At 40.5% G+C, this 72,089-nt stretch overlaps 1 protein-coding gene across 4 annotated transcripts; it reads right to left on the bottom strand.

Moving 5' to 3' along the window:
• Positions 1 to 35,371: 35,371 nt before the first annotated feature.
• Positions 35,372 to 68,237, bottom strand: IL1R2 (interleukin 1 receptor type 2). Of its 4 annotated transcripts, XM_045828151.1 has the most exons (11): positions 68,067 to 68,232; positions 67,345 to 67,382; positions 67,108 to 67,225; positions 54,519 to 54,643; positions 53,435 to 53,699; positions 46,441 to 46,621; positions 43,153 to 43,327; positions 41,037 to 41,099; positions 39,138 to 39,273; positions 37,475 to 37,617; positions 35,372 to 35,553 (listed from the first exon to the last, which is right to left on the bottom strand). In XM_045828151.1, the coding sequence occupies exons 1-11, from the start codon at positions 68,078 to 68,080 to the stop codon at positions 35,372 to 35,374; spliced, it is 1,440 nt and encodes a 479-aa protein (XP_045684107.1). In that variant the 5' UTR covers positions 68,081 to 68,232. The 4 variants fall into 4 exon arrangements, with proteins under 4 accessions (XP_045684107.1, XP_045684109.1, XP_045684110.1 ...); XM_045828153.1 differs by lacking the exon at positions 67,108 to 67,225 and having other exon boundaries at positions 68,067 to 68,228; XM_045828154.1 differs by lacking the exons at positions 37,475 to 37,617; positions 39,138 to 39,273 and having other exon boundaries at positions 68,067 to 68,237.
• Between the last annotated feature and the right edge of the window lie 3,852 nt (positions 68,238 to 72,089).

The following is a 72,089-nucleotide window of genomic DNA, read 5'->3' as shown; positions in this document are numbered from 1 at the left end:
TGTAGACTTTGTGTGAACTCTGGAAGTCATCTCTTTGCCATCTGAGCACCCAGCTGAGTCTTCTCAGATTACCGAAGTTTTTGTTCCACTTTCTGTTCAGCTTTCCCTCAGAAAGCATATCTACAATCAATGCTTTATTTACCAACCCCTTATGGAAACGTCCTCACGTACATATAGCTCCTACTGCTTAGTATGCTTATGTCTATAGATTAATGCTAAGACTCATGTCCGCCACTTACATTCAATGCTGAGAATGGAGTTTGCTTTCACCTGCTGGGGGCAAGATTGTCACACGCTCCATCCAAAATTCCAGGAATGGATCACAGAGACAAAAAGATGCCCAAACTTCCTAGTGGTTTCTAAATATGTATATATTAGAATTTAGTCCAAACAGCTGAATTTGAGCCTAACATTTTGGCCTAAATTTGAAGACGGTACATTGCCTTCTAAGAAGGGAAGACCACAGTGAGCACAGGAAATAAAAAGCAGTGGTCATGTTCCAGTTTTCTATTACTAAGTAAGAAATCACTACAAAACTTAGAAACTTAAAATAACAAGTATGTTATTTTATCTCACAATTTTGTTGGTCAGGAGTACAGGCAGCTGGGTGATTCATCTGTTCCCTCTGGTATCAACAGAGGTTACTTACTGGCACTCAGCTGGAAGATGGCCTGGTCTTGTGGGTCTCTAATATGTCTGGCATTTTTGCAGGGACAGTCAGGGGAGGCTGGGCTTAGCTTATACGCTCACCTGGATTGCTTACCTGGAGCCTCTCCAGCATGGCAGCTTCAGAGAAGCTGTACACCTTTTACAAAAGCTCAGGACTCTAAAAGCAAGTGTTCCATTCAAGCCACCCAGTTGCAAGCTGTGGGGGTTCCTAGAGAAAATCTAGGGAGTCCCAGAAAGTCACTTCTGCCTCAGTCCATTGGCAAAGCAAGTCACTAACATGAGACCAAGTTTAGGTAAGAAAATTTTAATGCCACTTCTTAATGAGAGAAGTAGAAAAGAATGTGCAACCCTCTTTAATCTACCAGAGACTATTGACCGCTTTCATGACTTTATGCTTAGGTTCAATCCTCAATGTCACCACTCACAAGCACCCAGTGAGACCATAGCCTTTATTGGAGGTACTGCATAGCAGAGATTTAGCAGTATTTTTAGTCCCAGACTCCCTTGAGGCCAGGGTCTGCCCATGTGACACTTTTATCAATGAGACATAGAAGAAACCTGTGGCAAGCTCCGGGAAGTGTTTCCAGATACAGGTAGAGACAGGACTGAGGTTACCCTTTCCCCTTCTACTGCCTTTAATGTAGGCTCTGTGACTGGCACTCCAACAGTCATCTTGTGACCATGAGAAAAGGTAAAAAATTCAAGAGTCACTGACTCTCACATTGTAGAACTATACTTTTAGCAATGTGAGAAAAAAAAATTCTGTTTAAACCACTCTCTATTTATTTTCTGTTACTTGCAGCCAAGTTCATATAGCTATAAAGCTAAAGAAGATGTTTAGTTGCCTCGTGTATCAGTAGCCCCCACAAGTTGGTGTGGTTGGAGAAGCACACACAACCTATGAAAATGTCATGCCCACCTTTGTTTCACAAGCTCCGGGAAAGCAAGGAAATGCTGTATCATCTATTGAGAGCTCTCCTCCCAAACTCTCACCACACATAGCATCTTGCTCATGGGAGGTGTTTAATTTAATTTGTTATAAATAATTGGTCTCTAAGAGGAAAGAAATACAGAATCTGCTTTGAGCAATTGGAGAATAAAATGTAATTTATGAAATATTGGAGTCAGTGTTGTCAGTGAGCATGGGGAAGTCAAGAGGCTCACAGTCCCCTAACTCTGCTCCACCCACCTCACCCCTGACTCTATCACTAGATGCTCTATATTTGGGGAATAGGGGAACACAGAAAGGGAGACTGAGAGCAACCTCTTCATAAATTTTCTTCCCTGAAAGATTGTAATTTCAAGTGTATTATAGGAAATTTTTATTTGAAGAAAAATATGCTAAAACAAAAGCACTGCACATGTGATGTCTCATCAAGATTCTTTATCTCCAGGAGGTTTCTGAAATCAACTTTGACTTTGAAGATAAATCTCCTGAATTTCCTCAGGATGGACACTGCTGAGTAAAAGCTAACTTGAAAAAGACAGTAGATTTGAATGTTTACCAAGAAAAGTATAGTCAGCACCTGATAGAATTCCCAAATGACTTTATTCCAAAATAGTTTTCTTAGCTTCTGAAATAATTTAATTACAGGCTTTTATTAGTCAGAAGCCAACAAGTACCCTGTGTCCAACAGTGATATTCTCCAAGACGTTTAAACAGGAAACTCTCTAAGTCTGCAGAACAGAAAACATTCAAAGCCATGCCAGGAACTCCTAAAGTTACCCTTTGTTCACACCAAGTTCCCAGTGTCCTCCACATGGTTGAAAGAGATGTTAAGTCTAAAGCTAAAAGGGGGATTTAGCGGTTCTTTTCACCATGAGATAAAGGAGCTCAAGCCTGAAGATGAAGCTGGCATAGCTTGGCAGCATTCAGTCTTGGAGAAAAAGGACACTCATCTCTGAGTGTAGGGGGGAGCGATCCTAGAATACGACCAAAAAAACCCTCCTTGTTTGTTCTCAGAACACCACAGGGCCCATCCCATTCACACCAAGCACTCAGCTCTGGTGCCCTCTGCCGGCTGGCTCTGTGGCATGTTCAGATAAATGTTGGAGAATAAAATGTAATTTAAGAAACATTGGAGTCAGTGTTGTCAGTGAGCATGGGGAAGTCAAGAGGCTCACAGTCCCCTAACTCTTCTCCACCCACCCCACCCCTGACTCTATCACTAGATGCTCTATATTTGGGGAATAGGGGAACACAGAAAGGGAGGCTGAGAGCAACCCCAGGAGAGAATCTGATTGGTTCAATTGGTTTTTGTGGTATCATGGCTCCATCTGCAGCATTTTGGGGCCACTGAGGTGTGGGCTTTTTCTCTCAGAGGCTCTGCACAGGTCTATCACATGGTTTTTCTCTGTGATACTTCATAGGATGCTTTGAAGAGGTAAAGATGATATCAGACCCTGAAGCTCCTCTCAAATTATTTACAGTCTCATAGAGGAGAAAACAGAAAAACATGATCAACAACATGGAAAGTTGAAAGCACAGAGTGCTGCAGTGAAGACCCAGATAGAATTTGGGACCAAAGGAGATCATTCCCATATTTGGAAAAGTGCTTTGTAGTGAAGGTGGCATTTGAACAGAACCCTGAAGTAGAAGTAGGGTTTGGAAAGAAAGAAAAAGCATGAGAAAAGCAAACAATCACTGGGCAAACTCTTCCTCTTGCCCATCTTTTTACTGCAGAAGCCATTCATTCATTCATTCATTTTTTCATTCATTCATTCATTCATTCAACAAACACTAACTGATCGGTTACTATATAAGCACCTCCTTTTTTCTGAATGTCTCTGAACAGCTGCGGGACTATCCAGCTCTGGTACAAATATTTTTGGTAGATGGAGGGTGAAACCATATTACACCAGAAACAAATGTTTGCACAGAAACTTTGTCCTGCTTTCTGGGTCTGGCCTCCATGGACCTAGCCCAGTGGTACTCAAACTTTGACCAGAGCCCAACTACCTGACCTGTTCTCTTTCCAGAAAAGAAAGTCTTCATAATGTAGAATTAGACAGGAACAACAATGACAAAAGTTGCAGGAAAGTTGCTACAAATAACCAAAAATTGCTCATTTTGAGGAGGTAATACCTGGTCCCTTCTCCTCCTGTTTTCTTCCATTTGGACACTCTTAGACCCTCATCACTTGCTAGTCTACCCAGGGGAAGAGTGTGAGGGACCCCTCTGTGAATTTCAGAGAGGAGTGGAACATGCAGTGTTCAGTCATGGACCCTTGTTCTGCCTTATAGAAGCCAAGCTATGGACAGATAGCAAGCTTCTCCTGAGTTGACCATGTCCTAAATTTTCCAGGGCCAGAGCCCAGAGATGGAAGGCCTGTAGTGCCCCATCCTTGTAGGGAACTGCTTTATGAGGTGTGGAAATGTAGCCCAGCACCCATGTGGAAAACCAGTGGGGAGTGAGTCAGCACACAGGACCACGCCTGTGAAGAAGTTCTCCTGTAGGAAATCAAGCCTGCATTATACCTAGGCTGCTTTGTGACTTGCTTTTGCTAAAATTCTCTCACCCTGAGTTCAAGCAGCAAATGCTTACTGCATATCTTTAAAGTAATTTCCTAAAGTCTGTGCTAATTCTCCCAAGGGTTGAAATGTAACCAGACCTATTGCTCTTATGGTTCCCTTGCATTTGCAACATTTTTTCCTTGTTAATCTGTAAGAAGTAATCAGTAACATCCCTTCCACTGCTATCTGTAAAAAGTAATTACCTAAAGCAAACCTAAGTATAATGAATGAAAACATTCTTTGATGTGCTATTAGAAAGCCAATAAAAGCTTATCAAGGCAAGGTTTGGTGTGCTCTCTTCTTTTGAGAGAGTGCCTGACGTGCTCTGAGGAGCTCTCCCCTTGAAAGAGTACCTTTTCCTCCACAGGACTTGGTAGTCGGTGTGAATTTATCTTGTCTCATCCATCACTGTGGGCCGGTGTCTGTGTCACATTCTTCCTGGGACTGGGTGCTCAGGCACTCATACTTGTCACACACCTATGACACACCTTCCAGCACCAGCTCTGTCTGTAATACAGATATGTCTGTGTTCCCCTTCTGCCTCCTCTTCTCTCCTGTCTCTGACTTGCTTCAGAACTCATCTGAGGAAAACAAGAGTGACAAGGATACGATTTATGGGTAAAATATACACAGGGTGACAAAATCATCTGATGTGGCCAAGGGGATGGTTTTAATCTGTGGTGGCCCAGTTCCTCCTTGCATTGGTGGCTTGTGGTAGCCCACATGAGGCCATATGGCTATATAGGTTATTTTATAGTGGGTGGTGGGCCACTTCCATAAGACAGACAATAGTCTGTATTATGCTCTCCCTGTGGAATCTTCCCTTGGGGCCACTGCAACTCATGGCTATTAGCTTACTAGCCTCTTTGTTATTAGCATATGGTTTTATTTTTAAAAATATACTTTATTGATTATGTTATTACAGTTGTCTCATGTTCTCCCCTTCACTCCCCTCCATCCTGCACTCCCCCTCCCACCCACATTCCCCCGCCTTTAGTTCATGTCCATGGGTCATACATATAAGATCTTTAGCTTCTACATTTCCCATACTATTCCTACCCTCCCCCTGTCTATTTTCTACCTACCATCTCTGCTACTTATTCTCTGTACCTTTTCCCCCTCTCTCCTCCTCCCACTCCCCTGTTGATAACCCTCCATGTGATCCCCATTTCTGTGGTTCTGTTCCTGTTCTAGTTGTTTGCTTAGTTTGTTTTTGTCTTTGTTTTAGGTGTGGTTGTTAATAATTGAGTTTGCTATCATTTTATTGTACATGGTTTTTATCTTCTTTTCCTTAAATAAGTCCCTTTAACATTTCATATAATAAGTGCTTGGTGATGATGAACTCCTTTAACTTGACCTTATGTGGGAAGCACTTTATCCATCCTTCCATTCTAAATGAATGCTTTGCTAGATAGAGCAATCTTGGAAGTAGGTACTTGCCTTTCATGACTTGGAATATTTCTTTCCAGTGCCTTCTTGCCTGCAAGGTCTCTTTTGAGAAATCAGCTGACAGTCTGATGGGAACTCCTTTGTAGGTTACTGTCTCCTTATCTCTTGCTGCTTCTAGGATTCTCTCCTTCATTTTTACCTTGGCTAATGTAATGATGATGGGCCTTGGTGTGTTCCTCCTTGGGTCCAACTTCTTTGGGACTCAAAGAACTCCCAAAGAAGCTTCCTGGACTTCCTGGAAGTCTATTTCCTTTGCCAGATGGGGGAAGTTCTCCTTTATTATTTGTTCAGATAACTTTTCCACTTGTTGTTCTTCCTCTTCCCCTTCTGGTACACCTATAATTTGGATGTTAGAATGTTTAAAGATGTCCTGGAAGTTCCTAAGGCTGTTCTCATTTTTTTTGAATTCTTATTTCTTCATTCTTTTCTGATTGGTTGTTTCTTTCTTCCTTCTGGGCCACTCCATTGATTTGAGTCCCAGTTTCCTTCCCATCACTATTGGTTCCCGGTGCATTTTCCTTAATTTCACTTAGCATAGCCTTCAATTTTTCATCTAATTTGTGACCAAATTCAACCAATTCTGTGAGCATCCTGATCACCAGTGCTTTGACCTGTGCATCTGATAGGTTGGCTATCTCTTGGTGGCTTAGTTGTATTTGTTCTGAGGCTTTGATCTGTTCTTTCATTTGGGCCACTTTTATTTATTTATTTTTTTATCTCAGAGGGCCTGTTATGTAATGAGGGGCAGAGCCTTAGGTGTTCACCAGGGTGGGGCAACCCAGTTTCTGGGTTGTGACACTGTATGTGGGGGAGGGGTCTGAGAGGGAACAATGGTACTTGCTCGACTCTCTGCCTCATTTCAGTCACTTCCCCCACTTCCCACAAGCAAATTGGGCCCTTCTGGTGCTGAATCCCATGTGAGTATGTTTGTGTACATTCTAGGACCCTGTGGGTCTCTCCAAAAAACTGTCCTGTGAGACTGGGAGCTTCTCCTAGTACCTCAAACCTCACAGGTGTTTTCAATTGGTGTTTTGAGGCTTTATTTCCCGGCACTGGGACCCTGGGTTGTGAGGTCTGTCTCACCCCCCAGTTTCACCTGGTTTATATGCACACGAATGTGGGTCCACCTGGTGGGCCATTCACCTTTCACGCCACACTCCTCTACAGTCTGCCACTTGGCTGGGTCCCAACCACCACTTTTTTTTTTTTTTTTTTTTGCCATGACTCCTCTCTGCCTGCCTGCCCAACCCTGCCCCTCCTACCAGTCTGGATGAATATGTCTACTTTAACTCCTTGGTTATCGAACTTCCATACAGTTCAATTTTCTGTCAATACTGGTTGTTTTTTGCTTCTAAATTGTTTTCCCTGTTTTGGTTGTGCGAGGAGGCATACTGTGTCTACCTATGCCTCCATCTTGGCCGAAAGTCAAGCATTTGGTTTTATATTGAGGCTGTTTAAAGTAGGATATTGCTTGAGCAGAGAGTCAGGCCATGTGGTGACCAAAACAAAGACAAGAGCCTTTGGAAGTAGACTGCTGCAACCTCAACTTGAACTACATTAACTATAGGTGGGTGTGGTTAATTCCAAGCAAAGCTGAATGAAACTGGATTAAACCTTTTCAAATAGAGGTGGTGCATTGTTACTGAGTTCCAATGCTGCCCATGGGCACCTTGAGATACCGCCTCTGCCTTGTCACTTCAGGCCTGAGTTGGCAGAACCAGATCACCTCCCCCAACTTCCCTCTCCATCTGGACCAAAGAGAGTGTGGAGGGATGCATCTTAAATTAATGTGGCTTATACAGGGGATGAATTGTTTGTTGGAGGAATGTGACTGAAAGCTATATTTAATTTGGACATTAAGAAAGGAAAGTACACACAGATGATGTGTAGTAAAGTGGAGGCTGTTAGGACAGTGATATTGAGCCTGGCCCAGCATAGATGTTGGACTGATAGCATAGAATGGAATTATCCAGTTTAAGAGAAAAGGTAAGCAGGGTGCCCCTGGTGTGTTGCAGCCAATCAAAGCTGGGAAGATCCACTCTTGCTTCTGGGAGACATAAGAAAATGTGCAGAGCCATGGGGATACTGGACATACCTTTATTCACAGGTGGGCAAGCCATGCATGCTGCAAGCTGCAAACTGCAAGCTGCATGTCTTCCTAGTGAGAAGCTCTTGCTTGTTTAAGTACTAGAGGGGAACAAAGCCAGAAAAATGCCAGAACATTACATAATATCACATAATTCTGTGCATATGAGTCCACTTCATGTTATGGGAACAGTTTATCAGACCCAGTCTCAAGCCTATGAGAACACTAATTATCATGCCCCTTCAAGGCTATGGGAACACTGTTCTCCTTAATTACCCAGACACCTGGGTGAGGAAGCCAGCCCGCATCCACTTACCCTACACCTGGCAAGCCCAAACTTTTAACTGATTTTACAGCTCCCACATGGAAGATTCAAATGAGACAATAATCCAGAGAAGCATGCTAAGATGAATGTAGGAATGAAGGAATGAATGCCTGGTCTGGAAAGTTAAATGAGGACGGCTCTCAGGACCACAGGCACTAGAAAATGGAAGAGGTTAAAGCAGGAGTTTCAGCCCAGAGTGCTCATTAGAATCACCTGCAGGTCTCAGGCAGTTCCCAGTAGCCAGATCACCCACCACAGAACTGGTGGAGATGGGGCCAGATGGTAGTAAGACTGCTTCCATCTCTGCAGATAATCCCAACATGCAGCCAAGGCTGGTGACCTCCAGCTTACCTGGAACACGCTGAATCAAAGTATCTCCCTTCACTTCAGAAACATGGTGTTGGAGAATGGGTGAAAAAGTTGAAGGGATTAAGAAGAACAAATGGCAGTTACAAAAGATAGTCACAAGGGTGTAGAGTACAGCATAAAGAATATAGTCAATTATATTGCAACAACTATGTATGGTGAAAGGTGGTACTAGACTTGTTGAGATGATCAGTTTGTAAGTTACATAAATGTCTAACCATTATGTTGTACACTTGAAGCTAATATAATGTTGTATTTTAACTGTAATTAAAATAAAAAATATTTTTAAAATATATTTATATTTTAAAAGGAGAAATGCCACACAGGATCTTCATCATTCAAAAGCTGAGTAACAGCTGACTACTGAGGAGCATGTAGTGAGAGAATCATCCTCACAGGACCCCAAGAAACAGGCAGGGTTTGGGATATGCTGAGGGTTATTTTTGTACCTCAAGTGGGGGGAGGGAAGAGCCCTCCCTTGGTAAAGGTCCAGAGGCCTAGAAATTTCCATGCAAGAGGCCATGGTCACTGGCTATCTGGCCCAGACTGCATGTGCCTGCTCTCCACACACTGGGAAAGCTCTGTCACAAGACAAGGCCCAAAACACAGGAGCCCTGAGGAAAGACTCAATAAGAAGATCTAAATATGCTAGGTGTGGGGGGGGGCACAAAAAAAGACCCAGAGCCTGAGAGATTAAAGAGTTCCCCTTAGAGATATATATGAGGTCTGTATGGAAAAAGTTCAGCCACTGTTAGTATAACGAGAATGGTTTCCACAACATCGATGTAACCTGGCAGCCAAGGAGAGTGGACTGGAATGTTCATGCATGAACAATGACAACTTCACTGTACTAGTCAGTGGGGATGGTAGACACCATTGCATGAGCATGTACTGTGTGGCTGTCGCATTCAAAATGAGCAATGAATCTGCATCAAATTTGAATTAAGCTTGAACATTGCTCCACAGAAACTATTCAAATGATTCAGGAGGCCACTGCTATGGGCAACTGGTGGTTGGCAGCTTCATTACAACAATGCACCCACTAATGCACTTTGTCTTGTGCAGAGTTTTTCAGCAAAACATCAAATCACCCAGGTGACTCAGCCCCCTACAGCCCAGATTTGGCACCCTGTGACTCCTGGTTTTTCCCAAAACTAAAATCACCTTTGAAAGGATAGACATTTCATATGGTTGATGAGATTAAGGAAAATACAATGGGAAAGCTGATGGCAATTAGGAGAACTGCATGAGGTCCCATGGTGCCTACTTCAAAGAGGACTTAGACGTCATTTAGTGCAGGTTTTTTGTATCTTGTATCTTCTTCAATAAATGTCTCTATTTTTAATAGTACATGGCTGGTTATCTTCTGGACAGACCTAGTATACTACTTCAAAAAGCATAATAAATCTTTATGATTGAATGAGATGCACGGGGGAAATTTCCCAGATATGGCCAACATGGCACTGCTATGAATGTCACTGGAGTAATTGGCCCAATAGAGTTTACATTCTGAGGTAGTGGATTCTAGACAAACTTTGAGCACACACCACAATCACCTGGAGGGCTTCTTGACCCATGGGCACCAGGCCCACCCTGGGTTTCATGAGCAGCTGCCAGTTGCAGTGAGCAACCCTCCCACCAAGGGATTCTGATGCTGCAGCTCTGAGAACCAGTGGCCTCTGCTGGCTCCCAACTTCTCTTCTTCCTCAAGGTACTCCTGAGGCTCTGTTATAGTCACTGCCTACCCTCAGGGCCAGGTTCTGAGAACAACATTTACCTGGAAAATCTCCAGGGTCCAGGGAATGGTTTATTTTATAGTTTGGTGCAGTGCTGCAATACTCTTGTATTACCTTCTGGGACTTTTTAAAGGGCACATGTGAGAGACCAAAGACTACAGTCCCCTCTCCCCAGACAGAAGAGCTTCTCATTGGGACTGGGTAAACAGGAATTGTGGAGGAGAAAACTCAGACTTAATTTCAACATTTTGAGATGTTTTTAAATAAATAAACTAAAAAAGGCAACATAATTTAATTTTTGAACTCAAATGTCTCCTCAGGAATGTGATATGAGAAAGTTTAAAATCAAATTTGGAGACTTCTGACCAAGATGGAGGCGTAGGTAGACACACTGTGCTTCCTTGCACAACCAAAATAAGGACAACAAAAATTTAGAAACAAAATAACAACCATTAGTAACGGAAAATTGAACTGTATGGAAGTTTGACAACCAAGGAGATAAAGAAGACATAATTCATCCAGTCCAGTAGGAGGGGCAGAGTCGGGCAGGCAGGCAGAGAGGGGTCATGGCATAAAAACAGCAGTGGCAGGCGAACCCCAGGCCCACAGGTGGCTGGTGGACCCAGTGAGGCATCGGATTGTAGAGGTGTGAGGTGTGCAAGGTAGCTTGTGGAACCAGGAGGTTCCAATTTGCATGCAGATAAACCAGGTGAAACTGGGGAGTGAGACAGACCTCACAACCCAGGGTCCCAGTGCCGGGAAATAAAGCCTCAAAACACCAATTGAAAACACCTGTGAGGTTTGAGGTACTAGGAGAAGCTCCCAGTCTCACAGGACAGTTTTTTGGAGAGACCCACAGGGTCCTAGAATGTACACAAACATACTCACATGGGATTCAGCACCAGAAGGGCCCAAATTTGCTTGTGGGAAGTGGGGGAAGTGACTGAAATGAGGCAGAGAGTCGAGCAAGTACCATTGTTCCCTCTCAGACCCCTCCCCCACATACAGTGTCACAACCCAGAAACTGGGTTGCCCCACCCTGGTGAACACCTAAGGCTCTGCCCCTCATTACATAACAGGCCCTCTGAGATAAAAAAATAAATAAATAAAAATGGCCCAAATGAAAGAACAGATCAAAGCCTCAGAACAAATACAACTAAGCCACCAAGAGATAGCCAACCTATCAGATGCACAGGTCAAAGCACTGGTGATCAGGATGCTCACAGAATTGGTTGAATTTGGTCACAAATTAGATGAAAAATTGAAGGCTATGCTAAGTGAAATTAAGGAAAATGCACCGGGAACCAATAGTGATGGGAAGGAAACTGGGACTCAAATCAATGGAGTGGCCCAGAAGAAAGAGAGAAACAACCAAACAGAAATCAATGGAGAAAAAGAATTCAAAAAAATGAGGAGAGGCTTAGGAACCTCCAGGACACCTTGAAACATTCCAACATCTGAATTATAGGGGTACCAGAAGGGGAAGAGGAAGAACAACAAGTGGAAAAGTTATCTGAACAAATAATAAAGGAGAACTTCCCCCATCTGGCAAAGGAAATAGACTTCCAGGAAGTCCAGGAAGCTTCTTTGGGAGTTCTTTGAGTCCCAAAGAAGTTGGACCCATGGAGGAACACACCAAGGCCCATCATCATTACATTAGCCAAGGTAAAAATGAAGGAGAGAATCCTAGAAGCAGCAAGAGATAAGGGGACAGTAACCTACAAAGGAATTCCCATAAGACTGTCAGCTGATTTCTCAAAGGAGACCTTGCAGGCAAGAAGGGGTTGGAAAGAAATATTCCAAGTCATGAAAGGCAAGGACCTACATCCAAGCTTGCTCTATCCAGCAAAGCTTTCATTTAGAATGGAAGGGTAGATAAAGTGCTTCTCAGGTAAAGGGACTTATCTAAGAAAAAGAAGATAAAAACATGTACAGTAAAATAACAGCAAACTCACAATTATTCACAACCACACCTAAAACAAAGACAAAAACAAACTAAGCAAACAACTAGAACAGGAACAGAACCACAGAAATGGAGATCACATGGAGGGTTATCAACGAGTGGCAGGAGGAGAGAGGGGGAAAAGGTAGAGAATAAGTAGCAGAGATGGTAGGTAGAAAATAGACAGGGGGAGGGTAGGAATAGTATGGGAAATGTAGAAACTAAAGAACTTATATGTATGACCCATGGACATGAACTAAAGGGGAGGAATGTGGGTGGGAGAGGGTGTGCAGGGTGGAGGGGAGTGAAGGGGGAAGTGGACAACTGTAATAGCATAATCAATAAAATATATTTTAAAACATCAAATTTGGGCTACAGAGTATTCTTTTTACATCCTTTTGGATACTGCCAAGGCTATGAATGCAAGATTACATTTCTCTGTAGCACTAACCTTCCATAGCTAGTGCTGAACAGATGCATGGTGCCTGCTTGACTGGCATGACAAAGATTAATAAAAGATGTTTGTGATTCTCCTTACAAAAATAAAATAAAATTAGGATTCTATCTATTTTCTTCCTCTTTATTTTTGGCCATTTAATTTTGTTGCAGAACCTCTGGCAAACTGTGTCAGACAAGCTGGGCATAATTGTGTTAACCATGTGTTCCTAATATTTTGACATCCAATCTTTGCTGACTCTGGAGGGCCTGCCTCTCCTAGAGCTATCCACTTCCTAGGGCATGCTTTTGAAATGCAAAACAGGCAGTCCAGAGGACCTCACCTCAACCTCCTCCTTTATGGAGCTCTCACACTCCCCACCACTATCCACCTGCCCTAAGCCTGGCACCAGACACCTCAGGACAGCCCGTATAACTCAGAGCCCCCAGAATACCTCAGAGCCCCCTGAAAATCATTCACACTAGCCAACTCTGAGCCTGCTTTCCATACCTGTCTATTCCTTCCACTGAAACCTGATGCAGACACTGGCCCACAGTGTCCACATCATTATGGATGAAACGAGACATTCACACGGACTACCAAGTCCAGTGGAGGAAAAGGAACAGCATGTCTTTTTTCTCAAGGGGAGAAAAGCCTTGGGTGACCTGCCTTTATTTCTTTTCAGGAGACATTATATGATGATCCTCATTTACTATGCCCAGGTTCAATTTAGGTGGTTACCTTTTACAGAAAACAAAGGAGCCAATGCTGCTAATCACATCACAGAAGAGGGATATTTGCAAATGAAAATGCAAAAGAGGTGGAACCAGTTACACTCATCCTTGGAAGGTTTAGCATGGATTTTAGGAAGTTACTTTGCAGTAAATGTCCTCAATTCAGGTGAGGGAATGTTACCAAAAAGCAAGACTCATAGTGGCCTAGGTACATTACAGGCCTGATTCCCCACAGGAGAACCTATCCATGGGCATGGGTCCTGTGCATCTCCCAGTGGAAGCTGGGCCCATGCCACACAGAATGGTGTCCTACAGAAATCACAATAAAGGTAAATGCTTTCCTCTCAATTTTTCTGCCTTCCAGCCACCCTGGTGTTTCCCCATGTGGCATGCCCCTTCTCTAGAGAACTGTGAATAAAAAGCCATCTTTTCAGTGAGAGTCATCTCCTGACCTGTTGTCCTCACCATAACTGAGTAGTGATAAAACCTACATTTTAATACAGTAATCTGGGACAAGAAATAGGGCAAATTTTTCAGCCTTGAGTATAGCATGATTTTGCATCTAATTTGATTCCCATACTGTTCTTAATCATTTCCAAGTCTTCTAGGGGCTAAATCTACATTGCCCACCCTCAGGCTCAAGGAGATTAGAAAAATGTACTCGTGTTTATTACTGGGTGAGCAGCCCCCCACCCAAAAGTGAGAGGGACTGTGGGGCAGCCTGCTCATCTCCATCCCAGTGAAACACAGTAGCTCCCTGGTTGTCCACAGGCTGGTTAGAGTCCCACAGACCAAGAGAACAAAAACCTAGAAAATACTGTAGGGAAGAGGGATGCTTGGGTTCCATTTCTTGTGCTTAGTTCCCTGTGGAGGGCCCCCCAATTAGAGTCAATGTTGTCCTTTCATAGACTCCAGATGTATGTCTGGTGAGTTTGGAGAGGGACCAGACATACTTGTATGTATCTCAGCTTCTCAGGATCCAGATTGCCCCCAGGGGAAAAAAAAAAAAGAAGAAAGAAAGAAAGAAAGAAAGAAAGAAAGAAAGAAAGAAAGAAAGAAAGAAAGAAAGAAAGAAAGAAAGAAAGAAAGAAAGAAAGAAAGAAAGAAAGAAAGAAAGAAAGAAAGAAAGAAAGAAAGAAAGAAAGAAAGAAAGAAAGAAAGAAAGAAAGGAAGGAAGGAAGGAAGAAAGGAAGGAAGGAAGGAAGGAAGGAAGGAAGGAAGGAAGGAAGGAAGGAAAGAAGGAAGGAAGGAAGGAAAGAGGGAAAGAGGGAAAGAGGGAAAGAGGGAAGGAAGGAAAAAAGGAAAGAAGGAAAGAAAGAAAGAAAGAAAGAAAGAAAGAAGGAAGGAAGGAAGGAAGGAAGGAAGGAAGGAAGGAAGGAAGGAAGGAAAGAAGGAAGGAAGGAAAGAAGGAAAGAGGGAAAGAAGGAAGGAAGGAAGGAAAGAAAGAAAGAAAGAAAAGAAAGAAAGAAAGAAGGAAAGAAGGAAAGAAAGAAAGAAGGAAGGAAGGAAGGAAGGAAGGAAGGAAGGAAGGAAGGAAGGAAGGAAGGAAGGAAAGAAAGAAAGAAAGAAAGATAGAAAGAAAGAGAAAGAAAGAAAAGAAAGAAAGAAAGAAAGAAAGAAAGAAAAAGAAAGAAAGAATGTTTGTTCTGCTCTTTCCTGTGTCCCTTCCAAGGCTTCATCCCACCTGGGGGCCAGCTATTCCCCAGCTGTGTTGAGTTTAGAGATTCAGTATTAGGAAGCCCTGTGTTTCTGCAAATCTAAGCCACACCCTCCATGATGTAATATTTACCCTAGTGAGCCTCTGTTTCCTCAACTTGAAAATATGGGTTACAATATTCACCTTGTAGATTTTGTAAGGATTAAATTGAGTAAAACGTATTAAATTTTCACATTGTAGATACATAAATGTTGGTTTTATGTTCTTCATTCTTGCTTTTTGTCCTCCCACATTGAAATTTTCCTGTCCCCTAATTCTTGGAGCTGAGTAGCTCCTGACCCCAAGAAGCCCAACACCTCAGCCTCCCTGTTTCTGAAGAACCAATAGGCAGCACCTCTAGGAGTTTCTTTGCAGGATGCTTTGTTTTTCTTTGCTTTGCCTGAAGAAAAATGAAGAAGTGATTTCTGCAGGCACATTAGGAAGGAGAGTACACTCTATGGCCAAGCTCTGTGGGAAAGGGGCTGCCAGCAAACCATCCCAGTAGTGTCTGACTGACCATGAGATCCACCAAAGGGGAGCTTGGTGAGTGTACATGAAAGTTTCTGGCTCCACAGTGACTGAGGCTGTAGTCCACTGTAGTCCACAGTGACAGCTGGACTGCTTGTCCTCTGGACCCCAAGATAGTGCCCTCTGTGGAGTGACAGTGCTCTTTTGGTGGCCAGTGGTAGCAACAAGGAGCTCTGAAGTGTTGGCATGGATGGCAGATGCTAATGCGTGGGGACAGCAAGGACAGAAAACAACCACAAAAACACAAGGTCCATGGATGTGTTTAAGTGAGCTATTGGCAGGAGTCATGGAAACAACCCGTATGAGTTTGGCAGCAAGGAAACTTAGAAGAGTCCCACTCATGGGCTCCTGTTTGTCCACACAGGCTGTCAAGTTCTGGGAAAACCCAAGGAACATGCCATTTATTTCTGCTCAGCAAACACATCTTAAGTCTCTACCAAGTAGTAAGGCACTGTGCCAGACTCTGGGGCTGCATCCACAAGCAAGAACACTTCTCCCTGGAGACTCACACCATCAGTGTACCATCTCACCCTCTTTGAAAAATGCTTATGTGTTCCCATAGCATATGAAATACTGAGGCAGCAACTTTATTTTTTAGTGCATAAATTATTGTTGGTACTTTTTTCTGCTGCCCATTCTCTGTGAGTTCTTGGAGAGGTGTTGTTTGATTACATACGTGATTTTTTTTCTATAAGCAATGCATTGAAGTGTCAGGTTGTCAAAATCTATTTATTACCCTATCCCCCCACAATTTTTTAGGGGGGGTGAAAAATTCAGCTTCAGACAGTTAAACCATAGAATTGACATAAAATAGGTAGAACTGGCTACACTAAGGCAAGAAACCACCTTGTTTCTTTTTGTTTGTTTGTTTAATTTGGACTTAGGAGCACAGAATCAGAACCCTTGATTAAGGACACATACACTTCATGGGTCCACAAGTGGCCTGTTTCTTAATGTGTTCAATGATAAAGCAATAATAATCCACCAGCCAACATAAGATCTAAAATTTGACAGAACTTACATCTTCCTAATCCATTCCACTCTGATGCCTGACCTGCCACTGAATTTATTCACAATCATGACCCTTGGGTTTCTCACTCTCTTGCTTTGTTAAAATATAGAAAATTTCAACATTTAAACTTATATATATGACCTTTAAATATAGACATGTGCATCTATATGTAGTTAAAATATAGTTTTATCACATATGTACTCTTCAGTATACATATATTAGTATATATGTATGCATATATGTGTGTGTATATAGAAAGAGAGTGAGAGAGTTTAGTTTTAGGTGTTTTTCACTTGATAGAAAAGGTTGTTGTGCTATAAATAAATGTTTCTGGAACTTATACATTCAACAATATATCTCTAAGATTTATCCACAGTATTGCATGTAGATATAATTTTTTTCATTCCCACCACTGTATCAGATTCCACTATATTATTATCCCTCAGTTTATGTACCCATTCTCTTGTCTGTGGGCATTTGGGTTGTTTCTATGTAGGGTTTTTTTTTTTTTGCTCTGTGTTATGGACAGTTTTTAACATATACAAAAATAAAAAGAATGGTATAAGGTATCCCCATGCACCCATCATTAGTGTTAATACCTGGCCAATTTTATTTCATATATACTCCCACCTAGCACTGGATTATTTTGAAACAAATCTCAACTATCATCCATAAATATTTTGGTATGCCTCTTAGAAAAATAACTCTGTTTTCAAAATGTAACAATCTCAATATCACACGTGTTCCTCAATATTATCACCAATCCAGTGTTCAAAATTCTCCAATATCTCCTACTTTTTCTAATAGCATATGAGTTGTGGAGGGGAAGAAATGTGTAATAAATGTAGTCAAGGGGCACTACAAATTTGTTATAACCATATAAATTGTGTAAAACAATACAGAGTTTTTCCATAACATTACAAATATTTCGGTCTCACATTCTTGATAACTATAATTTATCATTGATGCATAATTTTTCATCATCAGGGTAACAAGATTCATTAAACTATTATTTCCTAAGATGAATTCCCACAAGTAGCATTACTGGGCATCTCTATGACCCTTAAAGTGGTGTTCTGGGGAGGAGAGAGCTCGCTTGCAGTGTTAGCCAATTTTTGTGGTTTAAATACTTCCATAATGGCCAATTTTAATCTACCAACATGATATCCCTGAACAGATTTGGGAAGAAATGCCAGCCACACTTGGCTCTTGCAAGAAGGTGCAAGCTGGGCCCAAAACCCCACTGGTTTGGTACATAATGCCTTTATACTTCCCAGTACCAAATTGTAAATGGGATTACAGGGTGTGACAGTGACTATTTTGAAATGACCTTAATAATGCATTTTAAAATTTAATAGTGTGAGAGCACTTTTGTATCTCAGTGTTAAATTTACATCTCTGATTATTATTGAAATAGATCATTCTTCATGGTTCTTTATGCATGTTTCTCCTGCAAATTTCTTACTCATGCTCTTTCATTTATTGAAATTATGATGCTTTTCTTTAAACTGTAAATAACTCATATGAAGGACGCATGGACAAAGCCAAAGGTGGGTAGAATTGAGGGTAGGAAGTGGGGGTGGGTGGGGCAGGGGAAAGTGGTGGTGGGAAAATGGAAACGATTGTGTTCAAACACTAATAAAAATTATTAAAAACATAATAAACTGTAAATAATTCTACATGCCATAGTTACTAATTCCTTGAATTTGACTGACAACGTCCTTTACATTTTGCTTTTACAATATTATTTTGTCATGTAGAAATTGTAAAATCATCAAATCAGTCGATCTTTACTCTAGTGATTCTTTTTTTAAGTACAATAATTATTGTTTTGTTTTCTTGCCTCATTTTTAATATATTTTATGGATTATGCTATTACAGTGGTCCATTTCACCCCTTCACTCCCCTCCACCCTGCACACCCTCTCCCACCCACATTCCTCTCCCTTAGTTCATGTCCATGGGTCATACATATAAGTTCTTTAGCTTCTACATTTCCCATACTATTCCTACCCTCCCCCTGTCTATTTTCTACCTACCATCTATGCTACTTATTCTCTACCTTTTCCCCCTCTCTCCTCCTGCCACTCATTGATAACCCTCCATGTGATCTCCATTTCTGTGGTTCTGTTCCTGTTCTAGTTGTTTGCTTAGTTTGTTTTTGTCTTTGTTTTAGGTGTGGTTGTGAATAATTGTGAGTTTGCTGTTATTTTACTGTACATGTTTTTATCTTCTTTTTCTTAGATAAGTCCCTTTACCTGAGAAGCACTTTATCTACCCTTCCATTCTAAATGAAAGCTTTGCTGGATAGAGCAAGCTTGGATGTAGGTCCTTGCCTTTCATGACTTGGAATATTTCTTTCCAACCCCTTCTTACCCATAAGGGTCTCTTTTGAGATATCAGCTGACAGTCTTATGGGAACTCCTTTGTAGGTTACTGTCTCCTTATCTCTTGCTGCTTCTAGGATTCTCTCCTTCATTTTTACCTTGGCTAATGTAATGATGATGGGCCTTGGTGTGTTCCTCCTTGGGTCCAACTTCTTTGGGACTCTCTGAGCTTCCTGGACTTCCTGGAAGTCTATTTCCTTTGCCAGATGGGGGAAGTTCTCCTTTATTATTTGTTCAAATAACTTTTCCACTTGTTGTTCTCCCTCTTCCCCTTCTGGTACACCTATAATTTGGATATTGGAATGTTTAAAGATGTCCTGGAAGTTCCTAAGGCTGTTCTCATTTCTTTGAATTCTTATTTCTCCATTTTTTCCTGTTTGGTGGTTTCTTTCTTCCTTCTGGGCCACTCCATTGATTTGAGTCCCAGTTTCCTTCCCATCGCTATTGGTTCCCTGTGTGTTTTCCTTCATTTCTTTTATGGTAACCTGCATTTGTTCATCTAATTTGCAGCCAAAGTCAACCAATTCTATGAGCTTCCTGATCACCAGTGTTTTGAACTGTACATCTGATAGGTTAGCTATTTCTTGGTTGCTCAAAAGGATGAGTTCTGGGGCACTGATTTGTTCTTCAGTTTGAGCCATCTCTCTCTCTCTCTCTCTTTTTTTTGGGGGGGGGGTCTGGTCGCTCCTGTTATGGTGAGGGGTGGAGCCTTAGGTGTTCATCAGGGCTGGGCACCCCAGTCACTAGATTGTGACGTTTTATGTGAGGGCAGGGTCAAGATGGAACAATGGCTGTAGCTACGTTCTCTGTGGGACCTCAGTCCTTTCTTTGGGATCCTGGATTGCATGCTCTGCCCTGCTCCACAATCGCCACCTCACTGGGTCTACCAGCTGTCGCTTACACACTCAAGGTCCACCTGCTGCAATCTTGCGCACCCTAGATGCCTTAAGCACTCCCGTTTGCCTTATGTGCCCAATTCTCCCTGTTCTCTGCACCACAACCCACGCCTGGCTGCTTGTCTCCGCCCCTCCTATCAGTCTGGATGAACAGGTCTATTTCAACTTCTTGGCTGTCTGACTTCTATTCAGATAAATTATGTCAGTTCTGGGTGTTATTTTGCCTCTAAATTGTTGTTGTTTCAATCTTGGTTGTGCATGGAGGTATGGTGCATCCACCTATGCCTCCATCTTGGCCAGAAGTCCCTAGCCTACTAATTTCTTAGACCACGATCTCATTTCCAATAGACAGTGAGGATTGTCCTGTGTTTTTACACTGAATTTGCAGACCCCTAACCTTGCTCCAGATTCCAGGGTGAATTCCACCCACTGATCTTAAGCCTCTGTTCCTGACCCCACTTCCAGTAGGGACTGGTTCTAGATCATTGGTGGTTTATAAAAGAATTAACTCAGAAACAGCCAAGTGGAATAGATGCATAAGAACACAAAGCTTCCACATCCTCTCCCAGAATCTCCACGTGTTCACCAACTCCAAACCCCATCCTCCTGGGTTTTAATGGCATCTTCATTACAACTGATTAAACTCAATCTGCAACCCTCCTCTTCCCTCTCCCAGCAAAGAGACTTTTTAAAGAGGAGCTGAAATGTGGCAGGGTAAGGACCTTGCATCAGCTGTTCTGCCAACAAAGAGACAAGATTGAAAGTTCAATTAAGGAGAAATCTAGCAGAATGGGAAAAGTGCTTCTCTTGGACCTATTCTGAACCTCTCTCAGCTGTGCCAATCTACACTGGATTTACAAGTTCTTTCCCAATGAGACCAGCTGGGCAGAGAGATCAGAGATTTGTATAACACAGGGGGAGGCCAGAACAGACACCATGCTCAATGGGTTGGGGAAGAAAACTGGTTTCCCCAGTCTCAAGTTTGCAAGAGGGGCCCTGCCCTGATCCCTGTCCCAGCACAAGCTAATCAGCTGCTGTGGATGCAACTGTGGAGAGGAACCTCCACAGAATGGGAAAATTGCTTTTTGACACATTCTGAACTTTTCTCAGCCACACCAAGCCATGCTGGATCTTCAAATCCATTCCTACTGATCCAGCAGGGCAGGGAGTTCAGAAAGCTGTGCAATTAGGGGTGCACTGGGCCCCTCCTAGTGCAGCTAGCAAGCAAGTGGGCTGGGGGGAATACACAGAACAGAGAGGTCTGGACTGTGTCTCATGCAAATGTAGTGGGCTGGAATTTAGACAGGTAAGAGTAGAGCACCTGAGATTCTTTGCTGCCAGGCAGACCCCTCATGCCACCTACTAAGTATAAATCATTTCCACAAGGGAAAGAAAGAAAAGCTCCAAAGGTGCTTTTCTGAACTTTTGTCAGCTAGCCTATCAAACCAAGCTGGTTCCCTGAGTCTTATTCCACTGAAACCATCTAGGCAAAAAGATCAGAATTGGTGCAACAAGGGGTATTCAGGGCCATGCTCAGCCTCAACTCATACAGAGCTGCCATCAGTGCCAAGGAAGAAAGAGCTGACCCTTTTACACAGATTGGCCCTTCACATTAAATGGACAGCTAACTCATCAGAAACTATACATTACTGGAAATAGTCTGGGACAGACCAAGACGTGTGGCACATGGGTGGCAGAACATACCCAACATCTTCTCTGAAGTCTGAACACAGCCTCCCCTGGGAGATCTAGGGATGTCATGCTCCAGATTACACCAGAAGCCCTCTCAGAAATGACAGTTCAGTGGAGAGGATAAGATTAACTGCAAGACTGCAAATAGAGGCAGGCAGGCATAGTACCTGCAGTGCTTTCAGATGTTAGATGAGTTACCCCTGGGCCTTGTGCTGAAAGAGCCAGCAGTGCAATGAGATCCATCCTGGATGCAGCCAAGCCTGAAGGAGACATCCATAGACTGTGGATGACTTATAGCCTCAAACAGGCTATCTAGGGCTAGATGAGCACAACATCTGACATTACTATAAATATACCCAGAAGGAGAGGCTAGCAGGCAAGCCCTAAACTCTACTGAGACCAATTCCTCCTCATTCTTGTTCATTACTTGCATTATTTTTTTCTTTCACATAGCTTTTTAGCATTTGTCTTTTTCTTCAATTTTGTTCCTATTTTTTCACTATTTTTTATTTCAAATCTCATATCTTACTCTTCCCTTTTCTTAGGCGATTTTGACTTTTCCCCTCACCTTCTTATTTTCATTTAAAATTTTATTTTTCCTTTTCTCTGCCTTGTTTATATTCCTTATTCTTGTTATTTCTCCTCCTTATATCCTCTCAAAATAATTTTTCTTTCCTTTAGCCATCTTATATTCTTTTTTCTTCCTTATAATATTCTTATTCTCTATTGATCTTTATTCATCTTTGACCATTTGCCCTTGATATTGTTGTTGTATTGTTTCTTCCAATTTTGTTCCAATTTTTACTATTTTCTAAAATTTCAGACCTCATATTTTGCTCTCCTACTTTCTTACTCCATTTTACCTTCTTCCTTCCCTTTCTTTTTTGCATTTTGAATTTTACTTTACAACTTTCTTCACCCTGATACTGTTCCTAACTCTTACTGTTTCTTCTCCTTCTACCCATTCAAAATCATTTTTCTTTCTCTTAGCCATCTCATACTTTTTTCCTTTATTACAATATTTGTCTTCTCTTTCCACCTTTGGTGATCTTTGCTCATTTGTTGTTGATATTGCAGTTCTTGTTGGGGGGTACTTTTGTTGGTATGGGTTTGTTTTTCCATGTTTCTTTGTTTTGTTCTGTCAGCACCTGTACAACAGCATACAAGATATGGTGAGAGAAAAGAGATGGCGGCAAGATAGGTAGGTGGGAGCAGAGTCCAATTCCCCCTGCTCACAAGTGGAACACTTAGCTGATCTTCTGAGGAACAACGTGAACAGCAAACAGTATCCCAGGATATATGAAGGTTGGAGGCCAAAATTGTAGAGGACATTGAAAAATCAAATTGTAAGGAGACTGCTTTGGGACGATGAGGTCCCTGGGACCAGCACAGGAACCAGAATGGCTGCAGCCCCAGGCCTAGCACCTGCGGGGCCAGCAGCAGGATCCTTGGATGAGACCCAGGTCAACAGCTCCTTCCTCTACCAAACAGGGAGGTTTGAGCAGCACAAGGATGGACCTGGATGCTTGAAGTCACTAGGAGGAATAAACACAAAAATGGCCCACACACAGGGGTGGTGTGTACCCACTGAGACTGTGGACACCAGCTGGGTCATTATCAGAGAAACTGGGGAGCCAGGTGACACCTGCAGAAGGGAGAAGTGTGGGGCCATGATGGACCCTGACCCGAATACTCTCTGGTCTGGTTGGAAAGATAGGCTGTGTGAGAGACCAGGCACTTGTTTAGAGTGGCAGTCTTGAACAAGAGGAATTTTTTTAAGGCTCTAAATGGCTGTTTAAGGAATTCTCCCACAGCAGAAGTCTCCCGCAGCAGCTGCCCCCACTGCCCAAAGCTGCACCCCTGCAGCCTCTTCTGCAGCTCGCCCCTGACACTAGGACCCTGGTGGGTCCCTTACCTTACCCCAGCCCCAGCCCCAGCAGCAGAGAGTGCATGCCCATGCCGCAACCCTGGGGGTGGCATGCACCAGATCCAGCTGTAGCCACAACTGTACCACCGACCCCTGCAGCAGCAGCAACAGAGGCTGCGCACTCTTGCTTCCAACACCAGAAGCACATGCCTGCATCCACTGCCACAGTCATGACAACAGCCCCAACCTGTGGGACAGGACTGCCTTGCTAAGAGGAAGGCGAGGCACCCCCTGCCGAGGAGAGCAGCAGGGCTCAGGAAGTCAGCATTCCCAAGAAAGGCGGTGTGTGAGTTATCCCTAACTGGTGCACCTGAAGGACAGCACAACAGGTAGGTGGACTGAAGGTGTAGGCCTGGTGCAGAAGGGCATTGGGGGCCCGGCAATGACCTGGGGAACTGGGCTGGAGGCTGCGTAACTGTGAAGACTGTGGCTCAGAACTGGCTCTCATCTGCACAAAACCACAGGAAGGAAGGAATGCAAAACCAATCCCCTCTCAGCCTGCTGCAGCCAGGAAGACCAGCAGATCTCACTTGGCTGATTTAAAGCCAGCAGGAGGCCTTTTTTATCTTCCTTTTTTTTTCATTCTCTTCTTTCCCCCAACAGGGAGACAATAAAACCTAGAGCTGGGAAAGGGCCAGAGTAACACCAAAAGAAGGGTCATTCCAACAACTGAGACAGTGAGACAAATTTCACTTTGTTACTCTAGAGAACTTGCAAGTGATTGTTTATTTGTACTATTATTATTTTTGCATTATTTTTACTTCTTTTATTTTATTAGTATTTTATTATTTCTCTTCTTTCTGTTTAGTTGTCTTCATTTTATTTGTCAAACTGCATTGTTTCACTAATTTTCCTTATTCTCTCTTTCACAGTGTATTTTTAATTTTTCTTCTTTCACTTCACTTGTGTTCCAATAGCACACTACAATAGGTCATGTACTTCCTATTCATGTTATTCAGATCACACAGATTCTGTCATATGATTGTTGCTCCATTATTATTGTAAATAATTGTTGTTCCATACAATTGTAAATACTACACAGCATCCCTCCTGGATCTTAGCTCATTTCACTGTCTTCCAGAATTTTATGACTGTTGTTGGATCTTTCTTTGGTGTATCCTTCCCTCCACCTGTTTAACTGAGGGTCACTCCACTCACCACATCTTGTATTCTGTTGTGCACATGCAGACAAGTTGTGTCTCAGCTGAGCCACAGCTTGAATGAGACAATAGAGTCTCACACACTATACCTATTTTCTATCATCTACTCTCACTATATCTCATAACTGGACCTCCCACAGGCTCACTGTTTTCTAGATCAAACTCACAATCTACCCACACCCCCAGCAAAGTCCTATCTTTTTTCTACCTTTTCTAAAAAGTCACTAGTTGGCTGAAATATCAGAGTTAACACTATACTTATCCAAAGGATCTCCTATTGCTTCTGTCCAGGTGGGTACTTTAAGTCCAATAGAATACACTCCTGCTGTCTTAATCCATTTTGCCTTCCCCCTCCAACTGATCACATAAAAGAGTAGGTGGGAGCTATGAACACCAGTATACTCACTGGAACAGAGAACCCACCAACAAAGGAACCAACAACAGATTATAACAGAAGAAGCTGAGGGAGGGAGTGGAAGCCACACCAACCTCCACCTGGGGCTAATCTAGAAATACAACTAAACAGTGGAGAAATTACCCAGAACAAACAACTAAATAATATCAAGAGAGAAGTCTCAAAACCTTGGACATACAGAATAAACAACTTCAACATCCCAAAGAAGATAAATACACATACTTTTCAAATGCACATGGGACATTTTCAAAGATACAGCACATGATAGGACTCAAAACAAGCCTTAACAAATTCACAAAAATTTAAATCATATCAAGCATTTTCTTGGATCACAAGGGACTGAAGATAGAAACCAACCTCAAGGAAAAAACTCAAAAACACTCAAACTCATGGATATTGAATAGCATGCTAATAAACAATGAATGAGTCAAGAAGGAGATCAAGGAAGATATCAAAAAGTTTCTGGAAACAAATGAAAATGAACTCACAACTACTTAAAACTTATGGTACACAGCAAAGGTAGTCCTCAGAGATAAGTTCATATCAATACAGTCCTGCCTAAAAAAGATAAAAACATTTTAATTAAACAACCTAACACTACACCTACAAGAACTCAAGGAACAATAACAAAGACAGTCCAGAGCAAGTAGAAAGAAGGAAATAACCAAGATCAGAGCAGAAGTAAATGACATAGAGACTAAAAGCACAGTTCTAAAAATCAATAAATCCAGGAGCTGGTTCTTTGAAAAAATAAACAAAATCAACAAGCCTTTAAACTGACTCATCAAGAAAAAAAGAGAAAGGACCCAAACAAACACAATCAGAAATGAAAGAGGAGAGACTACAATTGATCCCACAGAAATACAAAGGATTATAAGAAATTACTATGAAGAACTGTATGCCAAGAAATTTGAAAACCTAGGTGAAATGGACAAATTTCTAGAAAAAATATAATCTTCCAAAACTCAATTAAGAAGAAGCAGAAAGCCTGAATAGACCGATAACAGCTGACAAAATTGAAGCAGTGATCAAAAAACTCCCAACACACAAAAGCCCTGACCAGACAGTTTCACAGGAGAATTCTACAAAGCAGTTAATAATGAACTAACCCCTATCCTTCAAAGACTATTCCAAAAAACTCAAGAAGATGGAAGACTCCCTAGCTCTCTTAATGAAGCCAGCATCATCCTAAACTCAAAACCAGATAAAGACATAAACAATGAAAGAATACTTTAGGCCAACATTGCTAATGAACACACATGCTAAAATCCTCAACAAAATATTGGCAAACTGCATCCAGCAATATGTTAAAAATATCATACAATATGACCAAATGGGATTCTTCCCAGGGATGCCAAGGATGGTACAATATTCATAAATCAATAAATACAATACATCACATAAACAAAATGAAAGACAAAAGTCACATGATCATAGCAATAGATGCAGAAAAAGCATTTGAAAAAGTACAGCACCCATTTATGATAAAACACTCAGCAAAGTGGGAATAGAGGGAGCATTCCTCAACATAATAAAGGCCATATACAAGAGACCTGCAGCCAACATCATACTCAATGGGCAAAAACTTAGAACTTTCCCACTATGATTAGGAGTAAGACAAGGATGTCTGCTTTCACCATTCCTATTCAACATAGTATTGGAAGTCTTAGCCACAGCAATCAGACAATAAAAATAAATAAAAGATATCCAAATTGAAAAGGAGGGAGCAAAATTGTCATTGTTTGCAGATGACATGATAATGTACATAGAAAATCCTATAGGCTCCACCAAAAAACTACTTGACCTAATAAGTGAGATGCAAAGTTAACATTCAGAAATGAAAGGCATTTTTGTACACTGACACTGAAATATCAGAAACAGAAATCAGGGGGAAAAATCCCATTTGATATAGCAACAAGAAAAATAAAATATCTAGGAATAAACATAACCAAGGATGTAAATGACCTGTACTCAGAAACCTACACAACACTGAAAAAATAAATTAAGGAAGGCACAAACAAATGGAAGCATGTACCATGCTCATGGATTGGAAGAATTAACATTATCAAAATGTTCATACTACCCAAAGCAATGTATAGATTCAATGCAATCCTTATTAAAGTACCAATGACATATTTCACAGATACAGAACAAACATTTCAAAAATATATATGGAACCATAAACAACCCTGAATGGATGCAGCAATTTTAAGAAGAGCAAAGTAGGAGGCATCACAATACCTGATATCAAACTGTATTACAAGGCCACTGTAATCAGAAAAGCCTGGTACTGGCATAAGAACAGACACATGGACCAATGGAACAAAACACAGAGCCCAGAAATAAACCCAAGTCTCTATGGTCAATTTATGTTTAACAAAGGGGGGAAGAAGCATAAAATGAAATAAAAATAGCCTCTTCAACAAATGGTGTTGGGAGAGCTGGAAAGCCTACATGTGAAAAAATAAAATTGGTCACCAGCTTACACCATTCACAGAAATAAATTCAAAGTGTATAAAAGACTTAAGTATAAGTCATGACACCATGAAAGTCCTAGAGGAAAACATAGGCAGGAAAATCTCACACATTCCATGCAGCAATATGTCCCCTAGAGCAAGGAACATAAAAGAAACAACAAACAAATGGGACCTCATCAAATTAAAAAGCTTCTGCATGGCTAAAGGAAACGGCATTAAAATAAAAAGAGAACCAACTATATGGGAAAACAGATTTGTCAATGATACATTGGACAAGAGTTTGATCTCCAAAATATATAAATAACTCACATGAGTCCACTCCAGGAAGGCAAACAACACAATTAAAAAATGGGCAAAAGACTTGAATAGACATTTCTTCAAGGAGGACATATAGAGGGCCTAGAGACATATAAAAAGATGCTCAACATCCCTAGTCATCAGAGAGATGCCAATTAAACCACAGTGAGATACCACTTCACACCAGTCTGAATGGCCATCATAAAGAAATCAACAAATAAGTGCTGGAGAGGATGTGGAAAAAAGGGGACCATAGTGCACCATCAGTGGGAATGCAGACTGGTGCAGTCACTATGGAAAACTGTATGGAATTTCCTCAGAAAACTAAAAATGGAACTGTCTTTTGACCTGGCAATTCCACTGCTGGGATACTATCCTAAGAACCCTGAAACACCAATACAAAAGAACCTATGCACACCAATGTTCATACCAGGACAATTTACAATAGCCAAGTGCTGGAAACAAGCTAAATGCCCATCAGTAAATGAACGGATCAAAAAACTATGGTACATTTACATGATGGAATACTATGCAGCAGAAAGAAAAAAGGAGCTCCTACCCTTTGTGACAGCATGGATGGAACTGGAGAGCATTATGCTAAGTAAAATAAGTCAGGCAGTGAAGGACAAATACCATATGATTTCACCTTTAAATGGAACCCAATCAAGAAAACAAACAAGCCAGCAAAATATAACCAGAGACATTAAAATTAAGAACAATCTGACAGTAACCAGAGGGGAGGTCAGTGGGGATAATGAGGGGAAGGGTGGGAGTGTTTTCAGGATCAACTATAAAGGACACATGAACAAATCCAAGGGTTGTGGAAGCAAGGGTGGGGATGGCTGCCATGGCAGGGGGAGTGGTGGGCAGTAAATGCAGACAAATGTAATTGAACAATAAAATTTTTTTAAAACAGGTATTATGGGGGCTTCAGACTCTCAGTCAGCCAGCCTGGGAGTAGAAGCCACCAATAAATGAGCCAATAACAATCAAAACCCAAATACATTAGGAGAACCCACACAAAATGCATAAAGGGCATCCCTGGAGCATCCAAGTCAAGAGATCAAGGAAAATGCACCACTTAGTCCCACAGGACTCCTATCACAACAGGTTACCCCATGAAGACAGGGAGTCAAAGAAGATCAATCTAATATGTAAAAACCAACAAATGAGTCACCTAAAATGGGAAAACAGCCCCCAATCAAGAAAAAATGGAGGAATCCTCAGAAAAAGAGCTAAGTGAAAAAAAACACAAGTAATTTATTAGACATAGAGTTCAAAGTAAAAGTTATAAGGATGCTCAAGCTACTTAGTGAAAATTGTAGGGTACATTATGTGTACCAAAGGAACTTAATGGGAACTACATCAGCATGAAAAACAACATAGACACTATGAATAAGAACCAGATGGAAAGGAAGAATACAACATCTGAAATGAAGAGTACACTAGAAGGAATCAAAAGCAGGCTAGATGAAGCAGAGGATTGAATCAGCAAGGTGGGAGACAAGGTAGAGATAAACACACAGTCAGAGCAACAAAATGAAAAAAATTCAAAAAGAATGAGGATAGTTTAAAGCAGCTTCAAGACAACATGAAATGTCACACTCACAGCATAGGAATATCAGAAGAAGTAGAAAAGATGCAAGGAATAGAAAAACCTGTTTGAAAAAATAATAACATAAAACTTCTCTAACTTGGTGATGAAAAAAGGTCCTTAAGTCCAGGAAGCACAGAGGTTCCCAATCTAGATGAACCCCAAGAGGTTCACTTCAAGACATATTACAATCAAAATGGCAAAATTTAAAGACAAAGAACTGTAAAGGCAGCAAGGGAGAAACAGCTAGTAACATACAAGGGAGCTCCAATAAGGTATCAACTGATTCCTCAACAGAAACACTACAAACCAGAAAGAACTGACACAAAATATTCCAACTAATTAAAAGTAAAGAACACTAACCAAGGCTACTCTATCCAACAAGGTATTCTTTTAAAATGAAAGGCTAACTAAAGAGCCTCCCAGACAAAAATAAAGGGTAAAAGAGTACATCTTCAACACTATCAGCATTGCAAGCGATGCTAAAGGGACTGTTTTAAGAAGAACAGAAAGGGGGGAGGGCAACACAGGTACAAAGGGATAAAATGGAAAAGAATAAGTACCTAGCAATAATAACCTTAAATGTAAGTTGTTTAAATGGTCCAATCAATAGACACAGAGTAGCTGGAGGATAAGAAAACACAATCTACATATATGCTGTGTACAAGTCCCATCTCAGAACAAAAGTATACACAGACTGAAAGTGAAGGTTGGAAAAAATATTCTATGCAAATGGACATGAAGAAAATGCCAGGGTAGCAAGACTTAGACAAAATATACTTCAAAACAAAGGCCATAACAAGAGACAAAGGAGGTCACTACATAACACTCAAGGGAGTAGTCCAAAAGAGAATATAACCTTTATATACATATATGCACCCAATATAGGAGCACCTAAATATATAAAGAACATTTTGAGGGACTTTACGAAAAAGATCAATAGCAATACAGTCATTGTGGAAGATTTTAACACCTCACTGTCAATAATGGATAGATCTTCCAAACAAAAAACTCAACAGGCACATAATGACATTAAATGACACTCTAGATCAAATGGACTTAATAAAAGTTACAGAACATTTCACCCCAGAGAAGCAAAATATACATTCTTCTCAAATGGACATGGATCATTTTCAAAACAGATAACATGGTAGGGCACAAAACAAGCCATAACAAATTTAAGAAAATTGCAATCATGTCAAGCATCTACTAGGATCACAATGATTTGAAACTAAAACTAACCTCAAGAAAAACTCTAAAACATTCAAATACATGAAGACTGACTAACATATTATTAAATAACGATTGGGTTAACAATGAGATCAAGGAATAAATCAAAAAGTATCTGGAAACAAATGAAAATGAACATACAACAATCCAAAACTTATGGAATACAGTCCTGAGAGGGAAATTATAGCAATATAGGCCTACATAAAGAAGATAGAAAAATCTGAAATAAACAACCTAACTCTGCATCTAAGAGAACTAGAGGAACAACAACAAACAAAGCCCAGAGAAAATAGAAGGAAAGGAATAATCAAGATCAGAGCAGAATTAAATGACACAGAGACTAAACAACAATTCAAAAGATCAGTGAATTCAGGATCTGGCTCTTTGAAAAGATAAACACAATTAAAAAAACTTTAATCAGACTCATCAAGATACCTTAATAAATAAAATCAAAAATGAAAGAGAAGTAACAACTGATACCACTGAAATACAAAGGATTGTAAGAAATTACTGTGAACAACTATATGTCAAGAAATTGGACAACCTGGGAGAAATACATAAGTTTCTAGAAACATATAATCTCCCTTAACTGAATCAGCAAGAAGCAGATACCTGAATAGACTAATAACAACTAGAGAAATTGAAGCAGTAATCAAAAAACCCCTGGCACTCCAAAGCCCTAGACAGGATGGCTTCACAGGCAAATTTTACCAAACATTCAAAGAAGAACTAACACCTACACTTTTCAACTATTCAAAAAAATTCAAGAATAGGCAAGTGTCCCAAATTCTTCGTAGGAGGCCAGCATTATTCTAATTCCAAAACCAGATAAAGACATAACAAAAAAAGGAAATTACAGACCAATATCTCTGATGAACATAGATGCTAAAATCTTCAACATAATATTAGCAAACTGGATCCAGTAATATATTAAAAAGATTACATACCATGATCAAGTGTGATCTATTCCAGGATCCAAGGATGGCATAATATTTGCAAATCAATAAACATAATAAATAACATAAACAAAATAAAGCACAAAAACCACATGACCATATTAATAGATGCTGAAAAAGCATTTCATAAAATCCAACACCCATGTATGATAAAAACACTCAGCAAAGTGGGCATACAGGGAGCATACCTAAACATAATAAAGGCTGTATATGAAAAATCTACTGTCAACACCATACTCAGTGGGGAAAAACTAAAAGCATTTCCCTTAAGATCAGAAACATGGCAATGGTGTCCACTTTCCCCACTCTTATTCAACTTAGTGCTGGAAGATCTAGCCAGTGTTCAGACAAGAAGGAGAAATAAAAGGTACCCAAATTGGAAAGAAAGAAGTAAAACTGTCATTATTTTCAGACACATGTTGTACACAATCTATAGTGTACAAAGAAAACCCTATAGACTCCACCAAAAAACTACTTGACATAATGAGTGAATTCAGCAAAGTAACAGGATACAAAGTCAAAAATCGATGGCATTTTTTGTACACTAGCAATGAACTATCAAAAAGAGAAACTAAGAAAAAATGGCATATACTATAGCAAAAACAAATTAATAAAGTAACTAGGAATAAATTTAGCCAAGGTTGCAAAAGACCTGGACTTGGAAAACTATAGGACACTGAAGAAAGAAGTTGAGAAAGATACAAATAAAGGGAAGCATGTACTGCATTCACAGATTAGAAGAATTAATATCATTAAAATGTCCATCCTACCCAAAGCAATCTATAGATGTAACATAAATCCTTTTAAAATACCAATAGCATATTTAACAAATCTAAAACAAATAACCCCCCAAAATTATGTGAAACAAAAATCCCCCAAATAACCTCAGCAATCTTTAGAAAAAAGAACAAAGCTGGAGGGATCACAATACCTCATATAAAACTATACCACAAGGTCACTGTAATCAAAGCAGTCTGGTACTGACATAAGAACAGACACATAGATCAATTGAACAGAATGCAGGGCCCAGAAATAAACCCATGTCTCTATGGTCAATTAATATTTGACAAAGGGAGTATGAGCATACCATGAAGTATAGGCAGTCTCTGCAATAAATGATGCTGGGAAAACTTGGCTGGTGCATGCAAAAAAAAAAAAAAAAATGAAACTTGGCCACCAATTTATACCACAAAGAAATTTATACCACAAAGAAATTTGACCACCAATTTATACCACACACCAGAATAAACTCATAATGGATAAAAGATTTAAATATAAATCATGATACCATAAGAACCCTAGTGGAAAACATAGGCAGTAAAATTTCAGATACCTCATGTAGCAATATTTTTTCTGATATATCTCCTAGGGCAAAGGAAATAAAAGAAAAAAAATAAACAAAAAGGACTACATCAAGTTAAAAAGCTTCTGCAAAGATAAAAAACCATCATCAAAATGAAAAGGGTGCCAACTGTATGGGAGGACATATTTGCCAATGATACTTCTGACAAGGGCTTAATCTCCAAAATATTAAAGAACTCATATGGCTCAATACCAGGAAGTCAACAAATCCAATTAAAAAATGGGCGAAGGACCTAAATAGACTTCTCTAGAAGGACATACAGATGGCCCGTTGACATATGAAAAAATGTTCAACATCACTAGCCATCAGAGAAATGCAAATTATAACCACAATGAGATATTACCTCACATCTGTCAGAATGGCCATCATTAATAAATCAACAAATAATGTATTGTCAAGGATGAAGAGAAAAGGGAACCCTAGTGCACTGTTGGTGGGAATACAGACTAGGGTAGCCACTATGCAAAACAGTACTGAACTGTGGCAGATCCTGGCCAGCAGGATCCGTGTATGTTGTGGCTGCTCGTGAACAAATACACAGACAACAGAAGTCCTGTGGAGAAAAAGGGACGTCATGGCCACTCTCTGAGAGAGAGAGGGGATGAGAGGGCCAGAGCACTCAGTCCCTGCCTGAACAAGCTTTTATTGCTTCTCTGGGTACATTACATGGAGGGTAGTCCTCATTTACAATGCACCAGTTCACTGCAGGGAATTACCTTTTATAAGTAATAAAGGAAAGAATGTTGCTAACTACTTCAAAGAGAAGGATATTGCAGATCAGGGGAAAAAGAGGTTGAACTGGATATACTCCATACTTGGGAGGTTTAGCACAGACTTTAGGAAGTTGCAGTAAGCCCTTGCTGCCTCAATTCAGGGTGAGGGAGTTTTAGCAAAAGCAAGTCTCATAGCAGTCTCGGTATAATGCAAGCCTGATTCCCCACAGGAAAACCTATCCGTGGTGTGGTCCTGTGTGCCACTCTCTCCCCACTGGTTTTCCAAGTGGAGGCTGAGCTACAATTCCATGCCATGTGAAGTGGTTCCCTACACTGAACTTCCTCAAAAAAATTAAAAATGGAACTACCTTTTGACCCAGAGATTCCATTGCTGGGGATATACTCTAAGAATCCTAAAACACCAATTCAAAAAACTTATGCAACCCTATGTTCATAGCAGTACTATTTACAATAGCCAAGAGTTGGAAACAGCCTAAGTGTCTATCAGTAGATGAGTGGATTAAAAACTGTGGTATATCTACACAGTAGAATACTACAAAGTAGAAAGAAAGAATTCCTACTTTTTGCAACAGCATGGGTGGAACTGGAGACTATTATGCTAAGTGAAATAAGTCAGTCAATGAAAGACAAATACCATATGATATCACTTATAACAGGAATCTAGTGAACAAAATAAACTAATCAGAAAAATAGAACCAGAGATATAGAATCATGGAATAGACTGACAGTGGTAAGAGGGGAAGGAAGAGGTGGGGACTGTTTGAAAGAAGGTGAGGGTATTAGTCAAAGAACATATATGAAGGACCCATGGACATGGACAATGGTGTGGAGATTGCTTATGGAAGTGAAGCTGGATGAGGGGGACTAAGGGGGGAAAAGTGGGACAACTGTAACAGCATAAACAATAATAAAAAAGGTCTGGTGGTGATAAGAGCTAATAATACAAAACAGAGTGAGGGGGTATGAGGATGGAAAAAAGGTGCTATTTAGAAGGGTTTCTGGGAAGACCATATTGGAACAAATACTTGAATGGGTGAAGGAGTAAATCGTGCTAATTTTCCTGTAATTTGATTTTTCTAATAGTTTAATTGGGAATTTTTTTGGTATATGAGAGAAGAGGTTCTGACTCTTTTTTCTTAATGTATATCCAATTATTTCAATATTGCCTTCCTTTCTCTTGATTTTCAGAAGCTTTGTTATGAGATTGAGTCTCTTTCTCAGTTCACTAATATGTTCTAACACGTATTTTTCTGACAGATTACTCTATTTTAATTGCTATTTTTGGGATCATCCTTTTGGAAAAAATCACCAGTTCTTGCTGATTCTCCTTCTTTAGCATTTCTAAACCATCTTTCTCAGTGTCAAACTGAATTCCATCTTCCTGAAGGGGCAAATTATGTCTTAACTGTCCTTGCATCTGTATTTCCAGCAGAGCAGAGCCAAAATAGACTTTTAATACATTTTTGTTAAATGATGAATAAGTGAATTTCAAATTCATTTAGATGTTTTTACTCTCTTCAAGTCTGATGTTGCCTCACACTTTTAAACAGGTCACAAGTGCCAGAGGGTCACTCACCAACCCACATTTTCTCCTGTCATTCAGTTTTAAAATAAACTTCACATGAATACTTCAGTCATTTGCTACAAACCCACTATAAACATAGCAGCTTTGTTAAACAAATAAGGGAAAGAACAAGGTCCCTCAAAAAGGCACAGCCACTTTCGTAAATAAGGATATCATTTGTATTTGAATTATTTTATTTCCTTTATTTTACTTGGATAGGATTGAAAATCCTGATGGCCAGTCTTTAATGCAGTCAGACCATATGCTTTTCCAGTTCTGAGTTTATACTGTCTGTGTATCCACATTCCTCCCAAAAGCAAGAAGACCAGTGAAAGGGGAGCCAGCGCAATCCCCCAGGAGAACGTGGCCACTGTAAAAAGAACAGAGTCATATCAGGGGTGAAACATTCTCTCACTACCAAATAGGATGGTGTAGTGCAGGTTTAGAGGGAAGAAAGCCATTGGAGTTTGTTTTTCTTAATAAATGTGCATTGATTTTCAGAATGTGTCCCTGACACCAAGATAGAGGACACTTGTTTATTGATTTATTGACACTATGGACACCAGACCATACAGGGCACTCCTCAAAAGAATGCTATTTGTGGCATTAGGGAAACAAGCAAAGTAGAACACTTCATCAAAAAGAAACAAGGCAGAGTGGAGGGCAGGTGTTGAGGGTCTAATTTTGTTTCACCCACTGAATAGTGTGCAGTTAGATGTCATCTGGTTAGGTCTCAACCAGCCAACTGTGACATGGCCAGAGCACGGATGTCATGAGGTTTCAATAAAGTTACAGAAGAAAGGAAAATCAACTTTGGAAAATAAAGTTTTAGGTGTCAAGACAATTGCTTGGAACCAGCTGTTTTATATTCTACTCCTTGGGCTTCCTTGTGTTGTGAAAATATAGGAAGTGACTAAGAATAAAAAGTTAACAAGTAAACACAAGAACATGAGTGTCATCAGACACATTGATGATGAGGCCGCAATTCCACATGCTGAAGCTACTGTTTATCATAGTCTGTCTAGGCATCTAGGAACCAACACAATCTCAGATTATTTTCTCCATGTGATTCTTAACCCCTAAAATCCAACAAGGCTTTAAATGAGTGATGTTTTCATTTTCTGAGCACCTCTCCATCCTCTGCCATCAGTCATGGCCAGTTCAGCAACAAGAATAGGCTCACGTTACAGCAATATTTAAAGGTTCCCAGCATCAGGACCAGACAACCACAGGTTCCTTCAGGTTGCTAATCTAAACCACAGGAGTGGATTCTGCATTCTGTGGAATCCTCCATTTCCAAGTCTAAACTACCACCAACACTCTCATGGAAATGATCTGAAATATCAGCCTTTGTGTATATGTCTGAGGATAATGGCACTCAATTTTTAATATAAAAGAGCCTGCTCAGTTGTGATTTTTGGTCTTACCCCAGGAGAATTTGACTGGGTAGCTCTGGGGTGAGCCCAGGGACCTATATTTTTAACAAGTGGCTCAAGTGAGCAAAGCTGTGGCATATAGACTTTTCTTTTTGGAGAAAAGTTATGTCATGTCATTCTCTGACTTCAGACTTATCCAAATCCCCAACTTTCTGATTAGAAATGCATCTGCAGCTGCTTCCCCAGCAAACATAGAGACTATGAAGCAATTTGTGTTTATCTGATTGCTGCAAACTGCTTGGAAGGCACGATGAGATTACAGCTGGGGATGACTTTGACTTGTTCCTTGTTATTACCTGGGGCTGCCAACAGACGACATTACTTGTGTCTCCCTTTCCTGCTAAGTGCTAAACTAAGTAGTCAATTGGTCAGAATGATAATGTGGGTTTTTCTTTTCTTCTTTTTAAAAATATTTTCACTTTCTTTCCTGTTAACTGATGACTTGAACCCTAAGCCTACCCAGAGCCCTGGATATCTCCCAGTTCCTGGCTCTTGGAGGATAAAGTTTCTCAACTTCAGGATAAAAAATGTCCCACCCTTGTCAAGGGGTTGTAAGAGACAGCTGGTCCTGCTGAGAACCACAAGAGAACACAAGGTTTCTTGGAGTTTATTGCAGAACCACTTTATCTCTTTTCCAAAATTCAGTTTGCTATTTAAATTTTCTAAATATAATCTCCCAAAGCCAGTCTCCACCTTACAAAAAAAACATAAAATATTAGAGATTTGTTCTCAGTGCTCTATGGACAGGAAACATGAGGGACTTGGTAGGTGACCATCAGGAGATCTGGTAGCCTTGCCTGACATCCACAGAATATTCAACATGTTTTTTTCCTTCAAAGTCCCCAAAACACATACCTTCTTTGACTGTTGTATGTAGCATCTGAAAACCCAGTGTGTTACGAACAACACACTTAAAATCCATAGTCAAATCCTCTCTTATGACTGGATCAAAAATCAATGACACTTCAATGTAGTTCTCATTATTTTCTGAGTAGTCCCTGAGTGAGAAAATATTTACTTAAACATGGCATGTAAGTTCAAGCTTGTCTTTACAATGTAGACATTCAAGCATTCTCAGTGAGGAGGATCCATTGTGCTTACATTGGATTTAACATTGCTTACTTAATTGTGCTTACATTGTATATTGATTTCAAGATTAAAAAAGTTAGGAGCACTTGCTATTATATTTGTTACTTATTTGGGAGAATTCGAAGCCTCTCTCTGAATGTAGGAGTGACACTGATGTCAGCTGCTGCTGTAGGACACTTGTTATAAAGAGAACTTACAGGAGCCAATTTTCTTTGAACAATGGAAACTTCATTTTTTAAAAGCCATTAATGTACAAAGAATCAGAAGTGGGAATAGAAATGTCTCATTTTGGGAAACTTGACTGTATCACCCACAAATCATTTGCATATTGAAAGGTCCGGGAGATTCCAGGAATCTAGTTTTCAACAGTGTTCCCTCCTCTCATTTCTACTGCCAAGTCTCACTCTGGAAACTCAAGTTCAGAGTTGAGGGCTGCAGACAGTGTGGGGAGGATGACTCTAGTCAGCATAACTACCATTTGTAATGCTACAGGAATCTGAAGGTGCTTAACTATCTACTAGTGTGAATTAAAATGTTGTTGCTGTGGATCCACAAGGACTTTTTTTTATCTATGGGAGAAAGATAGGCAGGCTCCTTTAGTAAATGGATAGTGTGAGTAAGCTGACATGGGAATGCTAATTTTGAAATAAGAACTTGCAGGCAAACAATTGTGCTAACCAAACATAATTTTTATCCACTCAATTGCATCCAGAAAGATCTTTTTTGATAGGTCTTTCAAAAAAGTCAAAAATTTGGCAAGTCAAAGTTCAGGCTAATTCAGGGTATTGAAACTATAATTTTAAAATCTGTACTTTATGATTTGGAACATTGAATGGTCTCTCTTCCTTACACATAAATGATTCCTATTTATAAGGTCTGACTATGATACATTCAAAGTGAGAAAATATTTTCTAGAGATGAATGCTTATGAGAACAGAATTATTTCTTACTTTTAATATTAACCTTCCTTTGAGACTGTGGCAGCCCAGAGTTCCCTGAGAAACAGAAGAATCTCTCAGATACTGTGGCTAAGTTTTAGAATCTTTTTTAAGGGTTCATGAAAATGACACTCAGATTGCAGAGTGGGGAATGGAAATATATTAACTTCAAAGTATTTTAATGGTAAAAATTGAGAAATAAATATTTTATTAACAAGCTGGAAAACTCAATGCCAAGTAGCTGACTACAAGTCAACTCTTATATAGAAAGTTTGCTTCCCAAAAACAAATGGTAATTCTTACCAAAACTCAGTTTTTAAAACTCTAAAAGTCCAAGAGTTTAGAATAAAAAATTATTTTGAATATGGTATGTGTGTCATATTGAGAGGTTGGATATTACATTATCTACTTTTTTTAAGTATAAAGCATATGGAGGTCTCCCAACAGCCCAAAAGATGCCTCTACGCTGACAAACATCTTCACCCACTTACAGACGCTGCCCCTCACTGACACGGCCGTCCTGGTAGGCACTGTCTATGTTGGTGTTGTTGGCCATCCACCACAGCATGGTGGTTGAGTGTGAGCCAGCTCCCAGAAACACCTTACATGGGATTGTCAGTCTTGACCCTGTGCACAGTAAGACATAGCACATCAAATGTCAGAACCTAGCTGGACACAAGAGTTTTCCCAGCTCCTCATCCATCAGCAGACCTGAGCAGTAGACCCTTACCCGTCTCCTCAAATACCTCTTGTCAGCCAATTCTGTTCTTGGGAGGAAACTTAGTTCCCTCAAAAAATTCCATTCACATAGATCATCAGTAACTACCAAGTGTCTCCAGTTCCTTCAACTGGCCTTCATGGAAAATAAAAACCCAGAGGCAAATGGCTTCTCCAAGGCCAATCAGCTCCTACAGGGCATTCTGAATTCAAGGGCCACCTTCTTTCACAATTTAAACTGCCCATCCTACAAATCCAGATTAACATATGGATTCTTTCTCTTTACCCATTGCTGGCCTCAGCCCTCCCATTTCCTCTGGGAACTCTCCTTCTGAGGTTATGTTCATTTAGAATTAACCCTTGAAAAGCCACTTTTAAAGTGGTATTTTATAGGAATGGTGCCTTCTACAATTGCACAATGTAATGTGCACTGGATGCCTGAGACTCAGTCATGATAACTTACGTGTTTTAAGTCACCAAAGGGAGAAGGAGGAGAAAATGAACAAATCTTTCCAACTTATTTCTTCCTTGTGGGTGCTATGCCTTCCTATGCTGTGTCTTGTATGGCACCTCTCCCCACCTCAAGCTCAGAATGCCAGCCTTTCTCCCTGCTTCACCACCCCAATGATCTGAAAATTTCTCAGCCAAAATCAGCCCATTAAATCTTGCCTCATATGACTCTGCCACACACATCAGTGTCTTCCAAGCAAGGTGCAGGAAACTCAGCTCCCTCCACCTGGCTGAGAACATTGAGAAGTTCTCTATGGCCACCAGTTAAAATGTTAAATATAAGCCCAACACCAAACAAAAGAAATTGAGAGGGGCCAGGGGGATATGAAAGATGACAGGACTCTGCAGCTAAGGTTTAATAAATGAGCATAAACCTACAAAACCACTATATAAAAGCAAACACAGAAAAAGGTACAGGCTTCACAGACACACAGGCCTGAGTCCGGACCCCAGCCTGACCCAGGTGTAGCTTTCGACATTTTTTGTACCACTGTGATTCCCTAGACAGCTTTTCCTTCTGGAGAATGGCAGAAATAAAACATTTCTACAGCATTGATGCTGAGAATAATGACAACACACTAAACACACTATTGTTCAGTAAGGAGGTGTGTGCTGGCTCAGACTGCTTGCACCAAAATGGGGTGAAAAAAGGAAAACCCTGTCAATCACTTTCATTATCCCGCCAGCTGACCACCGATTTTGGCAATAGGAAATGGCCTCTGAGGGGCCAGCTTTGACTGGGTCTGCCTCATTTTACAAATGCAGTCTTAGCGAAATGCTGAGCATCAGCCACATTGCAGTAAAGTGAATTATTTTAAATATACTGCAGGTACTGGCTCTGTCAGAGAATCATGCCATTCACCCTTTTCCACCATTAATCACTGCTCAAAATGTTCAGATTTTTTACATTTAGATTTTTGTAAGTAGGGTTTTCATGGATCAAATATACTTGTTTCAAACAATGCTATTTCTAACAACGTTTGACACAGAGAAATGTTCTCTCACATTTGTCACTCCAGCCCCTCATCATGGGGTTTTAGGGTCTCTACCCAGGCACACTGTACACAAAGGGACAGGTGTAGTCAGTAGACACAGGGGTCCCAGGGCCCCAGGCTTTGACATCGCAGGCACCCCTGGGGGCTGTATGTCCTTGCAGGTCTTACCCAAAGAAGTCAGTATGGTCTGGTGGGGGGAGATAATCACAGGAATCGTCTCCTCTTCTTTTTCTGAGATAAATATACAGAAAAGAGATTCAATTAGGAAAGACTTCCTTTCAAGTTGAAATTCAGTTTCATTGTGTAGCTAATTAAGTTATTCCTGACACTATGGCCAGCCATTGTGGGATTTGACCTTTGTCTGGCAAAGGAAACAGGCTCTCTACAAAATTGAGCATCTTTGGTCAACGCCTTTCCCAGAAAAGAGATTACTAGAAGAATTTCTCTCTTACAAACACATTCCACTAACAGATGTTCTTCATTTTGTGATAAACAATTAACCATTTCCCTCCCTGTCTTCCTGAATGAATTCTTAAAAGCAATGTTCATAATGTTCACAGGATAGGTTTTACCCCATGGTCAACTTGCCCTGAAATATGTCCCTCCACCCCACCCTCACCTCCCCAAATGCCTGCCACAGAATACTGAAGAGTTACCTCAAAAAAAAGAAACACATAGGTTTGGGGACCACATGTATATAGTGCTAATGCCATGTTGAGTGATAGATTGGCTCAGGTTGGCCAATGAAACTTATTAATTGAGGAGATAATTCTTTAGGGAGGCAAAGGTGGATCTCCTAGGAATAAGAACCCAGAGCACCAAGAGGCAGGTCTCTCAGCAGCTTGAAGAAACTGGGCATCTGAATTGGAGTAAGAAGAACAGCTTGGGGGTGAAGAAAGGGCTGTCTATCTTACATCTACTTACTCCATCCACACTTCGTCCACTAAGAACATTTTGAAATCCTAACATGGGTAAACATTAGGCAGAATCACAGTAAAGTTCAAAGTGCAGGTGGCTTCCCAACTGTCACCAGGAGCCTTTCCCTCCCCTCACAGTCACATGGCTGCAACTCACAGGCTGGGGTAACAGATAGGGGAGACAGAAGCTTCAGGGACTTATATACCAGTGGGTCATAGCATCACCTTGGGGGTGTTCTTTGCTCCTCTAGCTCCTGTTTCTAGGTCAGTAGATCAGGGATGGGGTCTGAGATTTTGCATATCTAACCATTACCCAGGTAATGAGGCTGCTGTCCTCACTTCCAGAACTGCTAAAATAGTGTGATCATAATACAGGATAATATGTAGGTTTACTGCCCTCTAGTGTTCCTGTGCAGTATCACAAGAACAGTATACAGCCCCTTCAAAGACAAAGGAGTCTCCTGTTCCCCTGTGGGGGAAGGAGTTGAGATGAATGAATGCTCACAAGACAGCAAAAGAAATATAATCTAGCAATTTGACTTCATGGGAGACACGATTTTCCCTTTAGCAAAACTGAATCTCTGGATTAGTGAGAAAAAAAGTTAGTCTCTTCCCCTCATAGACCAAGTATTTAATCTTAATATATTTCCAACAGTCTCTGAAATGCCCTTAAAAGACTCTAATTTTGTAATTCTTTAGTACATAAAATAAATAAAAGCAGTTTATTCTCCAGGGCAGAGCTAAGGACTTAAACATTTTTTACCTTTGCCATCAAGCTTGATGTCCAGCATGTAGGAGGTATGGAGTAATTGTTAAACAAATATTAAGTACTAATCAATACTGTTCACAATATTATTTTAAAGTAGAGCTCATTTAAACCAATAAGAGCACTCACTATTTGAAATCCTGCTTTCAAGAGCAATTAGATATGCCTTGGGGAACAAAACATGAGACAATTTCCACTAGATATGCCATTGCATAGCCTTCTAACTGAAAAATCCAATAAAAACCCAGTATCTTAGAGTTATACGTAAAGTTATGGCAACCATGTTCTGATGGCTGGCCCAGGAGGTACAAGCCTTCCTAAAGGATCTTCCAAGTGAACCATTGTTTGGTCCCCTCTAGTGGTATGTTTTAGCCTCAGACTTGGAATCCAGGGATTTAGCTTTCCTCAAAATAACACCCTGCTTTCTACATTTCAAGGTGTCACACATATGTCTTATTAGTCCAGTATTTTAAGATGGTTGACGCATTTGTTTTCCTTTCATACCAAAGACATTCAAGGAATGCTTTGTGAGCCATAATTTGTTCTTTGCATGCTTGTTATTGAACCAGGGTGGAGAGATACCTTGATGGCAAGCACTTACTGTTGATACGTAGTTTGATATTCCTAGTTATGTTGTATGACATGCCTTGGTGGGCAAACATCATGACACAGCTATAATAGCCTGCGTCCTCCACAGATACGTTGTGTATGAGTAAGCGAGTAGTTCCCCTCACGCTCAGAAACTTCCCGTTGTCTGGATCCAAAAGGACAGAATCCTTAGGGAAAATGTTTTTCAAAGTTACACTGTATACTAATTTTTATCTCAAAAGCTATGAATAGTATCAATATTATCAATCAATGTTGAATTTGCAACCCAAGAATTGCCCTGTTATTTCTTTGCAAATGTTACCCTTTGGACATAATTTTAACTCTGTTTTTAGGAGAGAGAACCTGTTAACATATAAAACAAAGTTGCTGGATTTGTTTAACCACAATGCTTAAAGCACATTTGCTTAAGCACAATGGGGGAACAAAAGAAACTCTTCTTTGACAATGTAGACTTTTAAAAATACAAATATAATAATGGCCTAATAGCTGCCTATAGACTTCAGGAAACCCCCCCAGGGAAGGGTACTATTATATAGTTATGGTGACTTGGAAAACAATGTTCAAAAGTGATAATGTTGCTGTAATTGCTTTAAAAATCATTTAAATTTAAGGAGTTGATAGAGATATAGACAAAGTTCTAGAAAAAACTAAATGTGAGAAACGAGTTCACATTTTTCATATGGACAAAAGATATTGTGGGTTCTGCAGAATTCCAACACTTAGGAGCAAGGTCTCCAATAACATAGAAAAAGCTGAATGGGATTTTAAAGACATCCTAATGAGAACAAATTGTTCTCAGGAACAGTTCTTTCAAAGCCATGATGCTCAAAAGCTTGCAACGGTCAAATGTAGCCTGAATCATTTCAGATTCTTACTCTGAATAGAAATATAGACATAACTGGAAGAGTTTGTTCACCATGTGGCTCATAAAATATTACTTTTCAATATATTTAAAATGAGAAATGTAAATGTTCCTATCACAAGTGGTCAAATATGAAAAAAGCCAAAGATGGCTTAGCGCCACAGTTCTGCCAAGGCCCTCAGCCACCAGGGCTGCCCTGCTTGGCAGTGCTGTGTGGAGCCTCCTGGGGTAGAATTTTGGCTTCACCAACTAGCTGCTGTGCGACCTTGGGCAAGTTCCTTACATTTGTGTATTTCTGTTTCCTAATCTGTAAAATACAGATATTAACAGTGTCTGCTTCACTGGGTTACATATTAGCAAGTTTAGGACAGAACTGTGTACAGTACAAGCTCAGTAATGATTAGCTTTCTTAGTTAGGAAACAAATATTACAAAGTATATCATTGTGATATCCTGTCCACCCATATGTATCGAGCTCCATTTTATATGACAAGCCCTGTACTGTGTGCTCCACACATAGTACTTCCAAGTAGTGTTTCAAATAATTTCAGGCAGTAGGAATGACTAATTGCCACTTTGCAGAGGAAGCACGTTCAAAGGATGAAATAACTTGGCCAATGCTACACAATTGCTGAATGAAAAAAAAGGGGGTTGTAATCTCACACTGGTCAACTTCAGAACCTGTGCTCTTTTCTCCACAGGTACAACCTCTTACTTGTCCTATGTATACTCTTCCTAAACCAAAAAAGAATTAATTGCTTAATTGGACTGGCTACTTCATAGAAGCTGGCCACTTTCTTCTACTTCAAAAAAATCATTTAAAAGTTTTCAGTATTCATTGATATCTTATGAAGTAATAAGACCAGTCAGCTAGTTAAACCTATTCTTTTTTTCTGAAAAGGCACATTTTGAAAATTATGAAAAAATTATAGATAATGTTGATTGAGACTATACTAGAAAATTAGGTTTATATAGATTGAGTACAGATTAAAGAATAATACATATATTTCTTAAGTAAAAGAAAGTTCTTCACTTCTTCCTTTACACTACAGAAATACCTTCAATGTTTTTGCTGATTAGCAAAGTAGTACAACTAGAAAAAAATATATAACACTGACTTATAAAAACTAGAAAGTGAATCCTTTATCTTCAAAACATCTATTATTATTTCAGTGTATATTCCTCCAGATTTTTAAATATATTAAACCATATTTTTATATAACTAGGAAATACAACATATAACCTTTAAAGCCTTTTAATTATAACAATATTGTATTTTTCTTCTATGTTAATATATATAAAATAATTTCATCTTTCTAAATACTATAGCTATGTGATATTTCATTGTTCTTATGAGAGAAAATTAGTTTAATTCCTAACACTGAACATTTTTTTTAAATTATCACTGAGGATATGCTTATTGATTTTAGAGAGAGGAAAGGAGATAGAGAAACATCTACAGTTGCCTCCTGTATATACCCCAACTAGTGATTGAATCCAAAACCTTTTGGTGTAAGGGGAGGATGCTCCAATCAACTGAGTCACCACTAAGAGCAAACATTTTCTTGTTTCTAGCATCTTATTATAAACAATGATTCAGTAACTATGTTAGTAAATAATGTTATATATACTTGTCTCATTATTTCCATGTATGTTTTTTAAATGGACCTAATTCCTGATTAAAGGGTTAATTTCTATCAATGACTAAACAAATAACTGTACTTTCTAATATCAGTCTATTCTATATCAAGTTCTGTGAAGGGCCAGACAGTAAGTATTTTAAGCCTACAATCCACTTTAGGCTGTTGCAATGTGAAAGCATGAAAACAAATGAGTGTTGCCATGTCCTAGTAAAACTTTATTTATGAACACTGAAATCTGAGCTTTATATCATTTCACATGTCATATAGTAGTATTCTTCTTCTAATTATTTTTAACCATTTAAAAAAGTTAAAACTAGCCTTTGCTTGCAAAACAGGTGGTGGCTCAATTTGGCCCTGGGCTATGGTTTGCCCCTACCTGGTCTACCTACGTGATCTGATGATAATATTTATTCAACCAGGCAATTGAAGAAATTGTGTTTCTATTTACTCCTTTAACCCAAAAGTGATATGTGTATAAAGTTGTTAAATAAGCCAACAATTGTTTTCTAAATTTTAACAGACAAATAGAGTAAAAGTTATCTACTTCAGCTGTTATTTACTCTGGATTCATTTCATATTCTCATCTCACTATTGTTAGGATCCTTATCCAACCCACATAAGGATTAAAAGAACATATTTATCATGGCTCTTTTTTAACTAACTAGTTTAAAAAAACAAAAATATAAAAGCAAATGTTATTTTCAGAATGGACATTTTATATCATTCCTATGGGCAGTAAAATACATTTTATTAACTGCCAATTTTTAAAAATGTACCTTGTACCATTGAATCTTCATGTCAGTTTTGTTGTGGGTGAATTCACTCAATTCAGGACAAACTAATGACCCAGAGGTTGAGAAGGTTAGAATTTGTGGATATGAGATGACAGGCAGGGAAACTTCTGTCTTCCCAAAAACCCTGAGCTCAATGGACATTTCATCACAGTAAGAAGTGTTTCTAATTTGAAAGAGAAAAGAAAAGCAATAAATGGCAAAGCAAATAAAAGTAAAACTAAATAAAATTAAAAACAATTTCCTACTCTCATTAAATTCTGCATTCTGCATTTTCTTAATTAGTACTGCAGCAATTCTGTCCATGATCCTTTTGAATGCTTAGGAGACAAAAGAAAGCACCACATCATAAATGTTATACAGAATGGTGTTATATCCTGTGTGTTTCCCAAAGGACCCTTTACAAGCCTGATTTCAACACCATCTGGGGCACTGAGAAATCCCCAAGGCCTAAACCCTTCCAGTTTCTGGGGCTCTTTGAGTAAATGCACCAACTTCTTGGTCCAGGGAACCATATATAAATGAAGAAATTGTTTTGTAAAAGCTACTGTCTCCATAGAAATAAAATTCCCTTTACTTCTTTGGGGAATCATTTAGCAACTGAAGTTTAATTTCAGAAAATTGATGAGAATTTTGTATAAAATCTATAAAAGATTTTTGCAATACTGCTTGGGGAAAATTAACTTGATAAATTTGTTTAGATTTTAGCTTTGGGGTGTTGGGCTACCTATAATTTCAAAATCATATTTCTATCAAGACACTAGAAGTGGGTAAACAGTATAAGTAATGGAGGGAAGGACAAAGGAGATTAATTAAAACTAATTTTAAGTAGAAAACCATAAAATATATTATCTCACTAAGTTTCTAGCTATCTAAGAAGCATAGAACATCAACAGAGACAATGAGAAAGTATGCTGAGGGATGGGGAGACTAGCACTGCAAAAAGGAAAATAATCAATGCCCAAAGAAGAAACAAAATTTGGAACTTCTGGTCAAGGTGGAGGCATAAGTAGATACACTTGGCCTCCTCATACAATCAAAAGAAGGATAACAACAAATTTTTTTTAAAAAACACACAACTGCCAGAAAATTGAACTGTATGGAAGTCCAACAATCAAGGAGTTAAAGAAACATTCATCCAGACCAGTAGGAGGGGTGGAGACAAGCAGTGGGGCAGAGAGGACCAGAAGCCAGGCAGCTGCTGGCAGACCAGGTGATTAAGGCAGCAGTTGGTGGAGCAGATGGTCCCACATTCACTTTCAGATAAAAACCAGGAGCAACAACTGGGGAGTGAGTAATCCCAGCCCAAGACAAACTGTGCAACCCAGGGTTCCAGTGCTGGGGAAAATATAGCCTCATAACCTCTGGCTGTGAAAACCTGTGAGGGTTATGATGGTGGAAGAAACTGCCAGTCTCTCAGGAGAGTCTGTTGGAGGTGGCCAAAGAGTCCTAGAATGTACACAAGCCCATACACCCAGGAATTAGCACCAGGACAACACCTGGAAGGGTGCCATTCACTTGAAGGAAGCGGAGGAAGTGACTGAAAATGGAACGAGAGCAGAGCAAGCAACATTGTTCCCTCTCTGACCCCTCCACCAGATCCAGCACCACAAGCAATGAAGTGTGTTGCCCTGCTCTGGCAAATACCCAAGGCTTTGCCCCTTACAATGTAACAGGTGTGCCAAGACAAAGAAATATTGTCCAAGTGAAAGAACAGATCAAAACTCAAATAAAAGAACTAAGCAATGAGGAGATAGCAACCTATCAAATGCAGACTTCAAAACACTAGTAATCAGAATGCTCACAGAAATGATTGAGTATTGTCACAAAATAAAGGAAGAAGTGAAAGCTATACAAAGTGAAATAAAGGAAAATCCACAGGAAACCAACAGTGAAGGGAAGGAAACCATGCCTTGAATCAACCATTTGGAACAAACAGAAGAAATACACATTCAACCAGAAAAGAATAAAGAAGAATTCCAAAAATGAGGAGTTGCTTAGGAACCTCTGGGACAACTTTAAACATACCAACATCTGAATCAAAGGGGTGCCAGAAGGAGAAGAGGAAGAGCAACAAATTGAAAACTTATTTGAAAGTATAATGAGAAAAAACTTCCCCAATCTGAAGAAATAAATAGATATACAAGTCCAGGAAGATCAGAGAGTCCCAAACAAGTTGGACCCAAAAAGAAACACATCAAGACACATCATAATTAAAATGCCAAAGGTTAAGATAAAGAGAGAATCTTAAAAGCAGCAATAGAAAAGAAGAGAGTTACCTTACCTACAAAGGAGTTCCCATCAGACTGTCAGCTGATTTCTCAAAAGAAACCTTGCAGGCGAGAAGGGGCTGGAAAGGAGTATTCCAAGTCATGAAAGGCAAGGACCTACATCCAAGATTGCTCTATCCAGCAAAGCTATCATTTAGAATTGAAGGGCAGATAAAGTGCTTTCCAGATAAAGTCAAGTTAAAGGAGTTCATCATCAAACGAAGCCTTTATTATATGAAATGTTAAAGGGACTTATCTAAGAAAAAGAAGAAAATCAAAACTATGAACAGTAAAATGACAACAAACACAACTATCAACAACTGAACCTAACAAAACACAGAAACAAAAAGAAAAAGTAAGCAAACAATTAGAACAGGAACAGAATCATAGAAATGGAGATCACGTGGAGGGTTATCAGCAGGGAGGAGAAAGGTGAAGAAGGGAGAAAAGGTACAGGGAATAAGAAGTATAATTGGTAGGTACAAAATAGACAGGGGGAAGTTAAGAATAGTATAGGAAATGGAGAAGCCAAAGAATTTATATGTACAACCCATGGACATGAACTAAGGGGGTGTTGCTGGAGGGAATAGTGGTACCCTATTGTCCATGGGGAAGAGGGTAACAAAGGGGAGAAAAAAGTGGGATAACTGTAATAGCATCATCAATAAAATATACTTAAAATATTTGAAAAATATCATTTGAAAGAAATATGTGATAAAATCTTACTATCTGAAAGTTAAAAGAATTCAAATATATAAGCCAATATTATATTGCACTCATATCTGTTTTATAAATAGAAAAAAGAGATGAACAGACATTTTATGCACAAAGAAATATAAAAAGTTAACTGCCACCTTGAAAAATGCAAGTTGGGAAAATATGAATGAAGACAAATCTATAGAACAATGTACATCTGTGAGTAATCCACCCAGCAGCTCTTCCAGGTGAGCAGACAGGTGAGGAGCCAGTTCTGTGCTGGTGCTCTACATACTTTATTTCATTTATTCTCCAACACTATGAGTTAGGAATTATTACCATATCGTTTTTAGATGAAGAATAATAGGTATACATAAATTAAGTAATTTTCTCAGGCTTTATAGCTACTAAGATGTCAAACCAAGGTTAGAAACCCAGGATGGCCCTGAGAAAACCCTTAAATTAGGACAGTATCTCCAGAAACCAAGCTTACTAGACAGAAACAAAGAGACTAGACTCATTGAAAGTTATTCACATTATTGATCTGATAATTCCCCTTGAGGAAGATACTCCATGAAAATAACCCAATAGAGAGAGAGGTTGAGGAGTAATTTGATCTCCACTCATATTCCTCATGTAGTTTTGTATACCCTCAGCAAAAAGGTGACAGTCATGTATATTGTTCACTACATATATCCAGTTCTCCCAATCCTGAACACACAATGGGATTACATGTCCTAGCCCCACTGTGGGAGGGTGCAGTTATAAGACTTCAGTCACTGAGTCATATGTGTATCACTTCTACACCAAAGTTTTATTAGCCAGGAGAGATTCAGAACAAGTTTTCTCTGGGTACCATGACCAACGTTTGAGATTACAACCTCTCCTTCAGTCTGGGTCCCTGAGTGTTGGCCAAACAATCCAGAGCTTGTTTCATGTGTGATAAATAAGCTTTTGTTGTTAAAAGCCACTGAGATTTGAGGCCTGTTTTACTCAGCTGCAGCATCTTCCCCACCCTGATTCAAAGAAGGGCCACATGGGTTCTAGATCACAAGATTATAAAAATAACAGGGACAGGGTAATTCATGCCCTCTGCCTAGAAGAGAGTTTTAGATATCAGCTAGGTAAACTCTCTGCACGCTCAGGAAGTTTGGCCCAGATTCAGGAATATTTCTACTGGCCCTCAATTCCACATCTCTGTTCTTCTAGAAGAACATAAAATAAGGATATTAGGTACAATTTTTTAGTGAAGTATAGAAATAGTCTTTAAGACAAACATGATATAGCCCATGCCTTTGTGGATTTTGCATATTGTCACTTCAGTAATCAATAAATATTGCCTTTGAGGAAAGAAAAGACATTTCTATTTATCTATTGACCACCTGCTTTGATGGTCCCATTACTAGATGCCTCACATGCTATGATTTCACAGAACGCTCACAACAAACCTCTACAGCAAAAGTGTGGTAGTCAGAAGATGAAACTAAGGTCCATAATTGTCAGTTATCAGACCAAAGTACTACCAGATAGAAAATGAGAGGGGTCAGATTCACATCCATGTCAAACCTGACTCCAAATTTTATTCTTTTTCTAATACACTTTTAAGTTTTCCTAGTAGTGTTCCTTCAGGGAAAAAATAGGATTTTTTCGGACTAGAAAGGAAAGAAACACTATACATTTTAGCTACTGTAAAATCACACACCCATATTTCCCAAATGTAGAGGTAAGACATTGCTTGCCTGCTTTCATTGATAGAATGTGACACACACACACCCCATGTAAGAATCTGGGACTGGTGATATTGTGTGAAATTCTCACATTCACCAGTAATAACTTTGTGCTAAGAATGTCACTTTCTTTGGTTCTGTTCCTAAATGTCAGTGTGCGTGGGTATGGCTTCTCCTTAAATCAAATAGGTTTATGAAATCTGGAGAGACTCTAAAGTTGCCTGGTGGGGGGGGTGGTTTCAACCTTCAGGAGGGTTACAGGCTACAGCTGGAGAGTGAAGGCCAGGAGTCCCATTTCTTAATCAGGCCAACAGTTGGCCCTAATCTTTTCAGAAGAAATAAGCCAGTAAATTTTCAAGATTTCCAACATTAAACCTATAACTTTCTCTTTCACAGAGCAGCAAGCTAGACCAAAGCCATCCAATGGTAAATGGACAGTCTTTCAACTAAAGGTGCTAGGAAAGCTAAATATCCACATGCAAAGGATGAAGTTGGGCCATTCATTACCTTATACCATATACAAAATTTAATTCAAAATGGGTCAAAGACTTAGAAGAGCTAAAACTATAAAAATTCTTAGGGGAAAATCTTTATGACATTATACACGGCAGTTATTTCTTGAATGTGCCATCAAAAGCACAGGCATCCAAGTAAAAAATAGATAAATTGAACTTCATCAAAATTAAAAACTTCTGTGTGTTAAAGAACATTATCAGCAGAGTAAAAAAGCAACCCATGGAATGGTAGAAAATATTTGCAAATCATATATATGGTAAGAGAGTAAAATCCAGAATATATAAAAAATTACTATAACTCAAAAACAAATAAACAACTCAATTAAAAAGAGCAAAGCTTGAGCAGACATTTCTCCAAAGAAGATACACAAATTGCCAATAAAGCACATGGAAAGACATAATGCTCAACATAACTAATCAATAGGAAAATGTAAGTCAAAATCACAATGATATAACTCTTCATATCCATTAGGACAGCTATTATAACTACCACAACCTACCCCAGAAAAAAAAACACAGAAGATAATAAGTGTTGGTGAGGATGTGGAGACATTGTAAACTTGTACACTGCTAGAGGAATGTAAAACAGTGCAGCCACTGGGGAAAACAGTATGTTTGTTCCTCAAAAAATTAACACAGAATTACCATATAACCCACCCAATTCTACAGATACCTGTACACCCACATTCATTATAGCATTATTCACAACAGCCAAAAGGCAGAAGAAATATAAGTGTCAATGGACAGATAAATAGATCATCAAAATGTGGTCCATACATATAATGAAATATTACTGTCTTAAAAAGGAATGAAATTCTGATACATTGTACAATATGAATAAACCTTGAAAACATTATGCTAGGTGAAATAAGCCAATTATCAAAAGACAACTACTGTATGGTTCCACTCATATGAGGTGCTGAAAGTAGTCAAATTCATAGAGGCAGAAAGTAGAATGGTGGGTGCCAGGGGCTGAGGGAGGAGAAAATGAGAAGTTGTTATTGTTTAAGCAGAACAGATTTTCAGTTTGGGAATATGAAAAGTGTTCAGGAGCCACATTGTGGTTGTGGTAACACAACAATATGAATGAACACAACTGAATTGTACCTTTTAAAGGATTAAAATAGTAAATTCTATGTTATGCATACATTAACACAATTTTTAAAAAAGCAGTAAGACAAAGAAGGAGAGGGACTAGACTTGTGTCAGAAGCTGTGGGTTCCTATCTCAGCTCCACATCTGCAACCTGGGAGAACTTCATAAGTGAGTTTGGTTCTATCACACATGGAATAAGCAGTTGGATTAACTTATTCCTAACATCTCATCCAAGTCTGAAATTCTATTCCATGTTCTATATCTATTCCTTGTGTTCATGTGGGTTCAGCAGTGAACAAAATAGGCCAGGTTCCTGTCCTCCTGGAGTTTACATTCCGATGGAGTAGACAAACATTAACTACATACACACATATGTGTGTGTCAGATGAAGAAAAATGATGATAGGCTAAGGAGAGAGTGTGACAGAAGTCCTGTTTTAGATAAAGTGGCTAAAGATATGACAAGTGAGCAAAGACTTAAATGATGGGAGAGAGGAGCCATGAGGACAGCTGGGAAAAGGCTCTTGCACAGGAGGAATTGCAAGAACAGTGAAGAGGACATAAGATGGATTCTCACCTGTGCACTGAATTTTAAAATGAAGGTCATCACTGAAGAACTGTACAAGAGTACATTCTTTAAGAGCTCCCACACCCACCCTCATTCCAGAGGGGCTTACCTGATGGTACAGATATAGGTGCCAGAGTCCCCCTGCATGGCTGGCAAAATCCAGAGAGCACCATCCTGGACCCAAATTCGTGTCTCTTCTTTCCCTGAGACCACCCTCATAGAATCATTTTTACGCCACATCAGGTTGACGTGGGGACTGGCTGAGGCCCCCAGCCAATACCGCACCTGGGGGCACCTCAGGACCACTGGTTCCCCTTCCACCTTGAAGTCGGTTTTAAAATGCTTGCCACGGAATTGGCAGTTTTCTGAAATCACTGAAGAACAGAGAGACTACAGTCAGGCTTTGTGTCCTAAACCTCCCTTTGATGGGCACATCCAAAGAAGCAGCATTCCCTTAACAAAGTGGTCCATATCCTGGGTACCCCCATTAACTCCTTTTGTTAGAAAAGTTTCAAAACTTCTAAATAGAAACTTTGGGCTGCCATCAATTCCAATCTACATTCTGTGGGAAAAGTTAAATCAGGTTCACATGATGCTGAAAAGTAATAATTAAAACATCTGGCCATATTTTTTACTTTCTGACTCATTATTAAAGTAGATCTTATCTGACTTCAGACTTTTTTCTAAAGAGCTTAGTCCTGACAGGATGAGTGATTAAAATCCAAAGTCATCTTTTACAAAGGGCAAAACACAACTTGTTTGGTTCACTCCTTTGGCAGGAATGGCAGATGCCCAGGGGAGCATGGAAGATGGGCTAGGGGAAGCAGTTGTCATTTACCAAGGCAAGGCACCTTACTTTTTTTCATTCTTTGATTTTTTTATTTGCATTTCATTTCTTTATTTTTGTATTATATTTACTGAGGCAACACTGGTTAACAACATTATATAAACTTCAGGTGTACAACATTTTAATTTGATATCTGTATACTCGATTACATGCTCACTACCCGAAGTCTAGTTTTCCACTACCATATATTTGACCCACTTTTACCCATCTTGCCATCCCCTATATCCCTTCCCTTCTCATAATCACACCTTGTTTTTTTTAATAACAACAAAATCTCCCTACATAAAACACCTGCTTTCCCCAGAGAAGCTGCAGGCAAGCACTTTCCAGCTGAGTCACTTCTTACCCATGTGTTCCGCAGGCGGAATGGTGAAGGCAGAAACACCCATTATCAACAGGTACAAGAACATTGTTTCCAACAGCTTCCAGAGAGCACAGAAAGTGGAGACCTTAGGTCCAGCACTCAGTAGCCTAGAGAAGAACACAGAGGGGTCACCAGGAGGCACAAACATCCAAAGAGAGAACCCCTTGAAGATGTTGCCAGGGGTGGATTCTGGAAGCTTCACTTAATAATAGAAACCTTTTTGCCTAGATTTGTAAACAAGAAAACTCACAATTTGGGGATTTGCTCCCCTACAGCTATAGTCACTGAACACATCTAACATCAAATCCACAGAGCACTTAAAAACAGCCTTGGCCTGGAGGTTCCATACACTAAGTGTCTGTCTCTCCTGAAGTGTACCTTAGTACTCCCTGCCCCTCAGCCTGAGACCCTCTCCTCAGCTAAGGCCACTGCTTGGGTCCTCTTCTGTTTCAGGTCTCTCTGCTCAAATGTTACTTTCTAATCTTCCTGTAGAAAATGGAACCACTCTTCTACCCCAATACTCCACATTTTCCTTTCCTGCTCTATTGCTCTCTGTGGTATTTATGATCAACCGTGACTCCTCTCTCTAGAAGGTAAGCTCTATGTGCAGAGGAATCCTACTTCATTTTAGTCATCATCCTACTTTTTGAATGACTGAATGAGTGAATGAATCACTACAAGTCAAAAGGTTCTCATTCTACTTGTCAGAGAAGTCTTCCTATAGTCTTTATACATTAATCCTTATGGATGAAGTCTTATTTTACATACAATTCTGACAAATACTTGGGGAGTCTATATACTGCTAACTCTCTGCTATAGGGCATCACAGGGAAAAAGCAACATGAGGTCCAAAAGTGAATAATGTACACAAGTCTATGAAGCATCCCTCCTCTGCATGAATGTCCCCAAGATGTTCAGATGCCTCTGTTTCTCCCTGTAGGCCCTCCCACACTATTTTGCAATTGCCTGTTGTATCAGATAACCATTGCCACAACAATACTGCTAACAAACAACCCCAAAACTGATTAGCTTAAATCAACAGTCATTTATTCTTGCTCTCAGGTCTATGGGTCAGATGGAAGTTGGCTGCACTCATTTTCGCTGGATTAGGCTTGGCTCCAAGCTTCAGATGGCATCCAAGTCAGCTTCATGTGTCTCTCGTCCTCCTTGAATCAGTGTTTTTCTGGGAGATAGTATTCTCATGTGATGGGAAAATGCAATTAATGTGAGCAAAAACACTCACAGTCTTGCTAAGAACTAGCTTGCTCTTGTCTGCCTACATTCCACTAATCAAAACAAGTCACAGGGCCAAACATGCTATCAGTGGGATGGAGAAATGCCCCCACCTCTAGTGGGAGGAACTGAAAAGTTACTCCAAGAGGGAAAAGAAATAGGAGAAGTCATGCCATCTGCCATACCTGTTTCTCATCTGGCACCCATGGGTGGGGACAGCCATGAGGACAGAGCCCTGGTGTTATTTACAGCCTCCATGGCCTACACAAAGCCCCATCCCAGAAAGTACCAGGGAGTACTTTCTGACTGAGAGTCTACTAGAAAGTTGGGAATGATGAGTAAGTCCAGAAAAAAAAAAATCCCTACCACCACCCCTCCCCCATTTCCTTGAAGAAATTTGACTTGTTCTCTGTTCCTGGAACAGATTATCATTCTGAATGTCTCACAGTAAACCCAAATAGTTCTTAATTGGCCAGGACAGGGCTATTAAACTGAAGAAATGATCCTTGCACTCTAGGAACCCTCCCTCATCAGTCAGGACCATCAGAAGCACAGTCTCAGAGTTGTAGTCTAAACCCCCATTTTAGAGACTCAGAGTCAGAGGTGGGCAGTGAGATTTTCCCCTTAGCTGGATATCTGCTCCAGGACTACCTCCCCTAAGCTCTTCCTACTCCTACATAGTCCTATCCTTCACATGTTTCTGATACACAAATGTTTCTGTAACTTTACCTGTAACACTACCCTCCAGTTCATAAGGACACTTAGAAAAAGGTCATATCAGTAGTAACCAAGTTGCTTTGTCCCCAGTTATATTGGTCTCAGCCAGACTCACTAGTTCTCTGGTAAGGATATGAAAGAAGTGGGAGTTACATACACCAGGTATAACTAATACTGCATATCCAAGTAAATAAAGAAGTCAAAGATTCTGATGCAGGGAATAGTGTAACAGTGACAGCTATTGTGCTAAACTCTGAGTATTTGTTCTTCTATTTTACCCCCATTATGTGAATATTATGCCCATTTTACAGGTGATATAACAGAAGAGATTAAAGAGCTTAAGTATCTTGGCCAATATCTTATAGCTAGTAAGCAGAGGGTGAAGTTTAAACCCAGGATTGGTGATTCCACAGCCCTTGCTCTTCAAAAATATCATTTCTGTGACAGATACTGCTAGTTTCTTCCTCCAATATCTGTCCTCCCTGTTTCCCCAATAATAGAGCTACCAGGGTCTTAACTAAATAAATCACTATCCTACACAAAGACTGTATTTCCAACCCTCCCTTGCAACTAGGAGTGGCAACATGACAAAATTTGGGTCAGTGAAATGCAAGTGGAAATGTAATATCCTCCTGGGAAGTCTACTTAAAAGTCTCCACCAGTCTTCCTTCCTGCTGGCTCCATATGAATATGACGGCTGGGTTACAGTCACCACCTTGGGCCACACGAAAGGACCATGGCTTTATGGAGCTGCCTGCCCCCATCCCAGATAGCCTTCTTTTACATGTTCAGGTTTTCTGTCATGCACAGCCGTACCTAACCCCAGTATGTTAACTTTGCAGAGTTTATGAAAAGGACCCTGGGGTAAAAAGCCCTGCCAGGTACTATCAGGTGTTATGTTCCAGCTGGTCCTGTTTCTGATGTTGAACATCAGAACTGATAACTTCAGTCATCAGTCTGATTACTGCCCTTGAAAAGTACCTTTAACTCAAAGGCAAAAGGAGCTGTTCAGCCTCCTCTTGGATGAAAGCAGCCTCCCTTCCCCAAGAATCAGGTACAGGCTTAGACTTGGATTATGTGAGGGTTTATGACCATGTTTTAAATTATTTTTACACCAGAAAGTCAGGCAGCACTCTTTCAGGGGCAGTTACTAGCTGAAGCTTCACAGAGCTGCAGAGCTGGAAGAACCTTAGAGATATCTAGTGCCATCACTTTCTTTCCCAAGTGATGCAAATAAGTTGGGCGTTAACCCTCTTCTCAAAATCACACGTCTAGTCAGGGTTAGAAGTAGAGATGTTTCAACAAGGACCCTATTTCGATAAAATAAATGCAAGACCCTCAATTTAGGGTCCTCTAAATTGAGGAGGACCCTAATATTGCCCTCCTCAAGTAATAGTCATGCCCCATCCCCCGGCCCCCACCCAGGACCCCCACTGCCAGGAAGATTGATTTCTCTCTATGGACTTTGGCAAAATAGCTGCTTTACTATGAACTTTCCAGGAAGTGGCTTCAGACTTGAAACCACAAACACATCATAGCAATTGTTTTCATTAATCAAAACCTCTGAGAAAGGCTGGAACCCAAATTGCCATAGTGTGGGAAACAGTTAAGTTTTTGGCAGACCCAGAGGAAAAAAAAAATTGTTTGCAGATGTTTGTAGCAAAACATTATTCTCCTGCCTTACTTTCTTTAAATGTGTCTTTAAATTACAGAAAATTCTACATTTCTGCTTGAATCTGAGTAGACATTCTACTGGAAGAAAAAATGTTAAGGGCAGCACATACCAAATATTTGAGTTACAATTCTATCCTTATTTTGGGGGAGGGGGGCAAATAACCATGTTTTGCCATCCCCAATGTAAGAAAACAAAGAACTAGAACTAAAAACCAACAGAGCCAGGCATTTAAACAATGACATAAATGTGTGAAGAGTTGAAGGAAGGAGAAAGAATATAGAAAGGTGGAAAGGACTGATGACACTGCACTGAATCACAGAGGTGGAAATTCACCCAGAAAATTAAACTTTTCTTTATTTCTATCTTCACCTTCCTTTTGAAAGCTTTCAGGCAACTGAGTCTAAAAACTCTGAGTCAGACCATACGGTCATCCAAAAACAAGATAACAGATCCTGAATATTTATGAAGTCAAATAGCTATCAAGACTTATGCATATTACTTAGTCACCTCCAGTTTGTATAATCAATCCCTAAAAACCCAAAAATGTTGTTTCAGGCATATGGTATAAACCTTCAGAAACACATGAGGAAAATAAATATTTTACATAAAAATTAAGCTTGGAAAAATTCTGTAAATGCTAAAGTAAAACAAAATAAACAGTATTTTGAACTAAGTCTCTGGAATACACAGAATGGTAGGAGTTTGGTGATATGGAAGGAGCTATAGAGAAATATATGACCAGGTGAAAGGCAGCTTTTGCTGAAAACTGTCCTTGCTCAAAGCAGAACCCTTAATAAGTTCTCCATAAACTAATTTTGTTCTTTAGAAAAGACAAGCTAGTTCCTCCACCCACCAACCCCCAGAATTAAGGGAGTTCAGATCAGCACAGTGGGACTGTTTCTGGTTTGTATGGCTGTGTCAGAATGACAGCATCTCGATGTCCTTGGCTCTGGAGGTGCCTCAGAAGACAAATGGCTTACTGGAAGCCATGGCACAGAAAGACCCATCTTTGTCAGAGTGGGCTGAATTTCAAGGAGAAAAATTGAACAGGTTAAGACTTGCCTCCACCAATGGCTACACACACTCTCTTTTATTTTACTTTCTGCCAACAAGTATCTTATCCCCCTAAAACCATACCTGTCAAAAGTTTTGAACTTGACCAACTTCTTCCCTAAAAATCATTCATTGACTGAGAGTTTCAGGAAAACAACTCATTTTCCCACTCATTTAAATCCTCTGTTCATATACTTCATTCCCAATAAGGCTGACTCATTCAGAGCCCTCAGCAGGCCGGGCCATCAACTGACGACACCTCCTTACTTTCCTCGTTTTTACAGGCCCACTCACAGGCAAACCCTGGACAAGATCACTCCACTAGCCCAGAACAGTTGCCCTCCTTATCAAAGTGAATGAAATGGAAGCTCTACCCATTAGGTCCCCAACACCCACAATACAAATTCACCAAGCTTCAAATTTTCCCAGCTTGACAATTGTGTAAGAGGGATCACTGCTATGAATAACTCTAAAGGTCAGAACTCATGTGTTTGGTAGAGCAAATCATCCCTATTATAAACATGAAGCAATGGAAATACAGATACATTAAATAACTTGGGTAAGTAACTTACCCAAGGCCACAGAGCTAATGGAATGACAAAGTCTGATGTAAGTCTGAGCCTATACAATCATCTGAATTGATATTCTTTCTCTTCTCTGTAGAACCATCAGAACCTGGAGTTGGTTGGGGCTCCAGAAACCATTGAGCTTAGCAGCTCAGCCAAACAGCCTTCTCAAACCCAACATTCTCTGTAGCTGGACAAGCTACCCTTCTTACAATGGACACTTCCAACTTCAAAAGAGGACTCATGATCAGAAACTTCTCTGTTATTTCTAAATACAAATTTTTTCCCCTAAATTCTACTCATTGGATAGATTCCACCCTTGGGGCAGCTCAGAAGAAATCTAGATCTTCCAGTAGTCCTGAGACTCAGGGAGTCTATACAGGGGAGCACTGTGGAAAGTACATGAACTGTAGAGTCTGACAGAGGAGGGCAGGGAAACTCCTGTCTGCCTTTTTTGCCAGTTGGAGGGTTTGGTGCCAGCAGAAAGATTCTGTTGCCTCTGTGAGGCTCAGTCTGCTAATCTGTGAAACAGCTGTAGCCTGACCTACATCACAGGGGGGGTTAGATGGCATGTGGTATATAAAGAGGTCAACACAGATTTGGCAAAGAGAATGCCCTCAACAAGTGGTTGCTCTCAACAGTGTTATTACAGAAGCAATCCCCCAAAACTCAGGGAGGTAAGTAAGTTGCTCAAGAACACACAGCTACCAAAGCTCAGTGAGAATTCAGAGCTTCCACTGTCTGTATTCTAACTCCTGCTAATAGTCCCTCACACAGCCCAAGAACTGTCTGGTATCATACTCATTAACTTAGCTAACACCAGCTACTATACTGTAAAGGTGTACAATTTTATCTAATGGAACCAATAAGCCTACGTGCACATCCATATTATAGAAGGATGTTTGACATGTAAACACACAGTCATAAACACATATACATCCAAAGCCTACCACAGAATTCTGATGCTTTCATTCAGGCTGATATCATTGTGGAAGTCTTTAAGTACACAGGAGATTGAAGCTGGATCCCACCTTCAGTCTGTTAATCAGCTATGTGTTCTTGGGCAAGCCACTTACACAATCTAGGTCACAGTTTCTAAATCACTAAAATGCAAGGGTTGGGATGCTAAGAGCTATTACACCTCCAAGGTGTAAAACCCTAGGATTCTAAGTCAATCTGAATTTGAACTCAGTCTTCAGTCTTGGGCACAGCTTCCATTTCTAAAGCACTGAATCAGGGGGCTTAATCAGATAACCACCAGATTGGGTCCACTCATTTGCTTAAGTCCCTAAAAGAGCAAATGACAGAGCCAGGACTCAAGTCTCCTGAGTTGTCCTGAGTATTGGAGTTCCAGCTTATAGGGGTACTCACTGGGTAGTGTTGACTAGTAACTGACACTCTGTGCTGACAAGGCACAGGAGGTGTTATGAGCAGATGCACATCCTTTAAACCAAATGATGCTTTCAGTCTCTTATAATCTGAGTGTGGCAAACACTTCAAATATTTGAATCATCCATCATCCAGAAAACTTGCCCATTTAAACTATACGACAGGCCAAAGAAACAAGGACAAAAAGAATTTAAGCAGTTGAAAAATAGCCAGTAGGATTCTGGCACAGAGGCATGTGTATTTTACTCTAGGAGAAGGTGGAAGCCCTCTTTCAGAACCTCTTTCTCTCTATTTGTGTGAGCATGGCTATAGTTTCTCAGAGTAGCTCACTGTATTTTCTAAAGATGCCACAGCAACATCTCTCATTCCACAATGCTTCTATTATATGACTGTGCCACCCCATCATCAAAAGTTGGAATCCAGGTCACCTCCCTTGAATGTGGGCCAGCTTGTGACTCAACTCTAACAACAGAGTGATCTGGGTGAACTCAGAAGATAAGTCAGAAAAAGCCATATAGCTTCCACCTGGTTTCCTTGGGACCTTTGCTCTGAGGGAAACCAGCCACCATGTAGAATCTCCTGAGACCACATTGCGAGGGATACCACATGTAGAGGATCAGGTTGACAGTTCCACCTATGTACAGACTCACAGGAATCCCCTCACGGGTGCCAGCTATTTAAAGCCATCTTAGACTCTCCAGCTGAGAACCACTGTTTGAACTCAATTGAACCTCATGAAGCAGCAGAATCACCTAGCTGAATTCTCAAATTCATGACCTATAGAATATGAATTAGAATAAAATATTTGTTTTAAGCTACTAACTTGTGGGGCAGTTGTTATGCAGCAATAAGTGACCAAAAATTCTTAATCAAAAGCAGATTTGAGGTAGCAAATTAGAAACAGGGAGAGGGCTGGTGTAAGAAAACACACAGAAACATGTGGCAACTGATTGACCAATAACAGGGGAGACAAAAAACTATTAAGACAGATGCAAGAACCAAAGAGCACAACAATCAGAGGCCTTAAGAGCAGACACAAACAGTTTCCTCCACTTCACTGTGCTCTACTCAGGATATCAGGATATCAGAGCACAAAACACTCGATGTTCCATAATGAGTCCCCTGAATCATGAAGAACAGCTTAACTTTTGTTCAAAACCCTCTTTTCCTAGGATGAAACAGTGTATAACATATGCAATAAGGAGAATATTATAATTGTCTTCCAATATATTACCCTTCTTACTATCTTTGATGCTTCTACCACTCTGACCCCAAGAAAGTGCAAGAGCAAGGGCTTCCTCACAAAGTAGGGAAGGAAGTGGATATGATATAGGGGAATTTTCTTCCTGGTAGGAAGGGGAAGTAGTAGAAAGGCTCTGGGTCTCCAGGTGAAAGGCGAGAAGCCACAAGAGGAAACAAAAAGAATCTACTCCCTTTTCTGGGTTCAAAAACTGTGCCAACAGAGAAAAGGTAGAAGAGAGGAGGAAGCTAAAAGCAGAGGTACTTTTGCTTTGCTTTCACACTGGGTCTCTCAGGGAATTCTACTGTAGTAAAATAAGAAGCTATTGCCAAATGGGGACATTAGGGAAGGATAAAAATAATGGCATGGCGTGTTTAGGTAGAGAGATCTAATGTTAGTTCCCTGCTAGTATCAGCTCTTCACCAATGGAGAAAACATCCAGATGTTTCTCTGTGCTTCGAATGGAGAATGGGAAGTAAACTGAGATCTGGGCTGATATAGGGCCACCATGATGAAGGGCAAGGTAACCTAGAGTGGAGACTGCAGGATACTCAGTCCATGAGGAGCACTGTGGCCAAATGTGGAAATATGTGCTTACTAGTTGGTGAATAACCAGTTACTTAAGCCCTGAGCTCTGCCCACTCTGGTACCCCAACTTCCCTGGTGCTCCCTGAAGATCCTCATGGTCCAGCAATAGTACTGTAGCAACTATTCTGACTAGTTGGTGTTTGTGTCCTGCTGGTGGGTGAATATTTTGAGTATCACTTGCACAGGTGGCCAGCCTAAGCTGGGGGAGAAATGATGACATGGCCAGGATGCAGAGGACCTGTGGAGCCAATGAGAAGTACAGTGGGACCACATCAGCCATAGCATTGGCTCTCACTCAGTTGAAATACCACACCATAAGTTTTTCCAGACATGGAACTCAAAAGTAGTTTCAACAGGACACCCATGACAGCCAGGCCAGGGATTTCTCCCTGGAAGCCAGCAAAGACTCATAGGCCAACAGGTGTGGACTAGCCACCATCCCTATCATGCCTTGGAAACACAGCTTCTCCTATGCTTGGATGCTTTTCTAGCTAGAAGGTGGCAAGGTGAGAAATTCTGAAAGACAGAGAATCTACCTTCAAGAGATTGAACAATTCCAAGAGAGGCAGATTTGAGCCCACCAAGATGGGGATAACATGTAGCGATATGTTTAATTCCTTTTTCCTGATGAAAAAGAGTCTCAGGAAATAGACAAATGGGACTCTTATTAGAAGAGCTAATAAAGATACATTTTCATGGCATTGATTTGCAATGAGTATATGTTTTGACCATGCTACATACATTTTACAAATATTTCTGTCCAAAATTGTTACATCATCAAAATAGATGGCATTTTCTTTTTATGCTAGATCATCTTCACTCTTTGGAAGATGTGCCCGCCTGGAATGATTTGACCTCTAAGAGTCACAGAAGGCAGCAGCTTTCCTCAGCCCTGTGTCCAGCATGGCTAGGAGAGCAAACAGAGTCAAACATACACAAAACATCAAAACCCCAGTTGGTTTTTATCTGTACTACATGGATAAATCTCTTTCTGCAAGAAAATCTCTTTCTGCACCAATTAGCCTGATGATGGCCCAGACTTACAGGTTTTTCAGAGGCCCAAAAAGTCCCACCAAGAAAACATTTACTCTACCTTGGGGCTGGGATCAGTGATGCATTCACTCACTTGTCCCTCGTGGCTTCTCTCCACTTTCTGATGCTAGCCAGTTTGTTCCCTGGTGGTAAGAACAGCTCCCTGACACTGAGCCAGCTGAAATCCTGGTGCTTACCCCACCACTCCAACTGACCTACTGGATAACACTATGTGGTAGAGAGAACCGTGTGCACCAATATCTTTCTATTTTGAGATATACAAAAGAGTTCATTTCTTGACTCCCTTAAAGTTAAGCATGGCCACATGACTCGTGATAGGCATGAAAAGTAAGTGGGAAAGATGTGGGCCATTTCCAGGCCTTCCCATTTCTCTTCTGGTGCCCTACCCCCTACCCTCTCTTCTGTCACCATGAACCCTGAGCCCTTGTTTGCCAATAGCAATCACATAGAATGGTCAGGCCATCCTGATAGGAGGCTGAGGTCTACTATCTATGGATCCACTTCCTCACTCCTAAATATCTGTTTCTTCTTCTGTTAAACAGAAGAAACACCTATTTCCCACCACAGAACTAGTATCAAAACAATCAGAATCAAATGGATGATCTCTGTAAGCTGTCCTTTTAAATATCCTCAAAAGGCTATGATGAGCCATCACAATCAGACACAGCTGGCCAATGATGATATATAGCACGAGCAAAATAAACTTGTGTTGTATTAAGTTACTGAGATGTTTGAGGTTATCATTGCAGTATAACTGGGACTGGCATGCATCAAAGAGAAGAGCTGGGATATCATGTTCATTTTCTATTGCTATGTAGCAAGTTGCCACAAAGTCAGTGATTTAAAAGAACCATTTTTTTTTGCTCACACTGCTGTAGGTCAGGTGTCTGGTCTCAGCTTGGTTGGACTTTCTGCTCAAGGACTCACAGACTTATATCAAAGCTCATGGTCCTGTTCCAAGTGCAAGTGTGTTGGTAGAATTAAGTTTTGTCATTCTACAACTGAGGTCTCTACTTTCTTGCTGGCTGCCAGTGAAGACCATTCTCAGCAGCTAGAGGCCACCCACCATTCCCTGCCCCATGGCCCTCTACACAACATGACAGTTTGTTTTCTCTAGGTCAACAGAAGACTCCAGATACTATTTCACATTTCTCTGACCTCTCAGTTCTGATGTCTAGACCTTCCTTTAAAAAGCCCACAGATTGTTTCAGACACACCCAGGATGATCTTCCTTTGGATTAACTTCAAGTCAACCAATTGAGGACTTAAATTACATCTGCAAAATTCCTTCACCTTTGCCCTATAAGGGAAATGAATCATGGGAATGACATTCCGTCATATTCATATATCCCATCCCCATTCAAGGGGACAGGGCTTAGACAAAGCCATGAGTCAGTGAGGGTCACCTTAGAATTCTGCCTGCCTCAGACATTTAAGAAAAGGTTCTTAATATTAGCACTAGGTGAATATTAGCACTAGGAAATTTAGGATCCATTCAAAACTTTGCATTAACTTCTTTCTTGCTCCCAAACAAAAAAACCTCACCACAAATATTCTGAAACTTTGCTACTTGAAGTGTGGTTCACAGCCCAGCAGCAAGGACATGACTTGGGAGAAATGCAAAGTCTCAGGTTCCACCTCAGACCAGAGAGTCAGAATTATCTGCATAGTAACAAGACTCCCAGGGGATCTGAGATGCACTGATTATTAGTATTGGATAATTCTTAAAAAAGTAGGTGCATGAAGTGAGAGCCAATGTTCAATCCTTGTGCTCTGCTCACCCCAGCCCTCTCAGAATGGCTTTTGAAATTTTGCTGTCAGAACCTCAAAAGCTGATGATGATGACAATTATGATGATATTGATAGTTAACAATTACCAAACATCCATCAAGAAGTAGGAAAAATTTGAAAATGTATTATTGTTTTAATTTTTCAAATATATATGAATTACATACTATTGTTTTCATTTTAGAGATTAAGACATTGAGGATTACAAAAGTTAACTAACTCCTCTGAGGAAACATATAGAAGTGGTGAGGCCAGGATTTGATACTCATTCCTTCAATTTAGGGTTACAAAGTCATATTGTCACAAGTTGTCAAAGCTAACAAACTGGGACTCACAGACCAATTCAACTTATAGATATGCATCATTCAGCCAAAGTGTTGGTGTTATTTTTCATTGCCTGTCTTTTCTGAGGAACAAGCACAGTCCAGCTGTCCACAAGCCCTGTCACTGACAGCCTCACAGATTTGACTTACTGCATGGATCCTGAATACACTCAGATTTGCAATCCCCAGTTAAGTACAAGTACTCTTAAATTTCCTCTTGACATTTCATGAAAAATTTGGGTGGTATGAATACTCTCTAGAGATTCTTAAAAATAACAAAGAACTCTGCTCTCTAATCCATCCTTTTCTTCTGATGAATGAAACTAGCATCCAAAAACATCAAGTTATGAACTTCTGGATTACCCAGCTGTTTGTTGTCAAACAATTGGACTTTGAAGGTTGGAGTAGGAGTAGAGATGTTGAAGGGAAGGCCTGCTGTCAGGGCATGAAAGAAGCTCCCAGGCCAACTGGGAACAAATGGGCAGAGACCTCCTTCTTACTTTTTGGGATAATCAAAGAGGCTAAAAAATGAAAAATACAATTAAAATGGATAAGACTGCGATGAGATTTGAAGGAAGGGGCACTCTTTTATACCATACTGGGAAGTGAAATCACACAATCTGTGTTGGTGGAAAGGAATACACTGTTCTCTTTGGAAGGTAGAGTTCAGAGACATAGAGCAGAAAGAGGGTGCGCTTGGCGGCAGTGGGATGGACTGCATGGCATCACAGACATGAGCTGCTGTGATGCACTGGGAAGTTCAAGCCCTGCAACTGCCTCAGCTTACAGAAGAGAAAACTCAGAGATGATTGGTAGAGCTGAGGCCTGGAGGTAGGAGGCTCCTGATGGAGCTGGGGTTCCAAGAAGATGAAAAGCTTCCAAAGGGGCACGGGATTCAAGAGGGAGAATGTCTAATAATGAGAGCAGGCACTTAGGCAGCACCCACCTTGTGCCAGGCACAATTCTAAGTGCTTTTTTTGATTCAGATTCATGTACTCTTCCCACCACCCTGGTGGTCCTCCTCCTCATTAAGATCACAGTGAATGGATGGAGAAACTGAAGCACTGAGAAGGTAAAAATAAATTCTGTAATTTGTTTCATTATAATAGAGATACAAACATATTTTTTAAAGAATCATGCCCAGTTTATTATTATTTCATGAGAATATTCAAAGTAAACATACCTCTTCCTGGCTGTTGATTACTGGTAAGCTGCTGGCCCCTGGGTGAACGACATGTACTGAAATGGCACTCCATAGTCATTAAAGTACAGAATATTTTAAAGACAGTTACATTATGAACACATCCATGACCTCATACAGCTAGTAAGAGGCAAAGTCAAAACTTGAACCCAGACCCTTTAGCCCCAGGGCTCACACTTTTCCACCAGACTACTTGTGGCTCTTCTGAGACAAGCATGAGTGCTGGTACCCAGCTGGCCTCCAGAACCAGTGTTAGAAAACCAGTGTTAGAAAATTATACTTACTTTGAAAAAGAAAACATGCCCCACTAGAAAATCCCATGATCCTCCTAAAGGAGAAAATCTCTGAGTTCAGTGTAAGTTTCACAGGCACAGCTTCCCATGCGGCGGGGACCTGTACACAGCAATTTGTTTCCTCTCATGGTATCCCACAGCACTTTGCCTGTCATTTTGACTCATCAAATGTCCTCAGAAACCATCTGATCTAGTCCCTTTGGTGACAGAGAATCTGAAGACCTAAAAAGCCAAGGTTGTCTTCACATGGGTGAAGGTCACAGAAATGAGGATGGTCACCCAGAGGAGATACATGAGGTCCAGAGACATCAGGAGAACTGCCTGAGTCTCCATCCAAGAATGGAGCTCTGGAATCCTTACTCACAGGTCTGTCTCCCCTCACCCTCCCTTCCTCTCTCAGAAGCCTCTTACCTGCAGCTCTGCATTTTTCACCTTGTTGCTTCCTGCCTGGGGAAGGCTGGCAGGCTTGACTTTTACCTCAGTGGAAGCTCAATGTTCAGGGTAGGGATATATATTCTCATCCTCCAGGGATTTCCTAATCAGGCTGTGTCACTCTCTCTGACTGGGTAACTGTGGACACACCTTTTCCCTCTTGACAGGGGAGTACCCCAGGCTATTGAGCTGGATGCAAGATCACTCAGATGGGGAAGTGACTGAGGAAACTGCGTAAGTTTCCCTGTTTTTTTTTTCTTTTGGTTTGTGATGCTAAGACTTATGTACTTCCAGCTGAGAGGTGGTTTTAAAGTGGTGTGTACTTTGACCAACTGAGGCCCTATTAGAGAGGAAAGGACTTTTAGTCTTTAATCAGTGGGATGGGATTTAAGGAAGATTAAGCTTTGAATACCCCCAAAATGAAGTTGGTTGAGCAAGGGGTAAAAGTTACACTGTATCTATGTTTATTCTTTTTCCAAGGACAGAGGGAATATTTGTGTTTGTTCCATATTACATCATGGTAAGATTAAAGAGCGAGCTATAGATTTAGGGTGAGGCCAAGTAAGTTTCAAAGGTATAAATTCACTCCAGCAGGAAAATCTCACCAGATATCATCATCCCAGGATAAAGAGCATGAAAATAATTGAGCTTTCTCTACACTCTCTATGGTCACAGACATCAAGCATCCCAGTCCTAGCTGACTTATCTTGGTTGGGATTCTATTCACTAAATAGCACAAGGGAAGCCCACAGCTTAATATAACCAAAGAGAGGAAGTGAAATCATGCAATCTGAATTTGGCCATGCTGTAATATAACTGCTAGTCTTGTGATCCATAAAGAGGAATTAATATAACCTCATGTCTTGTTATGGGAAAACTCCATCACAGAGCCACAAGAATTGCTTGACAAGGGCTTTCAAGAACTCATGCCTCAGACCCAATAGTCAGCTGAAAGTCCCCAGTCTGCAGTCACACTCAGGGAATGATGGCTGCCTTTTCTATATCCCTTCATTCCCACCCAGGGCCTACAAAGTCCTGATCTTACCATCTCATCTACATTGGCTCAATTTCTCCACCAACTGATGGGAAATAGATCAGGCACAGAATGTCCCAAAGTATCTTGAAATCCCCTGAGGTTTTAGGTGAAAGTCACTCAGGATGTCTATTGCAAGGGTTGAAGTAATGAGTCTTCACTTTTTAGTCCCAGAAGGCATTTCCAGAGTCTATTCGGGTTCAGAAATCAGCAGTATCCTCTGAAAACCCTTTTGGCAAGATTCCAACCCCTTTCCTTTCTGTGATGTGGAGGCCAGAGGTTTGGAGAATGTGAGAAGGGCAGGCGAGGAGGAGGACATGTGCTGGCCTCTCTGTCATGTACTATAATGGGGACTATTTGTCCCTGCTTTTAGGAGACAGCCTCTGTTATATTATACCCATAAATTCACTCATTTGTAGCAGATCAGAGTCCTTATATTTGATTCAAGAAAATATGGTGTGGAGGAGACACCGTTCCATGACAAGACAGCTGTCTGACCTGCAAGATGGCTCTGGACCAGAACAAGGTTGCTTGTTGCAAACCTCCCTAAGAGCCTGTCTGATCATAACTGATATTCATTCTGACTTAAATCAATGCCTGCCCTACTTCCCACTACATACTTGCTCCTGGTTGTCCGGTCGAGTCAAGCATGTAAAGTAATTTCCTGTACCTGGCAGCATTCACATCCTAGTACCCATCACTTTGCCCTTTCTGTCCTGGATAATTCTTTGGCATCTGCCAAGCAGCATGGGGATCCATTTCTTCTTGCAGCCACCCAAGATGCACTCCATAGATTAAGTTTCTCTTGGTAAACTCAATTAATTACTAGCAGGAGTGGCCAATCTCTTTTCCTCGGTCTTTCCCTGCTCTCCCCTTAGGAGATGTATTTTCAGTCCCAGGACTTTTCCCTGGGTCTGCATGCAGAAGCATATGGTCATTAAATCCATAAGGCCAATTTGGCAGTCAGCCCCCATAAAACTGAAAATTTTAAGGCCTGCTATGCTCATCTAGACAATAACAGAAAATAAGTTTGTGTCCTAGAGGCAGGAGAAAAAAATGTTCCCTTATATAAATAATATACATATTAACAAAGTCAAAATGGAAATACTGACTGCAGTGGCTTTGGTTTCCTCATCCATAAAAAGAGAAGGCTGAGGTGAATGAGATCTCTATTAGATCCTAGATCTGCTGTAACCAATTACCACATATTGTAGCTTCAAACACCACCAATTAAGTCTCTTCCAGTTCTAGGGGTCAGAGGTCTGATACAAGTCTCAGTGGGCTAAAATCAAGGTGTTGATCAAGGTCATTCCTTGTGAGGCTCCAGGGGAAAATTGTTTTCTTTCCCCTTCCAGCTTCTAGAAGTTGTCATCATCCCTGGGCTATCCCCAGCACATTACTTTTTCTCCCCCTCTTCCATCATCGTGGGGCCTTCTTTTTCCTGACACTCTTGTAAGGACCCTCATGATTATCCCTGACATCCTTAATTTAACCACATCTGTAAAATCCCTTCTGCCATATAAAGTAACATAGTCATCAGTGCCAGGGATTAAGATGTGGCCATGTTCAAGAGACCAGTATTCAGCCTCCTGCAAGCTCCACCATTCCTTCCAGTTCTCACAGTTTGTGCTTTGTGATCATAAATAGAAGCATAGAAAATGGTGCTATACAACTATGGATTGAAACACAATTTCCTTCACACCTAAGGGCTAAGGCTGTCTAGAATATATAGAAAGAGTATGGATAGAGCTTCTGAGAGCCACAGGAGAGATTTTATTTTGCTAGTCAATTCAGACAGACTCCAATGTCTTTTATGAAAAGGCCTTTTCTTTCCAGCCTTTCCTTTTGCTTCCTTCTTTTCACGCTGGTTTTTAGTGAGAGACACTGGTAAGGGGTGAGAATTCCAGGGCAACCATGACACTAACAGCCACAGTTACTCTCTGCCTCCAACCTGCTATAGGACCTACAGTGAGGAAGGGAGGAGAGCTGGAAGCTGGTCCCATTTTATGCTTACTTTCCCTCCCCAGGGCACCTGGGCTGGATCCAGGACTGAATGCCCCAGAGCTCTTTGGGTCCCTGCTCCTCCAACCACAAGCAAGCCTTCCCTCCACGTGGTTCTCAAGAGGCACAGGCAGGCCCCACCTACTCTTATTTAAGGACCACTGTCCCTAAATAAAATGTGCATAGAATGCTCCCTGAGTGGCCCTGCTCCTCTCAGCCTTGTCCTGTTACCTCCTGAGTCTGGGATCTGCCAGTGTTGGGGACCTGGTCTAGGTTGAGAAACACCCTAGACACCAACCTCCCAGGGCACTGACAGGCTTTCATTCTGTGACCTGTGGGAGACTTGGAAAAAAAAATTTCCTGTTATTTCCTGTTAATTCCTGTTCTAGCAGAATCAGAAAAGGGAAATATTTTTCCTGATAGAGCCATGATCTCTCTCATATTATTCATTCTATTATTCTGCTGTGGAGCTCCAACTCACAAGTCCGCCCAACAAAGGCAGGCAGAAGGACTTGCTTGCCAACAGTCCCACCTTTTTGTGATCTGATCCAAACTGAAAGAGAATAGACCAAATCATGATGACTTCATGCACATAGTCAAGTCCATCTAAGGTACAATGTCTTTACTATACATCAGAACTAAGAGTTGCTGCCACCTGTGAAAGCTGATGTTGTGCATCTCTCACCTGTGCCAACATAGAGCCCCAGATCAAAGTATGGAGCTGAGACCTGCGGAGTTTGTCCTTATAGGAGGCCATCACCCACCAGCTGTTTTTGTCAGGATTCTATTGGATCCTCCTGGCTCCCGCTGGAAATAAAAAACACAAGTAGCTGAATTCTTAAATTGAATTTAGATTCATAGGAAAAGTGGTTTGAAAAAAAAAGTGGTCCCTAACCTAGGACTTGTGTGCATGTGTGTGTGTGTGTGTGTGTGTGTGTGTTGGGTTTTGGAGTTTTTTTCTTAATGAA

This window comes from Phyllostomus hastatus, unplaced genomic scaffold (genome assembly GCF_019186645.2).
Source record: "Phyllostomus hastatus isolate PE091 unplaced genomic scaffold, TTU_PhHast_1.1 phas_scaffold_78, whole genome shotgun sequence".
NCBI classification, from domain to species: domain Eukaryota; kingdom Metazoa; phylum Chordata; class Mammalia; order Chiroptera; family Phyllostomidae; genus Phyllostomus; species Phyllostomus hastatus.
Note: the sequence above shows the minus strand (reverse complement) of the source record. Positions and strands in the feature narration are given on the sequence as shown.

What these genes read in the sequence shown, in the direction of transcription:
- IL1R2 (XM_045828151.1), bottom strand. An exon ending in AGAATTGTGCCTGGCACAAG is followed by an intron (nt 54,644 to 67,107) that starts GTGGGTGCTGCC and finishes GTTCTTCTCTAG; the next exon opens with GCTACTGAGTGCTGGACCTA. An exon ending in GACCATACTGACTTCTTTGG is followed by an intron (nt 39,274 to 41,036) that starts GTAAGACCTGCA and finishes TACTGTGCACAG; the next exon opens with GGTCAAGACTGACAATCCCA.